Source organism: Camellia sinensis, chromosome 9 (assembly GCF_055761805.1).
Source record: "Camellia sinensis isolate YWXY chromosome 9, ASM5576180v1, whole genome shotgun sequence".
NCBI classification, from domain to species: domain Eukaryota; kingdom Viridiplantae; phylum Streptophyta; class Magnoliopsida; order Ericales; family Theaceae; genus Camellia; species Camellia sinensis.
Window position 1 is genome coordinate 117,714,675 of NC_138969.1, and position 72,089 is coordinate 117,786,763.

The 72,089-nt window shown below is 39.5% G+C and overlaps 2 protein-coding genes across 16 annotated transcripts; one reads left to right on the top strand and one right to left on the bottom strand.

Annotated features, from left to right (window-relative positions):
* Window positions 1–21,801: 21,801 nt before the first annotated feature.
* Window positions 21,802–28,904, top strand: LOC114271870 (Pentatricopeptide repeat (PPR) superfamily protein). 15 transcript variants are annotated; one of them, XM_082887494.1, is made up of 9 exons: window positions 21,811–22,004; window positions 22,511–22,589; window positions 22,826–22,913; window positions 23,025–23,126; window positions 23,292–23,368; window positions 23,565–23,661; window positions 23,852–23,995; window positions 27,525–27,737; window positions 27,944–28,904. In XM_082887494.1, the coding sequence occupies exons 2-9, from the start codon at window positions 22,561–22,563 to the stop codon at window positions 28,133–28,135; spliced, it is 942 nt and encodes a 313-aa protein (XP_082743620.1). In that variant the 5' UTR covers window positions 21,811–22,004; window positions 22,511–22,560; the 3' UTR covers window positions 28,136–28,904. The 15 variants fall into 15 exon arrangements, with proteins under 15 accessions (XP_028069317.1, XP_082743620.1, XP_082743624.1 ...); XM_082887498.1 differs by having other exon boundaries at window positions 23,094–23,126; XM_082887495.1 differs by having other exon boundaries at window positions 22,842–22,913.
* A 337-nt stretch (window positions 28,905–29,241) lies between these two features.
* LOC114271871 (subtilisin-like protease SBT5.6) lies at window positions 29,242–56,614 on the bottom strand. The gene is made up of 9 exons (XM_082887493.1): window positions 56,413–56,614; window positions 56,115–56,307; window positions 55,835–56,014; window positions 55,048–55,159; window positions 31,785–32,346; window positions 31,303–31,403; window positions 30,850–31,207; window positions 30,544–30,757; window positions 29,242–30,070 (listed from the first exon to the last, which is right to left on the bottom strand). The coding sequence occupies exons 1-9, from the start codon at window positions 56,500–56,502 to the stop codon at window positions 29,529–29,531; spliced, it is 2,352 nt and encodes a 783-aa protein (XP_082743619.1). The 5' UTR covers window positions 56,503–56,614; the 3' UTR covers window positions 29,242–29,528.
* Between the last annotated feature and the right edge of the window lie 15,475 nt (window positions 56,615–72,089).

Genomic DNA, 72,089 nt, shown 5'->3' on the forward strand with positions numbered 1-72,089 from the left:
GGCACCAGGGTGTTGCCCATAATCTTCCTCAAAACCCAATCCCCAACTTTGAACGGTCTGGGGTGCACTGTCTTGTTATACTTCTTGGAGAGCTCTTGTTGGTAGGCGGCCACATGGATGAGGGCTTTCTCCCGGCGTTCTTCCGCTAAGTCCAGCTCCAAGGCAATAGCCTCGGCATTTAGCTCGGGCTCAAAACTCTCGGTTTTGAGGGTGGGCATTGCAACTTCCAAGGGTATGACCGCCTCCATGCCGTAAGCCAAAGCAAATGGAGTTTCCCCGGTTGAACGTCGCGGGGTTGTTCGGTATGCCCAAAGTACACTGGGCAATTCCTCAGCCCACTTTCCCTTGGCCTTTTCCAGCCGTTTCTTCAACCCATCCAGTATAGTCTTGTTTGATGCTTCGGCTTGACCATTGGACTGCGGGTAGGCCGGGGTGGAGTTGTAGAATTCTATCTTCAGATCTTCACAAAATCCTCTGAATAGGCGACCGTCAAACTGGGTGCCGTTGTCAGAGATCAAAATCTTGGGGACACCAAACCGTGTGACAACGTTCTGCCAGACAAATCGCTTCACGTCTTTCTCTTTGATGGTTGCCAAGGGCTCAGCTTCAACCCACTTTGTGAAGTAATCAGTGGCCGCGATGAAGAATTTCCGGTTGCCCGGTGCTGTTGGCAATGGTCCCACTATATCTAGCCCCCACATGGCGAAAGGCCAAGGACTGGTGAGGGGAAGAAGTTCCCTGGCAGGCTGATGGATCTGATGGGCGAATTTCTGGCATTTCTCGCACCTGCGGACATATTTTTGTGCGTCGGCCTGCATGCACGGCCACCAGTATCCCTGCGAAATAGCTCGGTATGCCAAGGACCTGCCCCCGATGTGGCTGCCACAAATGCCTTCATGAATTTCAAACAAGAAGGCCTCCACACTGTTCGGGTGCACGCACTTGAGATATAGACCGGTGAAGGACTTCTTATACAACGCCCCTGATGGAGAGAGCCAAAACCGCTCTGACTTCACCCGGATTTTGTGTGCTTCTTTCTTGGCCGCTGGAAGAATCCGGTCTCGGAGGAACAAGATCAAGGGGTCCATCCATGAAGGACCTAGCTCGGCGCAGAGTACATCCGTCTGCCCGGCGTTTTCAATGCTCGGCCGCGGAAGAAAGTCAATCAACAGAGGGTTTGGAGACGTACTATCGATCATGGAAGCGAGGCCGGCGAGTTCATCAGCCCGGCTGTTTTCTTCTCGGTCAATCCGTTGGACTCTGATTGCCTCAAACTGCTTGATATGGTCTCTGACCAGAGCTTGGTACTTCGCCATCCTGTCGTCCTTTGCTTCATAAATCCCTGAAACTTGGTTAACCACAAGCTGGGAATCACTATATACCAGAAGCTCGGCAGCCTTCATTTGAATTGCGCTCTTGAGCCCAGCAAGAAGCGCCTCGTACTCAGCCTCGTTGTTAGACGCCGGGAAGCCAAGTGTGATAGAATGCTCAATGGTTAGGCCGTCCGGGGATATAAGAACAATACCTAGGCCGGCACCATGGCGGTTGGACGCTCCATCAACAAAAAGCTTCCACATGTCTCCCACAAAAAGCTTCCAGCAGTCAGATGGGTCTTGAGAGTTGCGAAGGGCAATGGGATCACAACTGCTCCGCTGTTTGGTGTTGACCGGTTCAAAGTCAGTGCCCCTTGGTGATTCGACACCGGACTCAGCAAGTTGGTCCGTAATGCCCAAGTCCGTAGGCGAAACACCAGGTTGCGGTGTGAAGCCGGCCGCAGGTTCTGAGATGCCTGGAACCATTCCTTCCCCCCTTGAGGATTCGGCACCGGACTCGGCAAGTTGGTTCAGAATGCCCAAGTCCGTAGGCGAATCATCAAGTTCTGAGCTGTGTGGAAACATTCCTTCCCCCCTTGGCGATGCGGTACCGGACAGAGAGGATTTGTTGGTGATACACAACTCCGTCATCGCAGCACCGGGAGGTAGTACCGTGCAAACTGAGGGAATTTCGATGGTGCGCGCTAACTCCGCGGCGCGACCTTCTGCAGCTGGTAGTTCCTCGGTTGGCATTGTGGGCGTCTCATCATCTGCCCCGGCAATGTCGACCGGGCATACCGGATGAGTGCCAGGTGAGAACTCGGCAACAAAATCGGCCAAGGTTTGGGCTTTGATGGCGGTGCGCGGCTGGAACTTCACATCGAACTGTCCCAACTCGACCGCCCATTTTAATATTCGGCTGGAAAAGTCTGCGCGCTCAAACAAGGCCTTGAGGGGGAACTCGGTCAGTACGACGATGGTATGGGCGTGAAAATAATGTGCCAATTTCCTCGAAGCCATCATCAGTGCCAACGCAAGCTTTTCCAAAGGCAAGTACCTCGTCTCAGCCGGCAGCAAGATCTTACTGACGTAAAAAATTGGGAGGTGCTTGATCCCTTCAGCTCGGACTAACACCGCACTTACTGCGTGCTGGGAGACGGCAAGGTAAAGGTAGAGTTCCTCACCGGGCTCTGGTGTAACCAACAGTGGCGGAGAAGACAAATAATTCTTGAGCTCGGTCAAAGCTTGGTCACACTCGTCATCCCATGAGAACTTTGACTTCAAGGCTTGAAAGAAAGGGCGGCAGCGATCTGATGACCGGCTTATAAATCGATTAAGCGCGGCGGCCATCCCGGCCAGATGCTGCACGTCCTTAGCCGAGCTAGGCTGCTTCAACTCTTGCACGGCTCTAATCTGAGTAGGGTCTGCTTCGATGCCCCGGTTCGTGACTAAGAAACCCAAAAATTTCCCGGATCCCACACCAAAGGCACACTTAGAGGCGTTCAAGCGCAGCTTGTGCTTCTTCAGAATGGCGAACATCTCGGTTAAGTCGGACAAATGGTTTGCCTCATGACGGCTCTTTACCACCATATCATCGATGTAAGCCTCCATTGTCCGACCGAGCAAAGGAGCAAACATTTTGGTCACCATCCTCTGAAAGGTTGCCCCGGCGTTTTTCAAACCAAAAGGCATAACTCGATAGCAAAAGAGTCCCCTTGGAGTCGTGAAGGAGGTGATCTCTTGGTCAGGCCCATGCATGGCAATCTGGTGATAGCCGCGGTACGCATCCAAGAAACTGAGCCGATTGTGTCCAGCCGTCAAATCCACTAGCTGGTCAATGCGCGGCAAAGGGAAGCTGTCTTTTGGACAAGCTCGGTTGACTGTCTTGTAGTCGACACAAACTCGCCACTTTCCATTCTTCTTAGGCACCACTACCGTGTTGGAAATCCACCGAGGGTAGTGCACTTCCCGTATTGCTCGTGCTTCAAGCAAGTTTTTTACCTCCTCTGCCACTACCTCGGCGTGATGCAGCGCCGACCTCCTTGCTCGCTGGATGACTGGCTTGGCGCCAGGGAAGACATTGAGGTGATGGCAGATAAAACTTGGGTCAAGGCCGGGCATGTCGTAGGGCGACCATGCAAAGACTTCGATATTCGCCATCAAAAACTCAATCATCTCGGTTCTCTCCATGGCCGAGAGACTTGAACCGAGCAAGAAGAATCTGTCCGGCTGCTCGGCATCAATCCGCACCTCAACCAATTCTTCAACTGCCTTGTCTTCTGCTTTGGTGCCAACATCATCCAAGACACTCTGGTCATCCGGTCCCTCGATCATTTGAACGAATCCTTTGGCAGCCCGGCTCCCGTTGACCGCCACGAAGCACTGCTTGGACATGACCTGATCACCCCAAATCTCCTCGATTGCCCCCATAGCCGAGGGGAATCTCATCACCTGGTGGTAGGTCGATGCTACGGCTTGCATGGCGTGAAGCCATCCTCTTCCAAGGATAAGGTTGTATGTGGAAGGCACTTGTAGCACCCAAAACTCCACTTGCTTGACCACGGATCCCGCTTTGACCGGCAGGATAATCTTTCCCAATGGCCACTCCGGCTGCGAGTTAAATCCAACCAGTGGCGAAGTGGCCGGTGCCAAGTCTGTCTCACGAAGTTTGAGCTGTTTGAACGCATCATAATACATGATCTCGACCGAGCTTCCCTGATCGATCAAGATTCGTCTAACATCAAATTCTTTGACGCGTAGTGTTACGACAAGAGCATCGTTGTGCGGCGTCTGGATACGCTCTAAATCCCTTGAGGTGAAACTGATCACGTCTTTCTCCTCTGTCTTCCCCCTTTTGATGGCAGGCTGTACTGACAAAACCTCCCTCATATGCTCTGCCTTCTTAATCATGCCCCGGAGTTCGCAAACACGCTCCGGTTCCACGATTCCGTGGATGACATTAATTACTCCCTGAGGTGGTGCATCTCGGTCGCCCTGTCCCCTGGGATCGACCGGAGCCTGATTCGGTTTCACTCCGCCATCAATGTAAAGGTCCAGATGCCCGGCCGCAACCAGTTCTTCCAAGTGTTGTCGCAGAGGCAAACAATCCTCAGTCCGGTGGCCCCTCTCTCGGTGAAACGTACAACGATACCGCGGATTGTACCCCTTTTGTCCATCGCCCAACTTAGCAGGAAACCGGACATACTCCTCGTCTCGGATTTCGCTAAGTATGCGATAGATTGGAATCTTGAAGACCGTGGTTATGCCGGTCCTTGCCTTCATTCTCCTGTTTGCGTCCTCAACGTCATCACGGGGGTAGTCATCCCGGTCATTCCGACGTCCTCTACCCCGGTTTTTACGATTTGAACCTCGGTCTGATTCCTCTGCCCGGTCATTTGAGCGGCTGGACTCTTGCCCAACTGCGTGCACTTTGCCTGCTGTCTTCTTGTCTGTTCCGACCGGAGTGGCCTTCACGGTGGAAGCCGACGCATCATCCTCTACTCGGATGTGCTCATTGATGCGCTGCATGAGCTGGCCCATGGAGGTCGGTTGGTGCATGGTAAGCGAGTCCCGCAGTCTATGTCCGACCGGGAGACCGCGCTTATATTGCGTGATAGCAAGGTTGACCGGGCAGTCTAAGATCTCGTTGAAGGTTTCCCAATACCTTGAATTGTACGCCTTCAGTGTGTCGCACGGTTCCATCTTGACACTTAGCAAGTGATCGACTTCCTTTGGTGTTTTTGTGTTGGTTTTGAAGCGCGTAACAAACGCCTCGACCAACTGATGCCACCTTTGTATGCTCCCTTCCGGCAACCTCTCGAACCACTTTAGGCCCAGCTCGCCTAAACTCGACGGGAAGATTAGGCACATAAGTCCGTCGCTGCGCCGATGTCCGGCCATAACCTGTCGGAAGTGGCTCACATGCATGTACGGATCGGTTTTTCCGTCGTAAAGTGTGAACTTAGGCTGGTGGAAGCCTGCCGGAAGCGGCGTTGTTTCTATTTCCAGGGAAAAAGGAGTGGCACTCAGCCTTGCCAAGTCTGTATCTTCGAATATTGGCATTGCTGGGCGGGGTGGAGGCATTCCGACCTCCTCGCTGCCGTGAACCCCGTAGGAGAGCCGCTGGAAAGCAGGTATTCTCTGAGCTTCGCGCCGGCGAGCCCGCTCCCTTAACACTGCCCGTAGATCCTCTGACTGAGCGGAATAAGAGTACCTCGACGTCGTCGCCGGACGTGAGGGTTTGTAAGTGCTGTCTTGCGCGCTAGACTTTTCTGCACGCATGTCGGAATCACCAACCTGGTAACTCCTGGTGATGGAAATGGACTGAGTACGCCGCTGACTCTGATCGCCTGACCGGCGGGAAGGGGTGCGCTCACTGTGGTCTCCCACTCCAGCTACACCTTTCCCTTTGACATGCCGCTTAAGATCCTCCATCTCCGCCGCCATCCGCCTGATGACAGCGTCTTGGTCCCTTAACTTGCTTTCCAATCGCCTGGCGTGTGAATCTCTCCGCCGGTGACCGTCTGGACTCCGTGAATGCCCATGACTCCTTCCGCGCTTATCCCGCGCGTCACCTGACTGTCCTCCAGTGGGCGTCCCCAAGTCAGCCATTGGATGGACGGCAGGTGGTCCCTCTCTCCTTCGGGTATACTCCGGGGTGGCTCCATCGATGGCGGACAACGGGAACTCGTCGTTGTTCGCCATGGAAGGCGATCAGATGAACCTGGAAGACAAGGTTTTGTCTGTCAAGTCTTCCCACAGACGGCGCCAATTGTACGGGGAGCAAATATTCCGGCGTGCCCGTATTCCTTTCTTCCGAGTTCCGTCGATATCCGATCACCTGCGAGCAAATAACGGTGAGCTACCCGGCGGTGTGTGGCCGGAAACACCCTCCGACGGTCAAATTAGCACACACCTTAGAGGGAATAGAGAGAAGGGAGAGAGTGTTTGTGTAAGGATTTTCTTACAGAGATCTTTTTTTTTTCGTATGGGGGGCGCAGACATGCTTATATACCTTCTGTGCCCCATATCCACTCCCTGTCATCTCCTGACACGTGGCTCTGCTATCCCATCTGTCAGCATAAACCATGCCGTTCATCACCTGCTCTCAACTGCCTGCCAGCATAGCTGGAGCTCGGCAGCCGAGCTGCCCTACCTCGGTCATACCATGCTTCATACCTTAAGCGCCTGACCGGATAACCGAATGAAGGACCGGGCTAGGCGGCATCTCGGCAAAGCTTAGCCCGGGCTCCTCCTTTGGTCGGTCTTCTCGCCGGTCAGCCAACTACCTCGGCTGACCGCGCCTTTCCGAGCGCCTGCCTCTCGGTCTGTCTGGTCTCGACAATCCTCGGACCGAGCATCCCGGTCTGACCGGTCACTTCCTGGCCGAGCATCTTCTGCACGGTTCGGGGCAGCATACAGTCCAAACTCTGCCCGGCCCAAGTTCTGGTAGCCCATCTCCGGGTGAACAGTCGATCATCTCGGCCCAATGCTCTGCTGGGCCCTCAACCTGTTCGGTTTATACCTCGGCCCAACGCCGGAGCATAAATCACCCTCTCACTAACATAGCCACATAAACACACAAAGCATGCAAAGCACATAAGCCCCCCATCCTAACCTAGTAAACCTATTGTGACAAACGTCACTTCCCACGAGCCCAAGGTATTGAAACCTGGTTAGCTTTGATACCAATTTGTAACACCTCCAAAATAATTCAATTAAAAAATTTCTCATAACCTAAATAATCCGAAATCTTTCCAAACCAAACAATAACATTAATCTCAAAAGTCCTCTTTTCCATTGAACTACATATCAAGTATTACAATTTTCATATTCTTGTCTTAGTAATAATAACATTTATATAGTTCAAGAAACTAGAGAATAAAAATAACTGTGCCTTAATGGCATACAAACTTAAAGGCAAGGCCTTGTTACAACAAAATAGACACGCTGTCCCAAACACATATGCTTGAAGCTTCCACATAACACATCTGTGAGCCTTCATGCCCCTAACAAAACAAAGAAGTCTATCTCCTTCTCATAGGGGCGATTGCACAACATCAATTCCTGAAATTGTTAGATAGGAATGAGCTAGATGTCTAGTAGAAATACTTTTAACAAAGTTTTTAATTATTTAAAAATTCATATGGCATTATCACAACAAAACATTTTCTTGTTTAACTCATGTTAGGGGTTTAAGCAACAAAACTAAGATATTATAATTTCCATAAAAATTACATTTCAACATCAGAGGTTAAATACACCATGAAGTCCCTGAAAAGAGTCCCAATATGTACATATACATAGGAATGGGCACCCAAAATCATCCATTTTTCCACTTTTACCGACTACAATATGGCAGGATCAGTGGACACCCAAAAACTTTTTTCGACATTCGTCAAGCGATATGCGTAGAGAGGGCAATTGGGCACATTGACTCCCCGTGCAGGTACCAGATATAACACAACTCAGACCAAACCCGACTCACTACCCAGACTCCCATGCTATTTACCGCCCCCTTAAACAACCTTTTTAATATTTTCACAAATTCCAAGAATTTATACATCCATGAGAACAAAGGTAAATATCACCATTCAAATAATTGAGCTATTATGGAGATACAATCTTTATATTTTCAAAAAAAATCTCAAAAGCTTTTAATTTCACGAGTTTCAAATCAAAATACATCTCAATCTCATAATTCAGTCATAAATTTAAAGAATTAAAAGCTAATTCCATGTGAGCAGATCATTGTTCAATTTCAAGAATTAGGGTTTTCATTAAATTTGGGGTTTTTGCCCCTCCATAATATAAAATGCTATTTTTCAACTAAGGTTTTCATAATCCACAAACATTAATATAAATTTTGAGAAAATATAAGAGAAATTCCATTTTGAAATCAAAACCCAACTTTTGTAAACTCAAACATCAATCATAAAACCAATGTTACAATAATACCAAATAAACATCCTCAAATTAAAGGGATACAAAGTTAAAAGTAATCCTACCTCCAAGATGAGAGTAGAGATACTAGATCAAGAGAATTCTTTCAAAAATCCAAAATCCAATCGGTTAAAAATGTTGATCTTCACTTGTTCTTCATCTTTGATGCAAGATCCATGGTGGATTGTTGGTGAAAAATAGATGAAATCCAGGTTTTGAGGTCTAGGGTTCAGGTATGAAGGAGAGGGAGAGAAGGGAGGAAGAAAGAATGAAACATTTGGGCCAAAAACTCACTTTAAAGTGTCTGATATCGAACAAACCGCTCAAGCGGTCAATGCTTGGCTTGAACGGTGAAACGAAGCTCCCAAGCTCCAAGTACAGTAATAAGAGTGTCAAGAGCAAACCCACTAGTCCAAGAAGTACAAAGCGTTACATGATCAAATTGAATACTCACAATTGCCAAACAGAAACTGATTTACAAAAATAATAGTCACTTTTTATTTAGGCCACTTGTTCATTACAATCAAATATCTTGATTTAAAAGTCAAGGTATGAAAGGTGAACGTTATTAGTTAAGTACTCCGTTCGTTCAATCTTTAAAATTGACCTCTACTAATTCTTTTTAAAGTTTTTTTTTAATATTGTATCCATATCCTGATTAACTATGGGCACTTGGTCCATAAATCTAATTTTGAATTATCTTTGTCTATAGATCCACACTCTAAAATACTTTGTCCATAAGGACAAACTCTCCCAAAATAACCAAACTACCCATGTATAGATATTGCTTCCAAACCAAACCCTAACCAGCTCATCTCTCTTCTTTCTCATCATCTCTCTCTCTCTCTCTCTCTCTCTCTCTTACACATACACACACACACATCTCTCTTTCTCTATCTCTACATCTTCTCTCCACACGGAGTCCACCTACCTAGCACCACTGCCATCATCTCAAACGAAGAACGAATCTTCATGGATTGGCGTAAAGAGTACTCAGTAGTCTACAAAAGGATAATCTTGAACTTGGAAATAATGAGATCAAAGGTAGTGTATGCTCTCTCTCTCTCTTCTCTCTTTTTTTTTCAGCTCCTCGTCGTTATCCTTCTTTCTATATTCTTTGGTGGCCAAATCTGCAGATCTAGCATCATCATCTTCTAGATCCACACAAATCTACCTCGTCTTCTTTGTTTGGCTACTGGGAAAAATAAAGGAAAGGAATAGAAAATAAAATTTGCCCCTGTGTCTCTCTCTAATCCTTTTTTTTTTTTTTAAATATAAGTTTAGATCTGTTGTTGTTAATGATAATGGTAGTGGTGATGATGAAACAAATTGCAATAATTATGTGTAATCTATTCAATACAGCTATATTAAAAAACAAAAAATAAAAAATAAATAAAAAAAAATTACAAGAACAAAATAATTTACATAGATAACACAACAACAATTGCACAAATAACTTTAGAAATTAAAATAATTTATAGATAGGTTCACATAGATAGATTAAAAAAAAATTAGAATAAGATTATTGTTTCAACAGATAAAATAAAATTTAAACAGATAGGCTTGTAAATTTCAACCAATAGATTTTTTGAATAGGTAATTTCAACAGATAGGAATTTCAGTAGATAGATATTCCAACAAATAGATATAAATTTGACAGATAGTCAAAAAAATTAAATAGACAAAAAATATTTGAATAAATAGTTAAAAAAATTAAGCAGATAAAATATTTGAACGGATAGTTAAAAAAATAAAGCAGATAGATTAAAGGGTAAAATTAGAAATAAAATGTCTTCCAAAATAATAAATAGACTTCTCACCACATGTTTTCACAAAAGATGGGCATTTCATCAAAAAAAAAAATCCACTAAACTTAATGCCTTGAACAATTGTTAAATTGGACTTTTTAACAATTTTCTCATTAACAACTAACTTATTTCCCTTAGAATAACCCCAATATCTATCCGATTCATAAAAGAAAGAATTGTACCACTTTTATCACATTGCTTCCATATTAATTCCCTTTCTATTTTCAAAATCATTTTAAGAAAGTTTCTTACAACTTTCTAAAAAGAATTTTGTTTTTCAGCAAAACTTGAATACGTCCATAATACTTTTTTATTTGAATAAAATAAAAGCAATCTAATTTAAGTAATAAGATCTTTCAAATACATAAATTTGCACAACATAAAGTAGGGGTGGTCGCGGATTGATTTTTGACGGTTCGGTTTGTGTGGTTTGTACCAGCCTGCATGTCTGCAGTTTGAAAAAAAATTAAACTAGCAACTGCCCTCAGTGTGGATTGTGATTTGTGCGGATAGGATTCGCGAATGTGCGCGTGGTTGCAGGTGGTTTCTGGATTTGCTTTTCCTTTAGAATTTTATTTTTGGACTTTTTTTTTTTTTATTAATCTATTTGGACATTTTCCCCTCATTTTATAAATATTATTTTGGGTCATAAAATCACATATTTCTTATCATGAAATCATTATTTTTCAAATGATTTATCCTAAATAAATTACAACCTATCTATTGAATTTGTTTATAGAAGGAAACATACCATAAGCATAGGTCAGGATCAGCTAATTGACTCAGATTCACTTTGCAAAAAAGATATAAGCTAAACAATGCATACAGATGCAAGCGGGTGAGTGTGGATACGGATAAAACCCCTGATCTGTCCACGACCCGCAAAGTAGGAAAATTTTAACCCGCATCTGACCCTAACAATTATGTGAAACCATCCAAATAGGTGTGGGTTGTTCGAGTTGAACAGTTTTCAAAGATTGGATAACCTTATACCCCATCCTTCATAAAGCAATTAAACATGTCATTGATATAAAATAATCCAAGCACACAAAAAGGTATCCAAAAGAAAAAAAAGAGTACTTCAGAATTTTTCAGCACCAAAACCATAAAAATCATATTATGTACATGACATAATATATTCATGAACAGGTTATTTTAGTAATTTTTTACCTTTTTACGTAAAGATGTACAAAAAAATAGAGAGAGTGATGTGATAACTTATAATGATTTTTGGACTTTTTGGCTAAAATAAATGAGGCTATAATGCTAATCATAACATATAAGCATTATAATATGATTTTACACATTCGAAACAATCAAATATCATAAAATGCAATGATAAATATGTTTAATCAATGGGCGTATCAGACTTATGTTTAATTTGATAACATTATAAATAAGTTGTTTATTGACTTATTGATTGGGTTACATTACTTTTTTACACATCTTTTTTGTAATAAATAAAAATAACGACCTTGTTTGGTTTGTGTTTCTCAAAAAATTTTGGGAAAAATTCTCTACAAATAAGTTTTCAAAAGTAATCAAACCAAACAAATTTTTTCAATTTTTTTTTTCAAAACTTGTTTGTGGTTTACAAGTTTTCCAAACAAATCTCTCTCTCATAAACATCAAATCAATCACTTTTTCCAAAACTCTCTCTCAAAATAATTTTTCAAAACATCTTTTGAAAAAAAACCAAACCAAACAAATTTTCGTACTTTTTATCTCAAAACATGTTTCTCAAATACAAACCAAACAAGCCCAACATTTTTACAAATCATATCCAAAATAACCCTTGGATGCAGGATAATCCTGTTATGTAATTTAGACTTATGGTACAATGCAAAACAAGTGCTCCTTCCGTCCTGTAACACCCCAAAAATTTAAGCATAAAGATAGTACAACAACCATGACTCCTTATGGTAAACCAGAATAATTCCCCAATGCTTAGATTACATGATCATGAGGCTTGTACAAAATAGTTCCACATGCGAGTATACATTCAATGATCTCTAGTACATGAAACTATAGCATGTAGAACATCAAATCCAAAAATAAATAAATACCCTCAAGGGCTTACAAATTCCAAGGCTTAAACCCGGTTACACAAAAATGGTTTCTCGAACCCATACAGTTATAGCCCTTGGCTAGCAAAATATACCACAATAGAAATAAGAGCCATATGCTCTCAATAAATATGTCCACGCCCTAATTTGGCGGAATCGTCACTTCCTTTCCTGCACTAAAATCCTATAGGGGGTGAGCACAAGGCTCAGTAGAAAATTCTTAACAAATTATATACATTTTATACAAGCTTCACAAAATAAAATGCACATGCCATGTGTAGACACCCCATTTTTGACAGTCCTCAAGACTTGGACGTCACCGCTCGAACACTCGGTGATTACTCATGTTTGTGTTTCGTTTTGAGTTCCCGGAGGTCTCGGCTACGCGTCTTGCCTCAAGATCTCTCAACTCGACTGTTCTGTGTTTGGTTTTGCACCAAACACTTGTGTTTTTGCTTCTGAGGGTAGAAAGTAGCTTGTTAGCTACCCCTGACACCCACCGGCCTTGGTTTGAGGCCACCGGCCATGTTTTGAGGCTACCAGCCATTGGTGAATTATACCATTGGCCGGTCGGCACTCAGTATGGCCGGCCGGCCATCTGTTTGGCCGGTGACCTTATTTTCTGGCTGGTAGCACCTTTTTACCTTTTTCAGGCATGGTGCATGCCAGCTGTGCCAGCTGGAATGCACCAAACCTGTCCCGGGGCATACATGTGGCTGTTTTGCCCTTTTTGCACCCTTTTTGGTCAAAGCTTCTTGAGGAAGCTTGACCCTTTGTCAAAGCTTCCTCAAGAAGCTTGCCAGATGTCCTAGCTTCCTTAGGAAGCCTTGCCCCCATTTGCCCCCTTTGACCCCTCTTTTTGTTTAGCTTCTTTGAGAAGCTTCAAACCTTTGTTTTGTCTATATATAGAGCCCCCCTCCTCCATTGTTGGGGGTTGAGCAAAAAACCAGAGCTATACACATATATATCTGATATATATCATCCTCTCTTCCTATATCTCCCTCTCTCTCTTCATTTTGTGTGTGTTTGAGGGCCTAAAGTGTGTGTTTGTTCTTAGTTTTGCACTAAAACACACACCATTACACCACACTTCGACCCTGAGAGGCTTAGAGGGTTTGTTCTTGAGTTTTTGGACTAGTTTTGATCATAGGAAGGTAGCTGATCTTGCTGTTCCTCAAGGGTTCTTCAAGGGTAACATTCTTACTTTAGATTCCCCAATCTTGCACTAGATTTTTGCCTACCTTGCTTGCTGTTTTAGACTTTTCATATAACATAGAAAAGTCTTGTTTTTGTCTGCTCTAAATAGTTTGTTAAGGGTGTTTTAAGCTTTGGGGTTGTTTGACCCCTCTTAAGGCTTGTTTGGCCTTTGTTTTGTGCCATTTTGGTTGAGCTCCGGGACCATTGTGTTTGGGCCTCCTCACCACTGAAATCTTGAGGGATTTCAGAGATGAGGATGGTCCCTTGAGGTCCTAGCAAGGAGAGGGCCACCCCCTCTCCTTGTTGTCCTTGAAAAGGGCTATTTTTGCCTCTTGAGGGAGCATCTAGTTTAAGTGTGTGTTGACCATGCCTTGACTGATATTTATGCTTATTTTTCCATGAAATAGCATTGTGTTGAGTTGGTTTGGACATACCTTGCATGCTTTGCATACATGTCTTGTAATGCCATCATTTAGCCTTAACATGCATCTAGGCTTTGACCCTTGTTCAAGCATGTTTTAGGCCCTGCTTTGTGAAGCTTTTGTACTTGTTTTTCCATGCTTAAGGTCTACCTTTAGTTGTTTTGGTCGACCATGGCATGTATTGCATAGCCCCTTTACATTGTTTAGCTTGTAGGCTTTAAATGTGTGAAGTGTTGAGCATGCATTGTTTGACTTATTTCAGTGGTTTGACACCACTTATAGCATCATTTCAGTCCTCATGACATGCTTGCATGCTTGCCTTTGATGCCTTATGAGGTTGTGCCTTATGCTCCATGTTTGGTCATTGTGCATGCCCTTGAATCTAAGTCATTTAGATGCCATCTAAGTGGTCTTTAGGCTTTGTTTTAATATGCTAAAACTCTGTTTTTGGTCATTTAATTCATGCCATGTTTGGTTTTGCCAAGGGTAGTTCAATACCTCCTTAGCTTACCTTGAGTTTTGGACCTCTAATTGCATGCTTATGCTTGTCTTGTTGGCTTGGTTTGGCACCATTTTAACATGATTTTCAGAGCTTATGTTGCATGTCATTAGTCCATGTTTTTGTGTTTACAAGCTGTCTTCATATGCTTAAGTGTTGGACCATATTTGCATGCAAGCGTGTGTGTGTGTTGGACCTCACTTCCATAGTATTGGCCACTGATTTTGGCAAGCTTGCAAGCTACTCATGTTAGTTTAAGCCCACCCCTTTGCATGTTGTTGTATGTCCACCTTGTATGTTGTTGCATATTTGTGTGTTGTTGCATGATTGGAGTTGCATGATTGAATGAAGTCACATGCTTGCTTGCATGCTCGAACACCCACATTGTGCCTTGCATACTTGTTAGTTGCATTGTCTCATGCCCTATGTCTTGCATGACCATTGAATGCCTTGTACGCTTCTTAGCATTGTCCATGTTGCATACTAGTCGACATGCTTAGGATTGCATTGCATTGGCATGCATGCTTCGCCTCTTGAATTGCTTATGATAGAGGTTGAGTTCAATTTGCTTGATTATGTGCATTGCATTCCATATCAACATGCACATTTGATTCTTTGGGCCATCATGCATGGAAATGCGTGATTGGTGGCCCGAGAATCAAGGCCCATCCTCCTTTGAGTCATAAATATGATAAGGAGTGTGGTTGGTGCATACATTGCTTGAAATGCATTGCCATGCCAAGTTCTGTCCTCTACTGCTGTCAAACCAGTTTTTGCAGGAAGATTTGGCCGGCCGGCCATCTTAAGTGCCGACCGGCCATCCATAAGCAGCCGATGGATTAATTTGTGGCCGGTGACCATTCTCCATGGCCGGTGACCAATTCTCTCAGCCGGTGGTGTTCCACAACACTCAGAGAAGCAACCTTGGGAGTTGTGTAATTTTCAGAGAAGCAGAACAGTCAAAGCTGAGGCAACTTGTGCATGACAGTGACTTCCGAGCGGAATCAAGCACACATCGCATTGGACCCTCTTCCCGAGGCTGTTTATTGTTTAAATTAGATTAATTAATTTACTTAATTAATTAGGTGGTCTGTAATATTTAATTAGCTTGTTAGTTAGTTAAATTGTATTATTCTTTCGGTCCCTTCGAGTGAGGGCTAACTCGTAATAAGTGTGGGTGCGTGTGTGCATGTCTTCCAACCCCCACTTTTTTCTCCCTTTTACTTATCTGCTTTTGATGGTTAGTATTAGGTCATATTTGATTTAGCATACTTTACGCTATGCATGCGTGCATCCATACATTTGTCTTGCATGCATCGGGCTCGGCGCATTATACTAACTGCATTGTATTTCAATTTCAAGTTGAATACGTGTTAGTTGCAGCATTTTCACATGCCATCTTTAGGATAGCCGAGCCTATTGTAGTTGCATCTTGCATGTGTTGCATTAGCCATCTCAACATGAACTAGGATCATGCACATGATTACTAACTAGCTTCTGTTCTGGCTTGGAGTACTCGGTAAGCATTTATGCTTTAGCATACCGCATACGTGTGAGTGTTGCCATAATAGCATGATTACCATGAGGCTAGCTGCTTATGTGATATAACTGCTTGAATGCCTGTGGATGGAGGTTGAATTAACTAAATTGGGATAACGCATTAAAACTGTGAGTTTTAAGCCCACTAGATAGTGGCAAAATCATCTTTTCTAAAGCCCACTTGAAGGTGGCAAAACTTGCATTTTAGCCTACTTGCAAGTAGCAAACCATTTTCAAAACAAACATGCAATGTTTTGTTCCAATTTAGGCGATTTGGTCTATACTTGTTTGCTGTGCGCATAACATAGTAAATCTAGGCTAATAACCGGAATAAGAACACATAACGTTTTCAAAAACGGATATCACGGTTAGTAGAGGCCGATCTTTGGATCGAGCGAGAGGGGGTGCTCATAGCTGACCTTCCCCAATCGTACCCAAGCTCCCGAGCAGAGGCAACTTTGGTGATGACGGACACGTGGCCTTTGGCACCGAGTCAGGGTTTCCTAAATTCCCCCATAAAAAATATTTAGGTGGCGACTTTGTATCTGGCAAAGCAGTCCATGTTTGGCACTTCTTTTCTAAAAATCTGTTTTTCAAAACGATTTGCTAGATTTGGACTCTTTGGTTCAGATTTAGGACCGTGACAATTTGAGAGTCCGAACTGTAGTGAACCTAAAACGAACAGAATGGGACTCGTCCTCCCGGGGCGTTCGGGGACGTCTACACCATGTTATGCTTCTTGAAAGAAAATCACATTTTCGTTCTTTGAAAACCATCATGCTTAATGACAACTTGAAGTCCCAACAATTCAAAAATTATCAATTTAGTTTAAGAGACGGTAAATACGACTCAGGCAATCCCTAGGTTAGTGTCTGCAAGTAGGCATAACTAGCACTACCAAAACCCCACTTTACCGGTTACTAACAGGAAGGGAAGTAGTACCTCTTCCGCGCGTGTTTTCGGTCTTTCACCCCGGACACTCAAGCTAACTTAATCAATTTTATCTACACTTCCTATCCAGACTTACCAACGTATTTACCCTAAAGCAATTCCATGTAAATTTATTTACAAAGTTTCTTTTCTCAATGCAAAAGTTTCCAAACTCAATTCAAAATGTGTAATAACCAATTGAATGAATATGCAATGCAACAATTACCAATGCCACATAATATTTCTCCACTTTCAAATATCTCAAACAATAATTCCATAAGAATCAAAATTTCCATTTCTCCTTTCATTGCTATTTCACAACATAGCCACATATTCACTTAATTCTATCAATAAATAGCAACATTTTCATATTTCGTACCTTTCTCAACAATTTAGTCATTTTAAGACTATATCAACATCTTTGTACAACAACTTCCAAAATCACCTCTTCTTATATTTCACGAAATTCATCATTTTATATATAGAGATGAGAAATTCTCCAATCACTTATGCATTTTGGCACAAAAGGATAATATAATAACAATGTCATCCATGAGTTCTCAACAACTTTTCAAAACCTCCAAATCTCTAGGTTTTCTGACCACAACTATGCACACTCAAATCATTTGAAAGGGTTTCTTCAAAAACGTTCTTTTTCACAATCAATGTAGTTCAAAATTCTCAAGAAATTATTTTTAAAAAAAAGAAACTAGGAGGAAAAGCACCCTCAAACCACCCACATTCTTGAGCTAACAATCAAGTTTCAAAACGATCAAAAGGAATTTCGAAAATCCATTAAATCTTGCAAAAACATATATATAACTCTAAAAAGATCCCTACCTCAAGTTTAAAGAAGAAATGAGATGAAACCCCCAAAATCAACGGTATTGAAACTCGATCTCCACTACACAAAATGAAGCCCTCGCTTAACTTTCCAAGATTTGTGAAGGATGTAGGGTCAAAATTCAAATGGATTAGAAGAGATCAAGAGTTTATGGTGTTTGGTGGAGGTTTTTAGAGAGAAGGGAGAGGAAATGGTGTTTTTAGAGAGAGAGATGTGTAAAAAGGGAGATGCATATAGCCCAAAAAAGAGAAAAAATAGATTTTTCGAACTCAGCTGACTCCCGCACATGTGACACCCATTCTTGTACATACGGTGACCTCCCCCACACGTGCGGCTCACCACCCCGTATGTACAGCGCTTCCTCTCTGCACCTTGCTTCGCACCTGCATATAATGCAGAATGCGCCAGGATAACTCCCTTATTCACCGCACGTGCGGCCTCACCTCCCGCACGTGCGGCCCCCCACTCCGCATGTGTGGCCCAAGCCCCCGCACGTGCGGTTCACCCTCTCAGCCCGCAATCAGCCCAGTACAACTTGGGACCCCCCAGATTCGACCCCGTACCTTCCGAAATGTGTGAAACTTGGCATGGAAATAAACAAGGACAAGGATTTTGAGAAAAACTTTCAAATACAATAACCCAAACTATTAATCAAGGCTTCTAGTTAGACCCGACACTCTAACGAAAGTAAATCCAATATACCTCAAGAGGACGAGGCGGATTACGTACCAAGTCATTATATGTCCCAACATATTAGTCTATTTTGGAGAATTCAATTTTTTTTGGTAATACAATTATTATATTTCAAAAATATTAACTTTCCAAATTACTCTTTGACTTTTTTTTTTTTTGAACATCAATTGTCATAATTAATAAATTTAAAAGAAGAATAAAATAGGAAATTCTTTTAATTTTAATCTTTGTTTTTTTTGGAAGAGACTAATATGTGCAGACAAAAAAAAAAAAAAAGAAGGTAATATAGGACTAATATTTTGGGACAGATGAGTAGCAAAAGTTAGAAATAATGATTACAAATACTCTAAATCATGAAAAATACATGAATGCGACTTAACTATTATCCAAAATAAAAAATTATGACTCAAATATCCAAAAGTAATAAGAAATTTAAAAATAAATTCTTTTGTCAAGTTAATCATCTCAACTTGGGAGAATGTTTGGATTTGGTTAGTTTATTTTGGGGTCAACTTCAATCTCATTTACTTTTTAATACTGATTGAGTAGAATATTGATACAAAAATAAAAATGATCAAATATCGATCAGTATATATTTAAATTAAATTTGTGTTATAAAAAATAAATAATTACTCTTCAAATTATAATTACTGTCTATTTTGAAATAGGGGAATTTACATGTAAGTCTTAGGGTCTGTTTAGTAACCATTTAATTTTCAATTTTCAGTATATATTTACAAAAATTTTAAAAACTGTCATAAAAGCTTGTTTGATAATTTTTTTGGTTTATAAATAGTTTTCTCAGTTTGTAAATTTGAGAAAAAAAAAATGTAAACTCAAAGAATGAGTTTACGTTGGTTTTTAAACAGAAATTTAAATTTTTCACAAACTAATTTTTTTTTTCAATTAATTTTTTTTCAAAATTTTTTTTCTTCAATTAATTTTTTTTTCAAATAATTTTTTTCCAATTAATTTTTAATTAATTTTTTTTTCAATTATAATGTGTATGGTCCCATTGTGATAAATAATAAAAAAATAAATATAAATATTTTAGGCTTGAACAAACATATTTTTTAGTTTATGTTTTTAAAATTTTTCAAATATTTTGTTCAAACCAAACTTTTTCTAAAAATAAACAAAAAGCAGTTTATAAAATTTTAATAAATATAAACAAAAAATGTAAACGTTGCCAAATGCTACCCTAATAAGTGAACATATTGTCCAATAGGTCCTATGATAATTAATGACATTTTTCATTAAATACTATTAAAAAAGTCACTAATTGTTAATTTTTGACGACAGTTTGGAAATTTTGTCACAAAAAAATGTCAATAATTATAAGTTTTAGTGATAGTTTAAAAAAATCGTCACAAAAAAAAAATCACTAATTAACAACTTTCAGCAATAATTTGAAAAATTCGTTACAAAAAAATTGTTACTAATAGTATGTTTTAGTGACCATTTATGAAACCGTGAACAAAAAAGTCACAAATTGTTAATTTTTAGCGACATATGTAAAAAATCGTCACAAAAAAATTATTTTTAGTACTGATTTTACTAAGACTTGTTTTCAATAGAATTTGATGAGAATTAAGTCCAAATATTAAGACATATTAGTAGTTTACATTTAAAAAAATATATAGGTTGTGTTTGGTTTCCTTTTGGAATCATGATTTCAAAGACAAAATTTTCAAATCACTTTTTAAAATTTATAACCAAACGCACAACTCAAAATTATTCAAAACTTAATTCAAAAAATATTTTCAAAACTCATAACCAAACATACAACTTAAAACTCAAAACCAAACCCTTTTCAAAAATCTATTTTAAAAGAAAAATTCAAAAAAATATTTTTTATTTTATTTTTTTATTTAAGTTTAGAATCATGATTTAAGTTTAAAATCATGTTTTGAGTTATGAGTTTTGAAAAGAAAAAATTTATTTGATTATGAGTTTTGAGTTATATTTTAAAATTTTTTGGATTTATTTTTTTTAAATATTTAAAAAATTTCTTAATTTTATTTTTTTAGGGCAAATATTTTATATTTTAAATATTTATTTATATATTTTAATGTGCATTATATTTCATACATTTATGTGTTGTATTTTTTTTAATATTACAAATTTTTTTTAAAAATAATATTTTTATTTTAAATATATAATGTTTATTTTAAATATTTATTTTATTTTATAAATATATTTTTAAATATTTTAATTTTTTTTTGTTATGTGTTTGTTATGATTTGAGTCTAGAGTTTTGAAAGTAGTGTGTAGTTTCCAGTTATATGTTTGGTTATGAGTTTTGAAAATAATTTTTAAATTGAGTTATGTGTTTGGTTACAATTTGAGTGTGAAATTGTGTTTTGAGTTTAAAATATTAAAATTAAAATATTTACAAAATAAAATAAAATGTTTGAAATAAAAATTTAAAAAAATATTTAAATAAAATTATATATTTAAAATTAAAAAATAAAATTTAAACATTTTTTAATATTTTTTTAAAACATATATCCAAAAAATTCAAAATATAACTTAAAATTTAAAAACTCAAAACTTAAATACAACTCAAAACTCTTAACTAAACAAATTTTCTATTTTCAAAATTCAAAACTAAAAAAAAAAAAATTTAAAACACTTTTCAAAACTCATAACTAACCAAATTTTGTCTTTTCAAAATTTAACAAAGAATTCTAAACTTAAATCACAATCCTAAAATGTGAATCACAATTCTAAAATTAAACCAAACACAACCCATATACCTGAATCCTCTCTGCCGTTGTTGTTGTTGCTGTTGTTGTTTTTTTTTTTTATATGTTTTTGTCTCTATAGTTATTTTTAGGAGTGAGCAGTGGGTGTTACAATCCACTCAAACCGATCGAGCAGAACTGAATCGACCCGCTCAAATCGCCGCATTCTACAGTCCAGTCCATAAAACATAGGGCTGAGCAAGTAATTCGTGAAATCCGTAATCTGATCCAGTCCAGTCCAATTCGATAGGTTTGGATTGATTTTTTGAATCCGCGGTTCAGTTCCGGATTGAAGAATTAAAAATCCGTAGTCTACGGATTGGTTCCGGATTGAACCCCACGGTTCCGGATTGGAACCGATCCGGACCGTATACAAATAGTTTATATTTTTATTATACATCCTCCCCATAGTATCTTCTCTTAATTCTATATAAAATCAAAACTCAAACCTAAAACCGTATAATATCTTCTTTTATTACTTTTGTTTGTTGATTTTTAGTTTTAATTTGTAATGGTTTAAATACTTATAGTGAAACTAGTTTTCTTATGGTTGTTTAAATTTTAGAACAGTATGTCGCTATTATAGAAAAATATGTTACTATTGTGGAACTAATATAGCGCTATGTTTATATTTTTATAAAATTAAAGTATTATATATGTGAATCCGTGGTTCTAAATCGATCCGATCCGTATTTAAATAGATTGGTTCAGATTGATTCCATAATTTAAACGGATTAGATTGATTCCAATTTTTTAGAAGCCGTAGATAGTAGATTGATCATAATTTTATCCCAATCCGATATAAAATAGCATTGTTTTAACTATTAAAAGAAAATAAATAAATTAATAAATAAAAAAACGTGAAACAGAACTGGAACCGGAGTCGTCGGCCATTGTTGTCCGACCTAGCAAAACGAAGAGAGAGAAAGAAATCTTTTGAGCAGAACGTAGATCCTCAGATATTGTTGTCCGCCGGAGCTCTCTCACGCCATAGATTGAACCAGGTTCGTCTTCCAAACTCTCAAATCTAATTTCAGATCTTGATTGAGAAGTTAGGATTTTGATTGAGAAACTAGATTTGAAATTAAAAAATTAGGGCTTTCATTTGGAGCTTTGAAAAATTAAGGTTTTGATTGGGCATGATAGTGGTTCTGCATTGAAGATATGAATAGTGTTCGTAGTTTCATATTGTTGATGATGATGGATTTATAGTTACATGTTAAGTTTTTATTGTTTTGTTTTTGGCGAAATATCTATATTGTTTTAATCATTTATCATCTATATTGTTTCATGTTGTTGCTGCTTGTTTTGTTTCATAAATACAAACTTGTGTTTCATAACAAGTTATGCTAAAATTATTTGGTATTGGGCAATATTTTTAAGTACATATTATATTTTTAGCAACAAATCCAAAACAATATCGGAAACCAATGGAAGAAACAGTACTTAGTCTGATATGAGATTGACAACTTTGCTCTTATATTCTACTGGGTTCTCTCTCTATTTGCAGAGGCTAGGTACGTCAAAGAACCAACTAGACTTTTTTGATGTTACATTTATATGCATACAAAGCGAAGAACGCTCAATTGGTAAAGCTTGTATGAAGCTCCTGATGTAATTGATAATCTATTCATTTAGTTGTTTGTTTTAGTTGGAATGTTGAATGGTTCTATTTTTCCAACAATAGATGCGCTAGAACCTGAGTAAAGATTTAGCTTTTCTTTTATTATTTTTTCTTTAAATTTCTTTTGACTAAGTTTTTAGGTATTGTTTAAGAAATTGTCACAGTAACTGCTGTCCACATTGTTAAAATTCTGGGTTGAAGTTACTTCAAATTGCAGATCAGAGCTATGCTAGTTTTCGGTAGCCGAAATCCACTTTTCTTCGAATTTTCCTCAATTGGGAAAAAACAGGTTGAGTGTTGAGTTTTTATTTTTATTTTTATTGAGAATCTTCAAAGTAAAGTTGAATTCTATCTTGTTGTACCAATTTTTATTGACCTGAACTCCATATTGACTCTTCAGATTAGGATCAACAGAGTAAAGCCGTCGTTAGGGGTTGAGTTTTCGAAATGCAGGTTTTCCTTCTTGCAGAAGGCTACAGAATTTAGCCTTTTCACAGAAAAGGCAAGCAAGAATAATTTGTATGAACAATTTTGTATATCCTATTTTTTAAAAATATTTCTTATAATTTTTTTTTGACCTACTTGGGTTTTTAAGTTTGTGGGTTTTTTTGTTTCTCTCTCTCTCTCTCTCTCTCTCTTTCTTAGAAAACTTTATATTCATTTGTAGGTAGCGACCATCTCTCTGATCAATTGCTACCATAGTCAAAGTGAGCAGACTCCAACTGATTCCAAGGCTGTTGATAAGTAGGTGTTTTCTCTTGCTCAAAATACTTGTAATACTACCAGTTTTTTTGGTTGTTCATGGTTCATGTTTTGGAATAATAGTGTATGCCACCTTATATACTGAAAAGGTATGGCATCTTTGGTAATTTGTCACTATAATTGTCTTTCCTAGTTTCTTAAAGTTGCTTTACAGAGGTTTTCTTAACATGTAATGCAGGAAAATTACTAGGAAGGCTGGAAAGAAACAGCACCACTTGTGGATTAAAAGAGATTCAGCTGGGTCTGGGCAAAAGGCACTCAATCTTGTTAGAATTGTATGTTTAATCAGTTATTTCTTGTTGTGTAGGGAACTGCTTTGATCTTTCAAGTTTATTCTTGTCATAGAAACTCGTTCTTTCATTTGTTTGAGACTGCATCAACATGTAAGTTGCATTTCTGCATATTTGGAATTAAAAAATAGCATTCAAGTAGATTACATTCTGGAAGTAAACCTAAATCTGTCAGGTTTCTGCACTTCCAAATGAGAAAGAAGCCGTTTATGGTGCATTAGATAAATGGACAGCTTGGGAAACAGAATTCCCATTAATTGCAGCAACTAAGGCTCTACGAATCTTGAGGAAGAGGAGTCAGTGGATTCGAGTGATTCAAGTATGACACTTCACGAACTTTGTTTTACATTTTTGAGCTTGTGCAGTGGCATATTTGTGATGACCTTCTACTACTTATATGATATATTATTAAATTGGTGCGACATAGAATGCCCCTGATGATAGATGGCACAAATTCTATCTGTCTTACAGTTACGAGTTTGTGGTATGACATGGTTTGGTCCAACCTCAAATGTGGAGACTTTGACGTTGCTAATGGTTTTAAATAATGGTATCGGGATATATATCAGTATTGGTGATACGGTCATATATTAGTCGATATATCAGTGAATAATGGTATCGGTAGGCCAAAATCCTGTTACATAATGTAACGGCCAAAACCCTATTGCGGTTCACTTGTTTCTACTTTAAGTTGCAAAATGAGAACCAAGATCGGTTTGGTCTCTGGTTCCTTTTCTGAAATGTCCAGTGATGTTAGGCACATTTGATATGCCCGAGTCACCCATTTGACCATTATGCCCTCGTCATGTGGGCTGCTATATTTGTACTTCAATGTAGTTTTATTCCACTTGCTTGCTTGAATCTAAACTTTTCTGGCCCATCTCAAGCTGGGGTGGTTTGTTTCAATTTACTAGAAGCTTGGGTTTGAGTAGTATAAAGATGACAGCTCATACTAGATCAGTTTGGTTCAAGCTTGATGGTAAATTGATCCATTCCCAACTGAGTTTTACTTCAAATGTTGCATTTCGCATTCTGATGAACACTTGCACCTTTATTGAGGACTTGAGACATGTTTGAAAATGTGAGGTCTTTTGGCAGTTCTTTTGTACCCAAATGTTATGTTTTGGAAAGAGATTTAAAGAACTACATCCTCTCTAGGCCTTAGGTTCGAAATCTTTTACGTGCTATCAATTCCTGTGTTGGGCCAGTCTATATGGAGCTTACTTTAGCTTTAATTGGGCCCCCTGTTAGGGACGGTTGGATTAGTCCCCTAGGGATTAGTCGAGGTGCGTACAAATTGGCTCGAACACCCTGAGTTCTAAAAAAAAAGAAAAAAAAAAAAGTAGGGTTAATTACAAAAAAATCCCAAGGTTTCATTTGTTAACCAAAAAAAAAAAAAAAACCCTAAAAAACAAATAGCGCATCCATAGCATCACCAACATATGAGTATGATATGTAGTAGCTTCCTTAGAAGTAATATGTGAACATTACAATCTCAATTCTGGGAATCTCTATGCATAAAAAAAAAAATTCTGGGGACCCTATGAAGCATGGACACGTGCGCTAGGGGGACATGCATGTCTGACACATGTCAAACATATGTTGGGCACACGTTTGACTGTGTCCTACTTTTCTATGGTTATTTTCTTGCTGAAAACAAAAGACATGGCAGCAATCTTAGCTGCAATCCAGTACTTACTTTGTCAAACTAAGAGTTTCACCTGATGCATCAGATGAAGTGTCGGGGCCCTCTTCGTCATCTCCGAGCAATGATGACTGCGGCTTGTCACGGCCTTGGTTGTTTCCAAGCTATTCGTGCGGCCCTTAGACGATCTCAAGCTTCACTTGATGATGCTAAGTCAGCCTAATTCACAAACTTAGAAGAAAGACAAGTAAGAGGAACACAAGAGAGTTTGAGAGAATGTCTTGTATTCACTATGAGAAAGCTTTACAATTCTTGGATTATTGAGGGAGCAAATGAGCCCTTCTCCTATTCATAGGCATCTTAGGCCTTCTCTAGAAGATTCCAGAGCATACAAGAAAAGGACCATGAAGAAGCTTCTCATGGAAGCTTTCCTTATCCTACAAGAGGCTTCTAGAATTCTCTCTAAAAATATCTATACAAACATCTACTTCATTCTACAAGTAGGTACAAGGATCTTTTACCACCTCCATTTCTCTAAGAGATTCTAAAAGCTTCTATTGCTTCCATCCCTCTAATATTCACTTGAATACTCTAGAACCTTTTCTTAGATCCTTCCATGTACATTATAGAATTATATACCGTATTCCCATATTTTCTCAAGTCTTCCAGGAGCTTCTAGAATATTCCATTAGCCTCCCTTCCTTGAGACTTCCTCTTGGTAGGCAATTCTGTTTAGGTAATTTGGCGGGATGTGACAGGCTATTTTCTCTTTCCGTCAGCAATGGCAGCTACTTCTTTATCAATCAACCTTGAGCCAACTAATTTGAGCTTTCTCAGTTGCTTTGTTATTTTGTGTGGGATTTGGGCCTAGTGATTTTAGGTTATATATTTAGTTGCTTTTTTTTCTTGTAGCTTTAGGCCAAAGCTGATTTTTAGGCTTTGTATTTCAATTTTCATGGGTCATATGCTTGGACTTGGCTGTTAAAATTGAAATTGCGTTGGTTAGCTACAAATTCATAGACCATACGTTTTGAGTTTGGAATAGGATTGGACCCCAGTTGAGAGTTTGCGCTGTAATAACTTTAATTAAAATTATTTCTGTTATTTCATATAACAAGTAAAGAGGTGTATAATTTTTTTTTTTGGTTATATTAAAAATATTTATTTTTATGTGCTTCGTAGGGGTGATGTATTTGTATTTGTGCGATGACAGGCATAATTCATACAAGCATGCTCTGTTACTCACACGTGTACTTGCATGAGCATGCTGCACTAAAATTAGGACACGTGTTTAAAAAATGTACAAAATTGACCTGATTGACCCTAGTTTGGTCCTGTAGTTTTTAGTATTGAATATGGTAAAAAAAAAGACCAAAAAATCCAAGTTCAGTGTTCCCGCTCAAAGCATGTTCACAGGCTGCTCAAGTGGACTGCAGATGGTGTTATGCAGAGATCTTGTGAGCTCCTCCCTTGGGGCACTAGAGAGATGTTACGAGTTGTGCACATACAAAATTAAGTCCAACTTGGTTTCTACTTCAGTCTAACCTATATATTTATTTGAATTATGTTCTCTGTTTAAAATAGACCACAAATTCCAACAGCTTAATATTCCAATGTTTCCAAATTCTCTAAGAAACTCTAATGCTCTCAAGTTTTTGAAGCAGATTATAATGTTCTATTCAGTCACATAGAAAGTTTTTAGATTAAGTGTTCTGACAAGAACACATGCATATTTGTATGGCACACTTAGCCTTGGTCATTCATGTAACAAATCCACGAAAAGCAGAGATCACTGTGGTTGCTTTCAAATCAAACGAAGGCTGATGAACATGTTGAAGCCATGAGAAGTGGAGTTTGATTGAGTTTCTGGTGACTGTAAGCACATAAGGTCAACCGGGTTGGGTTGTCAAGTCCTTTTTACTAGTGGAGTTGGTAATCTCTTGATTGATAATTGATGTTTGACCAACTAGGTGTCCCCATAGGTTTTCCCTTGTCAAGAGTTTTCTACGTAAATCTCGTCTATTTAATATTGCTAGGCACAAAAATGTGTTAGCCTCTGTGATTCAATATTTGGGTGGTCAGGTTGAATGAATTTGCACTGATTAGTTGGTGGATTCTGATTTATATGTAGAATTACTGGATTTTGCTAAATTAGTTGTTGATTTTATAACATTACTGGTTACTGAACCTCAGTGCTACCCAGGTTTCCAAGTGGATGTTGAGCAAAGGTCAAGGAGCGACTATGGGAACATATGACACGCTTCTACTGGCATTTGACATGGACCAGAGGGTTGATGAAGCAGAATCATTATGGAATATGATTTTGCATACGCATACACGATCTATCTCAAAGCAGTTGTTTGCTAGGATGATCTCCTTGTATGATCATCACAATATACCAGATAAAATAATAGAGGTGTAACAAACTCTTCACTTTCACCTTCTATAAGTAAATTTTGGTTCTGAATTTAGGTTTGTTTTGTTTTTGAGAAAATTACACTACCGCCCCTGAGTTTTCTGACAGATAGCCGTTTATTTTTTGGAAATTCTGCATATTAGGAAGCTTAGTTACATAACAATGATCTTAATGTTACTGAATTGTAATTTTCTTGTAAAATTTAGGTGTTTGCAGACATGGAGGAGTTAGGTGTAAAGCCAGATGAAGATACCGTCAGGAAAGTTGCACGTGCCTTCCAAAAGCTAGGTCAAGCAGACAAGAAGAAGCTGGTTCTCAAGAAGTACCTGAGTAAATGGAAATACATTCACTATAATGGTGAACGGGTTAGGGTAAGACGATGTTTATGGGGTGAATAAAAACTGTTTAAGACTTTTGTCAAACCAAAATGGGTTTGAAGTCAAAATTTGCAAAGGAAGCACACTTTGCGACAAATGTTCTATCAACTTGAACATCATTTGATGAAAAAGAAGCCGACTTGCTAGCCTGAACCACAAGCCAGCTGTTCTTTATACTAAGGTTCCAGTGCTGGACCTTTTTTTTGTTGCTATTATGGCAGAGTTTTGATCGACTTGACCATGTGTCAATGGGTAACAATTCAACTTGCTGTTCCGATACAAATTTATTGGTTTCCAACATCCTCATGACATTGCCAAGGAAAGTGGACATAATGGTTTTTCCATTGTAAAAGACATTGTATTGTATGTCGAGCCAAAAAAAAGAAATTGACATTGTATTGTCGGGTTTATTCAGACATTGTTTTTGCAATCTGGACGCAGATTCAACTGGAGTCTGCTGAATTACATTGTGTACCAATTTAGTTCTTTCATTTGGATGCATCAAGAGTTGAGAGTAACATTAAATTTGGTAAACAAGAGGTCATGATGGTGACAACGGATGTGGTGAACGTGATGGTGGTGATTCCTCTCAGTAAGAAAAGGGAAAGGTGGTACACTTGTTTTTTTGCTTTTTGATAACTCGGTTTCCGGCCCAAGGCGGTACAATTGTACTATTTTGTATTTTGAATGTGGTTCTTTTGAATTATTTTTCTGTAATCTTAATGGAAATGTTGAGTCCATTCTTAGATCCGTAATGGAATGAAATTAGCAGGATTGTTTTTTTGTGCAATCTCTCTGTTCCTTGATTTATTATTTTGATCTTTCTTTGCTTAGGCCTGGGGAGTAGGGGTAATTCCATTCAGAAGATTGATTATACCACTGTTGTGCTTGCTGGTATTATTGTCATATAAACAGGTTGCATTGAGTGTACTGTACTACTTTTTGAGACAACTGAAGCTGAAGCATGGCTGCAATGGTAAAATTTATTGTTTGTCAACATTCATGAAGTTTCACTGATGGACCATTTGGCTTATTCCCGGTGACCGGAGTTGGGGAACTAAATTTATGAATCCGGTCCTCAATTTTTCTGCATTACAGATGAGAGCAAAGTCAGTCCAATACTCAGATTCTGGTTCAAAATTTCCATTTCTTTCTATAAGCATATCAGCGTAGATTCCGGTCAAAACAGGTCAACAAAATGAAAAAGTGCAACCTTTTCCTATTTTCATAAATGAGTTTTGAGGCTCTGTATTAATTACTTTTTCAGGACCTCAATCAGCAACCCTTTCAATTATTCAATCCTATAGACTTGAAAATTCCCCCTTTGCTATAATTCCTCCCTATAATTTGAAAATAAAAATCAAAACGAAAAAAAAAAAAAAAAACAAAAAAAGAAGCAAACCGAGAGAACAAACTATGCCAATGATACTGCCATGGGACTCCGGACAATGTGGACTCCATCAGTCCAAGTGAACCATCCAAACCTGTACCCATTTTTCCCAACCGTGCCCACTCCATCACTCTCTGCTTTAACCGTGATAGTGAAGCTCTTCTTCTCACCCATATGGCTAAAGAACAAGATAGGCGGAGAGACCTTGATGGAGAATCCAAGTGGTGGCTTGACACTGGAAAAGTACACACTCTTCCCATCACCAACATTTGTGACAGTTCTCTCGACAGTGACTGTGCCATTGAGTTTGGATATGGCAAGGGATGGGTAGTTGAGGTTGTTGGTTGTGGTTGTGGGAGACAGTTTTGGACACTTAAAAGATGGGTCAAAATTTGGAAGTCCACTGCTACAGAGGAAGAGGAGGTAGTCAGTGTAAGAGGCGTCGTAGACTAGTCCTGGATCTGCTGCCTTCGTTGGCCTGAAATGCCCAGAACCGTATTGGAAGGGATTAGCAGGGTTTCCAGATGCATCTGTTATCGGCATTCCCATGTTGTTTTTTAGCCCCGCTGCAGGTTCAAATGAGGAAAACATCAGAAATAAAAACCTAGTCCATGACAACATTTGGATAATTAGCATTACTGTTTAGCCAACCAATGATGAAACAAATGTTTTAGTTAACCATTAAACAAAAAAACCATGGTTGATTGGAGCTCTATTTATCTTGGACAGTGGTTAATGGAAAATAACTTGAATTATCTACTAGGCAAAATAGCAGTATCATATTTACAAATACATTTGTCTTTATGTTCAATTAGATAAGCTTATTGATGCATTCTCAGTATATGTGGTGGTAGGTTATATATTTGACACTAATGGTTTATGAAACAATGGCCTTTTATCTATAAAGGGCCACGGCTACATGCCTAGAAAATTTTTACGAAAAAAAGTCCAGAATGAATTTAGGGTGTTTTGTTCTTCTTATCAATAACTCATGATTAAGTTGAGCGAAGTGGCTGAAAATAAGGATGAAAAATTGTGCCTGATGTTATAAGGGCAGATCTAATGGCAGCACTGCTCCAAGTAGGGTGTATCGCTTTGAGAAGTGCGGCTGCAGCAGCCACATGAGGACAAGACATGGAAGTTCCAGAAAGAATGTTATACTTAACCACTCTATGATCACTAGCCAATTTTGTAGGGGACGATGCTTCACTCCATGCTGCTAATATATTCAATCCTGGAGCTGTGATATCGGGCTATAAAGAGAAAGAAAATCACCATAAATATGAATGGACCTAAACAAACAAATGCATGAAAAATTCATTTTATACATAAATATATTTGTTACCTTGAGAATATCAGGGGTGATTGTGTTTGGACCCCTGCTTGTGAAGGCAGCCATGAATGGTGCTGGTTTACTATGCAACACTGTCCTTGCTGGGACAATATATGCCATTGGTTCCTTAGTAAAGTTGATATACTTTAGAATTTTGATTGCATTGTCCGAATTCACTGCAGTAGCAGGAAGAACATGAGCATCGGCTGCTAATTCAGCGCCGTTGTCTGGACTATTTCCTAAGATGAAGCCCACACCACCGGCCCTTTTGACCTCCTCGCCTTTTCCAACTCTAGTTCCATTTCCTCTCATGCAAAACACAATCTTGCCTCTAGCCTTCTTGGGTGAAAGCGAGCCTGGTAGGCATTGTCTGCAAAATTTTTGAAGTGTCAATCCAATATTTATCTCTAAAAAGCTATGAACAACTCTTCCAATGACCAAATTTAAAACAAGAAGAAAGATTACCCTGCAATATAATTTTTGGGCACTTTTGGGGCTACCACATGTGCTGCATAAACTAGTGGATACATTTTTTTCTTGAGCTCGTATGGAGTCACTGTTTGTCCCTATTATATTAACAAGAAAATAAGGTAATTAGTTACAAACCAAGAACATCATGAACTCGAGAAAAACATCATGATAGTGGTTGAGTTTGGCTAAGATGAAAGAGGTGGAAAGTGCGGGAGAAAAAAAAAAAACCCCTTTTTCTGCATTTGTTTAGCATGATAGTGGCAGAAAGTGCAAGAAAGTTAATTTTTTGTATAACTCATGTCAGCAAAAAAATTATTTTTCTCATGAAAGTTGTCAACTATTATCTACTATTGTCTCATTTTCAATTTTCTTACTACTCTCACAAAAATTTCGTCCTATCATTTCTTTCATTATCTTTCTACTACTTCTATTTTCCATCATATTTTCATTCTAATCAAATGAACTGTAAAGTTTACCTCAATTTTCATGCCGTTTCCTAGCACTAAAGGTGCAAAAAATGCACGGTCCACACTGCTAGCACCAACAGTGATGATCCATGGAGCCGGATTGGACAATGTCGAGGGGGCAGGGCCACTGTTGCCAGCACTACATGCCACTACAATGTTGTTCCTGATGGCATGAAGTGCTCCAATTGCAATACCATCCTTGGGGTAAGGGGTAGGCTGAGATGTACCAATTGAAATGCTTATAACATGAACACCATCTCCAATTGCATCATCAATGGCTGCCAGCATGTCTTCAGCAAAGCATGTGTTCCCATCTTCCTTCCCTTGGCCTGGAATTGTCCAACAAACTTTGTACATCGCGAGATGTGCAAGTGGTGCACCACCGGAGGCAGTGCCACGAGCAAACCCGCCAAGGGCTGAGGCATTGGGAACAGTCCGACCTCCAACAGTTGATGATGTGTGAGTCCCGTGGCCATCCATGTCACGGGGAGACTTGTAATCCAGTGAAGTATTTAGAGGGCCATAGTATTGTTCATAACCTTTAAGGTAGTATCTTGCTCCAATTAGCTTCCTGGAAAAAAAAAATGTTGCCAATAGTATACCAAATTTAGTTGTGGATTGTCATGTTCTTTGTGTTGAAAGTAGTAAATCCACAATTTTCTAGAATATTAATTTTAATGTTGGGTGATACATTATTTATGTAAGATACATCAATTTTGTTAATTGGGTACATAGGTGAGAGGGTAATTTTTGGGAAAGAATTGGGCCGAGCTGTGAGTTGGGCCCTGCGGCCCAAAGTGTGAAGGAATCGATAAAAAGCCGTAGTATAACTTCGGCCCATAGAGGTGAGATTACTCTGGCTCAGAGAAGAAATAGTTACTTCGGCCTAAGGAAGAATAAAGCTACTCCGGTCGGAGGCAACTTGGAGTTAGGCCAGTCTCAGAATTAGTCCGGTCGCGATATGTACAGGGAAGGCTGGTTTCGGGATTAGTCCGGTCGTCACATACTATGGTTAGGTCGGTCAGAACTTGTTACTGGGAAGGTTGACCTAAGCACATCAAGGTTGAACAAGGGCAGCCGAAGTAACGAGTTAGAGGAGAAGACCGAGCTAAGGATAGTTCGGCCTTCTATGTGGCTCAGCAGAGCCAGTGTTATTTCGGTCATGTTATAGTTTGGCCATGAAGAAAACCATCCCACTTGGTTTAAGCAGTGGGGAGGGTGTAAAAGGATAAGCATTATCCTTAGGAGAATGAATCCTAGGAGGACTCTGCATGGAGAAATACAAGTCCTACTAGGATTGTGCCGCGGGAAACTTATAAAAGCTCACAAGCATCACCTTGGAGGGGGTAATTGAACACAATCTTTCTGAGAACTTAGGGCTTTGTCTATTTGTCAAGTTTTCTGACTTAGGCATCGGAGAGGTTTCCGGCACACACCCGCCGGCTAGCTCACGTTTGTGCTTTCAGGTGACAAAGCGACGTCGTACGGAGGAGCGTGGACTTGGTCAACAGGATTATACGAGGAGAATTATTTCCTCCCCGTACAATTGGCGCCGTCTGTGGGAACAACAGACAAGAACAAAAACCTCTTGACTAAGCTTCTCCTTTTCTCATTCAATGGCACACATTGAAGACTTGCCGCAGTCCGCCGTCGACGGACTGACTCCAGAAGGGGGCGCAAGGCGTGAAGGATTACCTGCCGTCCCTCCCATGGCGGACTTGGAGCCCCAACAACATAATTCCAGGAGGAGCGGCAGGGGAAGGCGGAATGGCAGCCTTCGTCACTCTCAAAGTCCCGACAGGCAAAGGAGGAGGATTGATCCTCAAGCCCTGGAAGATCGCGTAAAGGAACAGGATGAACTGATTCGGAGGATGGCGGCGGACATGGAGGCCTTGAAACGCCAGATGAAGACCAAAGATGTGGCGACAGGAGAGGGGCGCAAGCACAAGACGCCCCCTCGCCACTCAGAAAGTCGTAGTAGGAATACTACACCCTCTCAAGGAGAGAGCAGAAGCCTCAGGACAGGCGACACTCACTCCTTATCTTCAAGGACTCGTCACTCCAGGTCTGAGAGGACGAGATCCGAAAGATCATACACTGAAGGAAGCACGTATTGGCCTTCACATTCACACCAAACCAGATCCAGACAAACCGAGCTACCCAGGTCATCCGACTTACGAACCGTGCTAGAAGAAAAAGCACGATGCAAGGAAGATGCCAGGGCAAGGGATCCACACCGAGTTTCGGCCTTACAACGGTTGGCTCCTCGGACGCACGGAAGCGTCGAGGTTGGAATGCCAATACCGCGACCGGCCTACGAACCAACGGACAAGGCATTGGCAAGACTACAGACCTCGCCGTTCGTCCCAGCGATAGAAAACGCACCCCTGCCATCAGGCTTCCTTCAGCCGAAGTTCAATACATATGAAGGGAAGACGGACCCGTATTCACACTTGAGCCACTTTCGCCAAGTCATGGCCGTGTACAGGCGAAACGAGGCCTTAATGTGCATACTTTTCCCATCAAGTCTGGGCGACCTGGGCTTGACTTGGTTCGAAAAGCTCCCAGAGGGTAGCATAGCCTCCTGGGCCCAATTGGCAGAAGCGTTCGTAACAAGGTTTCGGACAAATACTAAGACACCGGTGGAGATAGATCAGTTACTCTCCATCGACATGGGTGAAAAAGAGACCCTCAGATCTTACAACAGTCGCTACTGGGAGACATTCAACCAGATTGGAGACTGCCCCACCAATCTAGCCATTGCGCAATATAAAAGAGGCCTACCAGTAGGAAACCGATTAAGGGACTCGATCACCATGACGCCACCCCTCACCATGGAGGCCCTGATGGAAAGAGTGCATCAGCACATCAGGGTAGAAGAGGATGGCGCGCGTGCTAAAGCAAGAACAAGCACGACCGCAGCACCGGAAAAGAAAACCTCTGCCAAGGTCAACACGGTTGACCGAAGTAACAAGAACGGACGTGGCAGACGAGATAACGGAGAAGACCCAGATAAAAGATGGTTAAGAATCCGCACTGCCATAACAACGGTGTTCAAAAAACCAATATATCGGATTCTGAGCGAAATCAAAGACAAGCCTTTTGTCAAGTGGCCAGCCAAGCTTGGGGAAGCTCAGAAGAATTACGACGACAGATCACGGTGCACCTTCCACAAAGAAAAGGGGCACCGAACCGAGAATTGCACGCCACTAAGACAGCATTTAGAAGAATTGGTGGCAGCAGGCCACTTGGACGAATACATTGAAGGAGGAGCGCAACCGGCCCCCCAAGATCATAATGACCAACCCAACAGAATGCCAAACGACGCACCACCACAAGGCATTATCAATGTAATTCATGGAGTTTTTGAACCTGAGCGCGTATGCGAGCTTAGAGGTTCAATCAAGAAGGCTGAACACTTTAGGGAAGTATTAAGCGCCCAACCCGCCATCAAGAAGGGGAGGACAGAGGCAACAAACGTCATGTCCTTTTCGGATAAGGACTTGGAACGAATTTACTGCCCCCATAATGATGCCCTGGTTGTCACTCTCCGAGTCAAGGATTTTGACGTCAAGCGGATTCTGATTGACCAGGGTAGTTCTTGTGAGATCATGTATTACGACACATTCAAACAACTAAAGCTGCAAGACAAAGACTTGGCACCTGCAGTTTCTCCCCTGATTGGATTCAACTCCATGCCAGAGTGGCCTGTCGGCAAAATAATCCTTCCAGTCAGAGCAGGAAGTGTATCAAAACAGGTGGAGTTCTGGGTATTGAAGGTCCCCTCCACCTACAACATCATCCTGGGCAGAACATGGCTGCATGCCATGCGTTCGGTAGCATCATCATACCATCAGGTAATGCGGTTCCCTAATGACGCCGGTATAATTGAAGAAGTCTATGGCGATCAGATCATGTCAAAACAGTGCTTCGCCACAGCAAATGGAAGCCGAGCTGCCAAAGGATACGTTCATTCGGTGGAAGAACCAGAGAGTAATGCCAAAGGCATTGATCCAAACTTCATCAGTCACCAACTCAATGTCCACCCATCCGCCAGACCAGTCATTCAACGCACACGCAGATCGGCACTCCATCACGCCGAAATAGTGGCAGAAGAGGTAGGCAACCTGCTGGAGGCAGGAGCGATAAGGGAAGTGCACTACCCAAAATGGATCTCCAACACCGTCGTAGTGCCAAAAAAGAATGGTAAATGGCGTGTCTGCGTCGACTACAAAACAGTCAACAAAGCGTGCCCAAAAGATAGCTTCCCTCTACCAAGGATAGATCAACTGGTGGACTTAACAGCAGGACATAACCGACTTAGCTTCTTGGATGCATACAGAGGCTACCACCAGATCGCCATGCATGAACCAGACCAGGAGGTCACTTCCTTCACAACACCAAGGGGGTTATATTGCTACAAGGTCATGCCCTTTGGCCTAAAGAACGCAGGGGCGACATTCCAAAGGATGGTCACCAAGATGTTTGAACCATTGTTAGGTAGAACAATGGAGGCGTACATCGACGACATGGTGGTCAAAAGCAAGGATGAGAATGACCATCTGAAAGACTTAGGCGAGATGTTCCAGATCCTGAAAAAACACAAGCTACGCCTCAATGCGTCCAAATGCGCATTCGGAGTTGGATCTGGCAAATTCTTGGGCTTCCTGGTGACCAACCGAGGTATAGAAGCCGACCCCTCTCAGATCAAAGCGATCCAGGAGTTGGAGAGACCAAACTCAGTCAAAGAAGTGCAGCATCTTACTGGTATGGCGGCTGCACTCAACCGGTTCATAAGCAGATCGTCGGACAGACTACGACCATTCTTCCAAGCTTTAAAGGCCAAGTTTGAGTGGGATGAAGAATGCGACCGAGCTCTGGAAAGCTTGAAGGAATACATGTCTTCCCCACCACTACTTGTTACTCCAGTACCTGGTGAAGAACTCTTTTTGTACCTAGCAGTCTCTCAACACGCAGTCAGCGCAGTGTTGGTTCGTGCAGAAGGAATACAACACTTGCCCATCTTTTATGTCAGCAAGACATTATTGGGAGCCGAAACAAGGTACTTGCCATTAGAGAAACTAGCATTAGCATTAATGATGGCATCCAGAAAATTAGCGCACTACTTTCACGCCCACACCATAGTCGTCCTCACAGCCTTTCCACTAAAAGCTCTGTTTGAAAGGGCGAACTTCAGTGGGCGAATTTTGAAATGGGCAGTAGAGTTGGGACAATTCGACATCAAGTTCCAACCCAAGACCGCAATAAAAGCTCAATCTTTGGCAGACTTCGTCGCAGAGTTTACTCCTGGAAGTCATCATATCTGCCCAGTCGACCTGACTGACTCAACCGAACTAGGGACGGAAGTTGACGCCGGAATAGCGCAACCCCTAGTGGAAGGTAGTCCATCAACCGAACTAGGGACGGAAGTTGACGCCAGAATAGCGCAACCCCTAGTGGAAGGTAGTCCATCAAGCACAAAGGCAGACCACATTAAGGACAACAAGGAGGAGCCAAACAAAGGCTCACCAGCAGTTCAAACAGAGGACGAAGGGCAGACAGCCAATATGGACTTTGAAGAAATCACCATCCTTGACCCCACGGCATCGTCTGACCCTTCCACCTGCTGGAAACTATTCGTTGGGGAGATGTGGAAGCTCTTTGTGGATGGAGCATCCAACCGACATGGTGCAGGGCTTGGCATAGTCCTCATCTCTCCAGACGGCCTGGTTATAGAGCAAGCAATCAACCTTGGCTTCCCAGCATCCAACAATGAAGCGGAGTATGAGGCGCTTCTCGCAGGACTCAAGTCGGCACACTTCATGAAAGCAACCGAACTAATGGTGTACAGTGACTCACTGCTGGTGGTAAACCAAATTTCTGGCGAATACGAAGCAAAGGATGACAGAATGGCCAAGTACCAAGAGCTAGTCAGAACGGAGATCAAGAAGTTTGATGTGGTAAGGATAGAACAAATTGGCAGGGAGGAAAACAGCCGAGCGGACGAGCTAGCAGGCCTTGCCTCAATGGCAGATACATCAATCCCTCATCCATTACTCGTCGACTTCTTACCAAAACCAAGCATAGAAGACCCCGAAGCAGAAGAAGTATATTGCGCAGAATTAGGGCCCTCCTGGATGGATCCCATCATCCTGTTCCTAAAAGACGGCATCCTACCAGAAGAGAAAAAAGAAGCCAACAGAATAAGGGCGAAGTCGCAGCGGTTTTGGCTATCTCCATCTTTGGCATTATATAAGAAGTCATTCTCTGGGCCTTACCTCAAGTGCGTTCATCCCAGCAAGGTAGAAGCATTCCTGTTCGAAATACATGAAGGGGTATGTGGAAGTCATCAAGGGGGAAGGTCGCTCGCCTACAGGGCTATTTCACAAGGATATTGGTGGCCATATATGCAAGCAGACTCAGAGAAATACGTGAAGAAGTGTGAAAAATGCCAGAAATTCGCACACCAAATACATCAACCAGCAAGAGAACTCCTACCTTTAACTAGCCCATGGCCTTTCGCAATGTGGGGCTTAGACATAGTAGGACCACTTCCAACAGCACCCGGAGGCAGAAAATTCTTTCTCGCAGCAACAGACTACTTCACAAAGTGGGTAGAAGCAGAAGCATTGGCGTCAATCAAAGAAAAAGATGTGAAGAAGTTTGTTTGGCAAAATATTATCACTCGGTTTGGCATACCAAAAGCACTGATTTCAGACAATGGAACTCAGTTCGACGGCAGAATCTTCAGAAGCTTTTGTGAAGAATACAAGATAGAGTTCTACAATTCCACACCGGCGTATCCTCAAGCAAATGGGCAGGCTGAAGCATCAAATAAAGTCGTCTTGGATGGACTAAAGAAAAGGCTAGAAAAAGCAAAAGGCAAGTGGGCGGATGAACTTCCTCATGTTTTATGGGCTTACCGCACCACACCTCGGCGATCAACTGGAGAAACACCATTTTCCTTAGCCTATGGCATGGAAGCAGTGATCCCACTAGAAGTTGGCCTTCCCACAATTCGAAGCGAAAATTTTGATCCAGACTTAAATGGAGAAGCCATAGCCTTAGAACTCAACCTTGCAGAAGAAAGAAGAGAAAGAGCGTTGGTCCACATCGCCTCATACCAACGAGAGTTAATCAAAAAATACAGCAAAAAGGTTCATCCAAGACAATTCAAAATTGGCGATTGGGTACTGCGCAAAGTAATGGGAAACACCTTGGTCCCAGGAGACGGCAAGTTAGGCCCCAATTGGGAAGGTCCCTATAAGGTGGTTGGGTTAGCCGGCAAAGGGGCATACCACCTAGAAGACAAGGATGGCAAGGCAATCCCTAGGCCATGGAATACGGCCAATCTCAAGTTATTTTACTTTTAGCTTTTCTTTTTCAAACATGTAATTTTCTCTTCCTTCAATAAAATGAGCAATTCTTTTTGGCACAAATTACTCTTTGTAAAAATTAGCTTTCAAGACTTTAGTATATTGCAAACATGTTATTCTAAGTTAGCTGGAAAAACTAACTTAGAGGTTGGCTGGATTAAACCAACACCCTTCCTAAGCCCAGGATAAGGATCCAGGCTGCAGGACATTTGGTCGGAATAACCAAATGCTATAAGTTGGCCGGAAAAACTAACTTAGAGGTTGGCTGGAATAAACCAACACTTGTTACTCTTCAGCCGAAGTAAGTGTAAGGCTGAAGGGTGGTTGGCTGGAATAAACCAACTCTTGTTACTCTTCAGCCGAAGTAAGTGTATGGCTGAAGAGTGGTTGGCTGGAATAAACCAACTCTTGTTACTCTTCAGCCGAAGTAAGTATGGCTGAAGAGTGGTTGGCTGGAATAAACCAACACTTGTTACTCTTCAGCCGAAGTAAGTGTAAGGCTGAAGGGTGGTTGGATGGAATAAACCAACTCTTGTTACTCTTCAGCCGAAGTAAGTGTATGGCTGAAGAGTGGTTGGCTGGAATAAACCAACACTTGTTACTCTTCAGCCAAAGTAAGTGTAAAGCTGAAGGGTGGTTGGATGGAATAAACCAACTCTTGTTACTCTTCAGCCGAAGTAAGTGTATGGCTGAAGAGTGGTTGGCTGGAATAAACCAACACTTAATACTCCTCAGCCGAAGTAATTATGTCGGCTAAGGAGTGGTTGGCTGGTAAGTATAGTTTAACCAACCAAAAACCGAAATAACACTTGGAGTAATAGAAGACATTACAAACGCAAGCATACACACAATAACCGGAATAAGAGACGTAAAATTTTTCATTCAAAGAGAAGTCATTACAAGGGGGCTTAGTTCGGTTACAAAGGAGAAAAAGTAAAAAAACAAGAGAAAAGTTCATCAATCTCAGCGTCGAAAACCGCATCGGCATCAACTTGAAGACCAGTCTCCGGAGGGAGCTCATTCACACTAGGGTGAGCCACTTCGGCTACGGTTCCACTGGGAGGATCAACAGTTAGGTCTTCAGCAGTGGGCACCGACCGAACTGGCTGGTCCACATTTTCGGCCGGAGCATCTTCATCAGAGGCATCATCAGAGTCAGAGTCTTCCAAAAACTGTTGTTGCAGAGCAGCCGCGTACTCCGCCAGGGACTCCGGTATAAAATAATCTGGAGGGTTGAAGACCTCGGTCTGTTGATCTTGACCGAGCTTCTCCACCGCCGCCCTCCAGCCGCATTTGAAGAACAGCTCCTTTGCAGCGTCACATTGTTTGACGTAGGCGTCTTCGGCTTTCTTGTAACCTTGTTTATAGCCCTCCTTTTCGGCTTCCACCATGTTTTTTCTTAGTTCGCCTATTTCGGCGTCTTTCCTCCTCTCAAGCTTCACCAACTCCCGCAAATACTTGTCCTTCATAACGATGGCAGCTTTCTGTTTCTCCGCTTCCGCCGAATTAACTAGATCGGCAAGACGGCCGTTTTCTGCTTCTAGCTCGGCCATTCTCTTTTCGGCTTGTAGTAGTTCGGCCGACTTGGCTTCGGCTTCCGCCATTGCCTGCCTTGTGGTTTTGCGGAGCTCTTGGACTTTCCTATAAGTGACATTGTTCTTTTGCAAGGCCTGGCAAAACAAAAATCCCATCTCAGCCGAAGTAAAAGTTAGAAAAATTTAGACAGGAAAAAGCAGACAGAGCTACTTACCAAAATCATGGACTTGGAAGCAGACCGAATTGATTTCATTTCGGTGTTCAGTTGCTTCAAGTGGTGCTCCATGTCCTTGGGGAGGCACACACTTTTGGCCAGGTTAAAGGCCAGTTGGTGGTCTTTTTCAGCCACTGACCACGACCGAATCAGTGGCTTTGATGTTTCGGTCATTGAAGATCAAAGGCGGAGCCCACTTCGGAGAACGAGCTCGGTCAGTTTGCTCTGGTTGGGACGCAGGATGAGGACTTTGGGGGACGGATTCGACTTCATCAACAAGTTGTTGTTCGGCTGACGTAGATCGGGCGCGTTTTGAAGGGCGAGATGAAGAAGGCCGTTGTGAAGGAAGGGCCACGACGGCAGGCTGCACCTCAGTAGTTGGTGTTACTTCGGCTCTAGTTGTTGAAGTTAGAAGGGCCTTGACTCTGCTCTTCTTTGCCATTTCTTCCTCAGCGGTTAATGGAACAAGTCTTATCTCGGGCAAAGTTGGGTCCGGCTCCGGTGCTTCCTCGAGAAGAAAATCGGTTACCTTTGCTTTCCGTCGACCGCTGTAACGGTAGGTCGGTTCGAAATTTAAAAGCTTGGCCCAATCTCTTTCTTTAACCCGAAATGCGGCTCGCAAAACGCCGAGGTTAGGATAGCTATACAAGGAATGGAGATGGGCGAAATCTGCAAAAAAGAGAAGTGTTAGTTCGGCTAGTAGACAAAATAACCGAGATAACACACAAAGCAGAAGACCGAAGTAAAATTACCAGGCTCTCCCATTTTCCAATTTATAGGTCGGCCAGGAATTTGAGCTTGAAAATCCTCAAAGTTCCCAGAGACCCAAAAGAAATCATCATCGTTAAGATCTTTGTCCGGAGTGTGCTTAATTATCTTCTCTCGGCGGCGGCGAATTCTAAGGTAATATACCCACCCAGCATTCTTTGAACCGATGGAATACTGATGGAATATTTCGGCTAGGCCGAGATTGAGTCCGGTTTGATGATTTAATGCGGCTATTCCCATTATGATACGATATGTATTGGTAGACAGTTGGGTGGGGCACAACCTAGTCTGTCTAAGAAATTCACAGATTAGCGGTTGAACAGGAAACCGTAGTCCGGTTTCTATTATGGATTGAAGGGTAAATGGGACGAAGCCTTCATTGTCCCAGGGAGTAGCATCTTTCTTGGCCAATACCAGTTGGACATCATCAGGAATCTGGTAGTCCTGCCTAAATTCGGCCATGCCACCAGGGGTTTCGACTAAATATCTATACTTACCCATTTGTTGTATAAATTACGAATAAATTATTTCGGTACAAAAATTTGGCTCAGTAGCTCGGTTGAGCACACGCAGGAGTGTCTGGGCAACCTAAGTCTGCAAGGTAGAAAACAAAGGGGTTAAGCACAGATCGATTGGACCGCGCTACAAATTATAAGCAAGATATACAAATCCTACTTCGGCTTAGTGGGCTGGTTCTACCTCGGCTCTTCAGAATGTTTGTTAGCACGGTTTTGAGCACATTAGACCGGTTTAACGTCTAGGGGCAGCTTTCTGAGTTCGGTCTAAAAAACTAAGAAAGCTGGTCTAGTCCCAAGGCCTAAAACGGTTACAGTATGAGGAAAATTACTTCGGTTGAGCTCTTAGGGGCGGCTTTCTGAGTTCGGTCTAAGAACTAAGAAAGCCGGCTTGGCCCCAAATCCTAGCTCGGTTGTAGACCGAAGTACCTAGTTCGGTGTGAGCAAGCTTGTTCTGAGATGTACCAATTGAAATGCTTATAACATGAACACCATCTCCAATTGCATCATCAATGGCTGCCAGCATGTCTTCAGCAAAGCATGTGTTCCCATCTTCCTTCCCTTGGCCTGGAATTGTCCAACAAACTTTGTACATCGCGAGATGTGCAAGTGGTGCACCACCGGAGGCAGTGCCACGAGCAAACCCGCCAAGGGCTGAGGCATTGGGAACAGTCCGACCTCCAACAGTTGATGATGTGTGAGTCCCGTGGCCATCCATGTCACGGGGAGACTTGTAATCCAGTGAAGTATTTAGAGGGCCATAGTATTGTTCATAACCTTTAAGGTAGTATCTTGCTCCAATTAGCTTCCTGGAAAAAAAAAATGTTGCCAATAGTATACCAAATTTAGTTGTGGATTGTCATGTTCTTTGTGTTGAAAGTAGTAAATCCACAATTTTCTAGAATATTAATTTTAATGTTGGGTGATACATTATTTATGTAAGATACATCAATTTTGTTAATTGGGTACATAGGTGAGAGGGTAATTTTTGGGAAAGAATTGGGCCGAGCTGTGAGTTGGGCCCTGCGGCCCAAAGTGTGAAGGAATCGATAAAAAGCCGTAGTATAACTTCGGCCCATAGAGGTGAGATTACTCCGGCTCAGAGAAGAAATAGTTACTTCGGCCTAAGGAAGAATAAAGCTACTCCGGTCGGAGGCAACTTGGAGTTAGGCCGGTCTCAGAATTAGTCCGGTCGCGATATGTACAGGGAAGGCTGGTTTCGGGATTAGTCCGGTCGTCACATACTATGGTTAGGTCGGTCAGAACTTGTTACTGGGAAGGTTGACCTAAGCACATCAAGGTTGAACAAGGGCAGCCGAAGTAACGAGTTAGAGGAGAAGACCGAGCTAAGGATAGTTCGGCCTTCTATGTGGCTCAGCAGAGCCAGTGTTATTTCGGTCATGTTATAGTTTGGCCATGAAGAAAACCATCCCACTTGGTTTAAGCAGTGGGGAGGGTGTAAAAGGATAAGCATTATCCTTAGGAGAATGAATCCTAGGAGGACTCTGCATGGAGAAATACAAGTCCTACTAGGATTGTGCCGCGGGAAACTTATAAAAGCTCACAAGCATCACCTTGGAGGGGGTAATTGAACACAATCTTTCTGAGAACTTAGGGCTTTGTCTATTTGTCAAGTTTTCTGACTTAGGCATCGGAGAGGTTTCCGGCACACACCCGCCGGCTAGCTCACGTTTGTGTTTTCAGGTGACAAAGCGACGTCGTACGGAGGAGCGTGGACTTGGTCAACAGGATTATACGAGGAGAATTATTTCCTCCCCGTACAATAGGAATATGAAATGATTTCTGAAAGTATGTGATACATATGTAGCTAGAATATTCTAATTAGTCCTAGATAAGTGATATGGTAAGGTGATTCACGTAATCTAAGTGATGTTAAAGAGATTAATAGAAAAATATAATGATTGAGTTTTAAGTTCATATTGAATGAGTTCTGTAGGGCTCCTACAATCCTACATCTCCATGCATAGACACACCCACTAGTAAAATTTTTATGCTATGCTTCCCTTGCCTCAAACAAATTTGGTATTGAGTCCCTAAAAATTTTCATGATCTATAATTCAAGATAAAGGTTGGCAGCTAGAAAGCGCTAACCAAGGTTCGAAGATGAAAGCCAGAAAGGCAAGAAGCGAATCAGGAAGTTAGCAAGCGCTTCACCAAAAATAAAAGAAAGAATGAAAGCGGGTATATCAAATGATAATCGGAAAATGATTGGTCATTGCCAAAAGAAGACAGCAGTAGAAAAATTAGTAGCAGCTATCCAATCATAGTGTCTTTTTTCTAAAGGGAAATTAGAGATCTTGTTAATATTTGTAATAAAAAATGGTAACCAATTGTATAAAAAGTTATCATTCTAATAAGTTAGAGTATATTATACTGAATTATGGTATAGTAGTTATAAAGTTGAACATTTATTCTGTAAATTATAAAATAATCGTGGATAATAAGAAATCGTCTCTTGAATCACCAAATATCTCTGCTTTCCATTATGCCAATCAAATCCATTCTAAAATTAGAAATCAACAAATAAAAGAAAAAGTAAGTGGACCTAACCAATTGAATCGGGTCTATATCTGCTATTATGATATTCAAATTTGAAAAAAATGAAAGCTCGTATATCAAAGGATACTCAAGAAATAATTGGTCATCACCAAAAAAATGGCAGAAGTGCAAAAAAAAAAAAAAAAAAAAAACCCTCAACAACAACAAAAGTTAGAAAAATGAAAACGAATTTATCAAAAAGAAACTCCAAGAGTTGAAATAAAGAATAGGAAAAGAAGGTATGGAGATCCATTCCTATAGCAGTTATGCGGTCCATTTGGAAACTCAGGAAAGACTGCATAGTCAATGAGATGCAGCCCAATCTTGATGAGATGTGTGATCTGATCAACACTAGGATTGCTATTTGGTTGAAAACACAAGATATATATAGGGAATTTCTATTCTGTTACTGATATTGTATTGAATCTACATCAGTTCAGAAGAAGTATTGGGCTTCCTTGATGCTTGGGGTATTTGGTGACATTAATCAGAGTGTCTTCCTCCATTGGTGTGACAGCAGCAGTAGTGATCCTGTCTTTGGTCTGGTGTATTTCTCTGCAGAAGTGGTGGGGTTACTAGTGTGTTGTTATCTTATTTCTCTCTTTTTTGTGTTGGTTTCTCACCAACGCTTGAGGTTTGTGCCAGCTTATGATTGAGTAGGCCTCTTGGTGTCAACGTAGTTAGGATTGAGTTGTTCTACTATGATGTTTTTTGCACTTCCTCCCCTTTATTGATGTAAGACTCATGTATTTATGCATTCCATCAATAAAGTTTTGGATGATCAACACATATGGAAATCAAGTAAATTGGATGGAAGGACAAAAAGAAGACTTGTGGACAAAGTTCTCAAACAAAAGCTTGGAAAGCTCAGAAAGTAGTGGCAATAAATTGAAAAGAAATTTGGTCATGTTTTGAGAAAATTGTGAATTGAGGAGGGATGTTGAAAAGAGTAATTCACAATTTTCTAGAATATTGATATTGGGTGGTAGGTACATTATCTATATAAGATACATGAATATAGTTAACAACCTACATAAGAACATGAAATGATTTCTAGGAGTATGCGATACATGTAACTATAATTCTAATTGGGTGATTCAAGTAACATAAGTAAAGTTAAAAGAAATTAATAACATAGAAATATTTTGATTGACTTTAAAGTTCATACTGAAGGAGCTCTGTAGGGCTCTGCAATTGCAATGCTACATCTCCCTGTTTAATTGCCTACAACACTTTGATACTTTCATTTTGTTAGGATCAAAGACACCCAGAGAATTATCTCACACACACAGAGAACACAATATTTACGTGGTTCGGCCCAATGCCTACATCCACGGACAGAAATGAGAATTATCACTAAAATGGAGCAAAAATACAATTACAGAGGAGGAGATGAAACTCACTCAACTCACAGCTCTCACTCCCCAATTTCTGATGATCCAAACCTCTCCTCACTCATCTCAATTTATAACCAAGAGATGAGGAGTAGGTGAAGTGCTAGCCATAATTGGCCAAGGTAGTGCCACCCTCACTATCTTCCTTTAGTGAGTTGGTGTAGCCCTCCACCACCTTCTTTTACAACATGGTGCTACCTACACTATGTGAATGGTGGGCTCATTACCATGTGGGTAGTGGATGGAGCCAACAATTCTCCCCCTCCACGCCCACATGGACAACTGACTTCTCAGCTTGGACTGCCAAGACACAGCTCCCCCTGATTGGATGCCCTGTACCCCCTGCTCGGGATATCCTTGCATTACCGTGTAACTCCTTGCATGATGAACACGGGAGCAACTAGAAAACTTCAGAGTGTGACACATCAACATCCTCAATTTTCCTTGCTCGGAGCTTATTTCTGAACAACCAGCCTTTGCTTTCTGCACTTTAGAACAACTTCCCAGTGATCTCATACGCCCGTTGTCTGTGCTGCAATCCCTGATGTTTGGTTCAGTCTCACTTGTACGTCCGTACTGATGTTTGACAGTTAGCCCTTCTGCCAAGACAACTTCCATCGGTCTGTACAAGTTATCACTATGCAACTCCGTGCATAGTGCTCGCACCCCCTTATTGGAGTGCATTGTAACGCTCACTTTGTGACTCGAGATTGCATCCCTCCTTTCCATGCATCTTTTGAGCGGTTGCAAAATGTCTCTAACACGGAAGCAAAAGAAACTCTCTTCTTCACTGGCATAGTCTCTACAGACTTGGTTTCTTTGCTCTGAACTTTCTTCAAGATTGGCTTCACTGGCTCAGCTCTGTGCACCTTTGAACTACCTCCTTGCGTTCCCGTGTACCGTTTTCGCCATTCCTGATGAAAGCCTTGCTCAATCATACGCTTTGGTTGCGTATGTTCTCTCTTTGTACCCTTCGACTGGCATTTGACAACACTCATCTTTGTCAAAACTTCTCCTTCCACTCTGTACAATTTGTTGCACAATTTGCCTTGCAACAATTCTTTATCACCTCTGTGTACATGAAGAACCCCGCCACTAGATGAGAAACAATTTCCTTTTAGATCTAGCATACTCAGGGAGATTAGATTCCTCCGTACTCCTGGCACATGTCGGACCTCAGATAAAATTACTTTTCTTCCATCCTTAGTAAGGAATCGCACTGTCCCTATGCCGACAACTCTGTTCACTGTGTTGTTGGCCATCCGGATAATGCTACCGCTGACTCTTCGGTAAGTGGAGAAAAGCTTCCTATCCGCACATATGTGGAACGTACACCCTGAATCCAAAATCCAGCCGGGTGTTTCCAACTCTGACGAGATTGTAAGCATCATCTCTTCATCGTCAGAGGAATGCACTGCAACTGCTGTAGTTGAGGGACCTCCGTGTCCCTTAGCCTTCTCTTTGGCTTGTCTGTCCGCCTTCTTCTCCGGGCAATCTCTTATTACGTGATCCTCTTGATCACAGTAAAAACACCTCCTCGTGTTGTCCTGTCCGGACTGTGAACGCCCTCTGCTTTTACTTCTTCCTCTACCTCTGCCCCTTTCTCTATCTCTGCCTCTACTTTCTGTGACAAGGGCATGGGACTGCTCTCATTCCATCTCTCTCTTCCTTGCCTCCTCGTTGAATAAGGCGTCTGTGACCATCCCCATGGTCAGCTTCCATTCGGGTGCAGAATTACTGAGAGAAACCACCAACGTCTCCCAGCTGTCTGGTAAGGAACTGAGTAATAATAATGCTTGCATCTCATCCTCCAACTCCATTTTGATTGATGCAAGCCGGTTCACAAGGCTGTGGAATTCACTGGTGTGTTCAGCAACAGACACCATTCTTCAGCTTCAGGTTTATAAGCCTTCTCATTATCAAGGCTTTGTTCCGTGCGGTCTTGGACTGGTACATGCCCTCCAATTTCATCCATAGGGCATAGGCGTCTGTCTCTTGGGCAACATGGTGGAACACACTGTGGTCAATCCACTGTCTGATTTGACCGACAGTCTTCCGGTTGGTTTTTATCCAGTCCCCATCCTTGTCTCCATCTGGTTTGACCCCCTTTAGCGCTATAGGGTCAAACAAATCTCTACAATACAGGACGTCCTCCATCCGCGGCTTTCATATCGCATAATTAGAAGCGTTCAACCGTATCATCGGCCCTGAAACTGATGTGGATTCCTCCATCATCCAGAAAGTAATCTCTGTTTGAAAAACAGGCTTTGCTGTGAAGTCCGGACGGCTCAAATTAGCCGGAAAAGCACTTCGGATTGCAAAAATAAAAACTGCAAATTTTTGAAAGCTTATTTGAAAAATATAACCGTACGGATGTGTCTGAAATATTCCAAATAGTTGGAAAGCACTATTGGATCACCCAAATCGGACCTCAAATGGCTTAGATGAAGCCAAAACAATTTTAACGGTTCAGATCGGCAGAATCTGGTACGCCTGCGAAGCACCAGATTACTCCTCCGGTTATGCTGATGTCAGGCTGACGTCATCGGCTCAGTCAGCGGCTCGGTCAGCGGCTCTGGCTCGGTCAACGCGGCTCCTGCTCGAGTGGCTTGGTGCGCGCCCGTGCGGCGCGTGTCACGCGTCAACTCACACGTCGTCTACCTTCGTCCGCGCGTGTAGCGCGTGTCTGAGACTAGGACCACGCGCCGGGAGCCTGCACGGCGCGTGTAGGCGCGTGACGCGACTGGGATTCATGCGCCAACTTCCAGAGGCGCGTGAGGGCGCGTCCGGCCTCCGTTGGGTGTCTGCTTTATATTTCTGGACTCCTCTCGTCGAGTCCTTGCTCCTGGTATGCTCAAAATCTGATTTCGAGCAATACGATTTCTGGGCAGTTTCGGAACAACACTCTGTTTTTCCGCAAAACGTACAACACCGGCTCTGATACCACTTTGTTAGGATCAAAGACACCCAGAGAATTATCTCACACACACAGAGAACACAATATTTACGTGGTTCGACCCAATGCCTACATCCACGGACAGAAATGAGAATTATCACTAAAATGGAGCAAAAATACAATTACAGAGGAGGAGATGAAACTCACTCAACTCACAGCTCTCACTCCCCAATTTCTGATGATCCAAACCTCTCCTCACTCATCTCAATTTATAACCAAGAGAGGAGGAGTAGGTGAAGTGCTAGCCATAATTGGCCAAGGTAGTGCCACCCTCACTATCTTCCTTTAGTGAGTTGGTGTAGCCCTCCACCACCTTCTTTTACAACATGGTGCTACCTACACTATGTGAATGGTGGGCTCATTACCATGTGGGTAGTGGATGGAGCCAATACATTTCATGTTTGTTTTTGTGTAATTTGGGCATTTTAGATGTAATTGAACATATTGATAAACAAAGAAGACGTCATAGTATGATCTTGGAGAAAGGGTGACAATTAAAAGAGATAACTTTGGGATTAAGGTTTTAATTTTTGTGGTTGGCTAAAAACTGTGTGTGTATATATAAACCTTGGACATATAAAGTAAGCTACAATTCACATTGAAACAAATTTTGATCCTAGTTGAAAATTGTACTGAAACAACCCACCTTTGAGAGGATCAATGACTTCAACTATGCATTTAAACTTGAAAATAATGACTTAAAAATCAATCATCTATGTAACTTCCCATCCCACATGTAGGAAAAATTCTTAAGCTATATATGCAAGTGCATATCTTTTTTTTCTTTTTTAAATTACAATGCATTTTAAAATCGACAAACTCATCTTACATAAGTTCCAACAAGTCATCTTAAATTACAATGCATTTTTAAATTATGTCATATTCTCCTCCTTTGTCACCGTTCGTGGCTCATTTGGTCAGCTATCCTTCGATGGTGGGGCATTGAATGGGTTTTCCCTGCTTCACTATCTTCTCTTTCTAATCGGTGTTTAAATTCCAAACTCAAAGGTTTCAAGAGAGTGATTTGGGAAAGATTGTTCGCTTGCATTTGTTGGAAAGTATGGCTCTCAAGAAACAATGCAATCTTCAACCATTCAAAAACTTGTTGGCTCCAATTAGTTGATGAGAATAAAATGTAGACAGGCCATTGGTGTATGATGAATTCAAGTTTTTCAGGTTTCTTGATCGATGACTTTTAATTCCATATTGAGGACGTTAGGAAATTAAGTCCAAGAAGTTCGCTTAGTTGAAGTTGTGGATTATTGTTTCTGCCGCCTTGTTAGTAGTGTTTTTATTATTTGTATGTTCAGTTTTGTTCCCATGATGATTTTGGTTTTTGTTTTCCTGGTTGGTGCCTTACCAATAAATCTTTTTATTTTATTTTATTTTATTTTATTTTTAATTCTCTCTCGAGGGTTACACATGATTGGACTGGTTAGAAGGTGCCAACCTCGTACTTGAGGATTTATTTTTCAAACTTTTTCTCTCTCTAAAAACCTCTCTTTTTCTTCTCTAAAAACCTCATTCTCCGGCCTCTTTTTTGGGCCGGTCGGCCGCCGCCTTTGGCTATGGCGGTCGGCTGGCCTAGCTCGTGCTTTCCTTTGTCTTGTTAGTTTTCTTTTCAATAAACTTGAGTCCCCCGTTTCTACCCACCCAGGAGTGTTTCGTTGTTGCGGGAGAGTGTTTGGTGTATCCAGGTTTTGTCATCAGTTTGTACTCCTGTGTTTCCACCTTGCCGTAGTAGCTGGTTCAGCAGGGGCGTCCTGGTATTTCACTCGCGCGCTCTTTGGCGAGTAGGAGTTTGAGGGGTGCGCTTTTTGGGCGGTAACAAGGGGATCTCGTAGGCGGTCCAGTTCTGTCCGGTTGTCACTCGAGCGCTCCTCCTCGAGTGAGAGTTTGAGGGGTGAAGTTCTAACATTTGTATGGAAGTGTCCCAGTGGGTGGTCGGTGCTCGGTGGGTGTGCGGATCCGCGGCGTGAGTTGGAAGACCTGTTGGTTATGGAGTTTCGCAGAGGGTATTGGGTGAGTTAGAAGGAGACCTGATGTAGCAGAGGAGGTGTAGTCTTCTCGGTGGTGGCGTTGGTGTTTTATCGGCCGGAGTGGGCGTTGGGAGTGGGAGGCGTGGGGTATTTTTAAACCTCAGCCGCTAGGATTTGTTTTAGGGAGAGGAGTAGTAGCAGCATGGTGTGGGCTTTGGGAGTTTGGCAGAGGGTTTTGGGTGTGAAGACCTGATGAAGCAGTGGAGTTGATGTAGCAGAGGCATGGGGAGGTGAGGTTTTCATGCGGCAGTAGAGTTGATGCAGCAGTGGAGCTGACGTTTTCTTCCCGGTGGTGGAACTGGTGTTTTCTCGGCCGGAGTGGGTATTGGGAGTTGGGAGGCGTGGGGTGGTGTAGTAGCTGAGACGTTGGGTGTTGTAGCAGTTGATGCAGCAGAGGCGTGAGGCATGGGGAGTTGTAGCTAAGCCGTGGGTCTTGGCAGACTAGACGTGGGTTGCTGATTGGACGTTGGTTGGAGGGCTTCGGGCTGCTGGGTGTTTTAGTTTAGTTCTCGTTATTTAGTTTGTTTTAGCAGCTGTATTGTGGCTCTTGTTTTGTTTCTTTAGTTTGTTTTGGGTGTTTTTGTGGGTTTTTTGTGGGGATTCATGTATTTAAATTTCTTAGTTAAGTTCTTCTTAACTTTTAATTAAAAAAATCGAGAGGCTTAGGGGTTGGTTGTATGGATGCGAGTAGCAGTAGTAGGGGTATTTTTATACTTTCGAATCTCTCTCGATGCATCTCATCTTCCTGTACTTTTAATTTCATGCTGTTTAATGAAATTTTTCTTTGCTGATAAAAAAAAAAGGTGCCAACCTCGTTGTGATATTTTAGTCCAGCTATGATGCTTTTCTCCCCAAGTTTTTTATTGATATGTAATCATTTCCCTTCGGTTTATCATCAATACACTCTTTTTTGCTGACGAAGAAAAAAAAAAAAAAAAAAAAACTCTTCCACTCTCCTCTCTCTCTCCTTTTTTATTTTAATTTATTTGCTAACGAGATATCTATTTTAGATAGGGTCACATTGAACTTAATATCTTAAATACTCGCAAATCAATTAAGGTTGAATACAACACGAAAAATAAAAATCAAAAGCTAAAACATCCAAGTTCATAATTCATTTCGAATCAAGCTCCTTTACCACTACACTATGGTAAAAATTTCTTCCTCTCTTTACCAATGCCTAAAAAAGCTATAGAACTAACAGTACGGGCATAAAAAAAGGTGTAGCATGTGAGCCGCAAACAGTGTTTACCTTACCCCCCTTACAAACTCCAATGGCTCTCAAAAGCAAGAACTGCCCTTTCTCTCTCTTTACTATCTCTAAAACAGAGTGTAAAAGGAAAATATTTGAGTCTGGTAAAATATATATTTTTCTAATATGATTTATATTATGAAATAACATGTTATGTATCAATTTTTAATTTATCATAAAATCAGCTATACAAGACCGAACTCCCTTATTACATTATTGTAGATGAATTTAAAATTGTAAATTATAAATTTCTACCATTTCGAACATAAAAATAGGTATAATATGTGAACCACATATAAGGGTTGACCCCTACAAACCCTAATAGCTCTCAAAAGCAAGCACTACCCTTTCTTCTTCTCTTTACCCATTCCTAAAAGGCTAGAGAAGTGCATATATTTATATTCGGCAAGTCAAGTCCTTCCCATTGTCCCCTATGGCCTCTATGGTTAGGAGTGGTCCCATCAAATATTGGCTCACTTCCAAAACCTTCATACGGACTGCCATTGGACAGATAGAAAGAAGTTCACAAGATGGATATAAAGAAGTTCACAAGATGGGAAAGGAAAAAGGCCAAAAACAATAACCTATGGTCAGAAATTATTGCCTTGTTTTGAATGAAATAGACAAACAACTAAGCTGTACCTGTGTCTATGTAAAGACATAATCTTGGACAGGATGCAGGCCTATGCTCCATCTTTGTACTATGGAAACATGACCGAATTCATTAAATAATGACTCATAGTCATACTCAATTACTACAATTGAAATCTAATTCACAGCATGGGATTTGGGGTGCCTGGTGTGCACCGGCCTTATGGGCTTGTTTCAGGGTCCATTTTGATAATTCAAACCATTTATATTATCAAGTAAAATATATTTGTAAAAACTTAAATTTATCGGATATCGTTAACCATTTCATCTACTCACATTTTTATTCATTTTAATACCTTAAATTACAATATCATTTTTTTTTAAGATACAAATGTGAGTAGATGAAAGGATTAACGATGTCCGATTAACTTAATTTTTTAAGTGTAAAATGCAAATGATTCAGATTATCAGAATAGATCTCAAAATAAGCTTATAAAGCCGCACAACAGTGCCTGCTGTGCTGAGTGCAAGCAGACACCCCAAATCCCTAGTCACGTAGTAATCCATTTGGTACTTTCCCAAGAAAGTCAAAGAACATGCATATTATTTCTTTCTTTATTTACTTTCCTTTGTCCTTTAGTTTCCCATGGTGAGTTTTTGGCCATTTAAATAACATAAAAAACTTTATCTATAATTGAGATTTAAAGCAAATTTAATTTGTAAAAACATCTAATGGGCCCAAGTAATATATAACCGAAGGAAAAGGAATCCAAATCTTCCCAAGTTGTAAAGGCTCCTTGATTGGGATGTCATTCTGTAAATGGCACTTGCCGTGTGAGCTGCAACATCGTAGGGTTTGTGGTGGTAATAGTGGTATGTAAATTATAGAAATTTTCAAGGGTATACCCATGATTTAAAATATCAGTCGACATGTAACATATTCTCAAATACATATTGGATTTTTGTTTCTTCAATCCATACATTCTGGTATATGAAGTGGAATGAAAATCACATTCCAGTATAAAACTCTTTTTTATAGCTAGTGATCTTAAAAAATTCACAACCATGAAATTCTATTCCCTAAATGTATTACTCGATACTTTCAGATACATCCTGGTATGAACCGATTTAATGGTCGTATCAGTCGGTTCCTGTTACATATCGGCTCGTAACCATTACAGTGAACTGCTACAGGTCGTGATATCCTGTTATAGGCTGATATGCACTCTATTAATGATTTTTAAAATTCTACAACCGTGATACCCAATTCCCAATATGTATCACCCGATGCTCATGATATTTGTAGTATGTGATACCGTTACATGTTCCAATACTGCGATTTAGAACCATGCTCTCATCACAACTATTTAAAGCCATTGGTATACCTCAAAAAGTATACAACCAACTTGATATATACACAAGTAGCTATTAAACTTCCAATTTAGGTTAAATAGAAACAATAATTCTGAATCAATGACAAAATCTATCACATGCTATGTTTGTTCAGTAGTTAGTCTTCTGATTGGTTTGGTGTCCTTGACATTTCTCTAGAGAGAAATTTGAGAAAAAATATTCAAAAATCTTGTCTTCTAACAAAATTTTTAATGAGTCCTGTTAACACATAAATAAAGACCTCTCCACATAGTCCTAATAAGAAAATTTATTATAAAAATATGACCATTACGTATCCGTGGTTATCCCTAAACTTGTATTTGATGTTTGATTTATTGGAATGGGATGAAAATGATCATTTTTTAGTATTTTCATAAAATGATCATTTTTTTACAATGATTAATGATGATTCTTTTTACAATTCATCTTTCATTATTTTTTTAGTGAACCAAATTAAAGAATGAAAATTTTGAAAGAATCGTCACTTCATTTTATTTCATTCCAGTAAGCCAAATAAACAGTATAGTAATACATATACAGGATTGAAAAACAATCCTAGAATAAAAAGGCTATCTATCACACAGAGAGGAATGCATAAGCTTAGGATATTACAGTGTGAAACAAATAGGTAGTGTATATAGAAGATATGTATCACATGAAGAAGAAGAGAATGGACTCACCTATTACAGTTTGAAGAGTTAAAGGCATCTCCATTTTGGCAGATTCCTCTCCATGATTTTGGAATGGGTCCCATTCCCTCATCACTGAAGCTCTTTGACTCGGGCCACACTCCTGACAAGATAACCAGACTCATCCAACATGTAATCAAATCATTCTACTTCAAACCAATAATTTATTCATACACACGACAATCTTATGTGTGAGTGAAGAAATTCAAGAATATACCATGACCTCATGAAAAATAGACATATATGCCTTGTTAGTCAACATAAAATCATATAAATTTCCAATGATTTATTCATACACACACACGACAATATTATGTGTGAGTGAAAAAAATGCAAGAATACACCATCACCTCATGAAAAATAGACGTATATACCTTGTCATTCAACATAAAATCATATGAATAAATTTCCAATATTCATAATCATATATATGGGTTATGCAGTCATGACTAAGAATTGAATGAAGGTAAGACAACCGCAAATTTTCGCATAATAAAATTCTCATAGTCAACCTTTAGTCAGGGGACTAATGGTGCATTTGTTGGTATAGATTAATTATTTGGGATCATCTATTGCACTCCATGTACAATTTGTCTTTGGTATACTTTTAATCATTGATTCCAATTGGGGCTTGCATTTCGGTGCTAACCTAGTTAGGATGGATTTGCTTTGCCATGATGCTTATTCATCAATAAAACTTCTTTTTTGCTGATAATATATATATATATATATATATCAATGATTTGCTTAAATGTAATTAATATGGGATTGCATTTACCACTATCCAAGAGGCCAACAATGACTTCTTTGCCATATCTGGCTTTGAACCAGAAGTCATCTTTCTTCAATTTTTTCGACTTCTCTCCCTCTTCTAAACCTACAAATTCCCAGGATCTTGTAGTTTGCAAAGAGTACTTTCCTGGCTTGCTTCGAAACACAGACACCACTTCCTCCAATTCTGTCAAAAACCCATTCTTAACAATGAGAAAAACATTCCTCGCTGATAGAGAATTTCAAAAAAAACCCAATAATTTATTAGATTTGTAACCATTGTTTACCAGATAATTTTGATGCTTCATGGCGAGTGAGCACTGCTGCGAAGCCATTGATACTGTTCTTGTAACTGTAAAGAAGAGAAGACTTGGCTTCTTCCTCAGATTCTTTCACAGAGAAGAGATAAGAATGGTGAGTTTCTTCAATCTCATTAAATGTTTTCTTTCCTCTGTGTTCTCCAAAGTACACTATATAGACCTGTTTATAACCATACAAGTTACAACTTTTGTGTGAGGCAATGGCATATTATTATAAACATGTGTACAGAATGAGAGAGTCTGCATGACAAAGAAAACTAGAAACCTGTCTTTCAACACATGAGGCTAAGAGAGGTAGGAGAAGCATAAGAAGAAGAGATAAAACTAGTTTTTTCTTCATAGTTGACGCCTTCATCAATCATAGAATGATGGGATTGTAAACACTGTGGTGTATATATATAGGTTTTATTGGGAGGTTTCTCTTTGTGTGCAGTTAGAGTTCTTGTGAGTTAAAAACAGCCGGCCATGTCATTGTCCCACGGGACTTTTCAAGTCATTTAGGGATAGGTATGAGGGCATTATGGTCCAAAACTGCATTATTTAAATATTGAAAGTTGAATAATTCTATTTACACTTAATGAATATCTCGTTTCACTCATTTGTAAAAGATATTTTGCCTAATATATAAGTACTCATATAGATATGAAAGTGTAACACGAAATTTAATGTTTAAAACTAGTTAATAAAAGTTTACTTGAAAGAGATGAGCTCATGATAATACACTTTTGAAGTTTGACTCTCCTCTAATTTCATGAAAATTTGGGGATCCTCCAATTCACTTTGAACCGTTATTTCTAAAATGTACTCGCATGTTCTAATAATGTTCCATTTTGTTTGAATCAAAAATTAATAATTTTTTATATTTAATTGCAAAAAACAATGTGCAAGTGATTGCGATAGTGGACCAGAGGAAGTCCTAGCATGGTGGTGGCATCAATGGTTGCAATGTTGTGGTAGAGATAATGACAATAGGAATAGTATTAGTGATAATGACAATAATGATTGGCTAATGGCAACGATAATAGTAATAACCGTAGGGATAGAGTGGTGAAGTTAGTAAGAATATTTTAAAAATGTCTTTCACATCCAAAAAGTGGAAACCTTTTTACTTAGCCTTCGTTTGGTAATGACTTTTTTAGTTAGTTTTTTTAATTTTTTTGACTTTTTTAGCCTGAGACTTTCTTATTCGTTCTGTATTCTTGATTGGTTTTTTTGGCTTTTTAGGTTTGAAATAGTGATTTTTTTTTGGTGTTTTTTTAATTTTTTGACTTTTTTTTTGTCCTTTTGTAATTATTTAGCCCCACATGTTTACCAAACACCACCTTAGTCAACTCATTTTTTGTTGGCAATAGAAAATATTTGTTTATTATTTTTAAAAAGAAAAAACATTTGTTTATTGACCTTTGTTTTTGTTGTACCAAAACAAATTCGAAAATACAAATTTATTATTTTTTTTTGGCAAAACGTTTTTGGCTAATTTACTGATGTTGACAAATCTTGGCCTTAATCTTTGGCCTTTCAAAATGATAAGGACTCCTATTTGGATGGAAACAAGTTACAATTTTTTGAGAGATACTCTCTCGGCGGATATATGATCCTGCATTTATTCGTTTTGGGAGGCTGTTTTGATTTGATTATATACACTTTCCCCATGGTAAGGAATCGTGTACCTCGAAATAGTTGGACTTGATATTTGTTAACAAAGATTGCGCTTCAATTCATTTTGGATTATCTAAATGATGTTGTTGCTGTTTAGAATTGATCACCTGTATACAATTCAAAGTCTACTAAATTTTAAAAAGATAAGCTTCTCTCCATATATGTTTCCATATCTATTCGTACTCTTTTTTGTGAACCTACAACTCTTTTTGTGAACCCACATATTGATAATTAGGATTGTCTATTTCGTAGGCCGAACAATAATGGTTATTCATATAAAAAAAATTAGTTTTATCAGTTAACAATAAATAAGGAAACAAATCGCATTTTAATGAATGTTTAAATTCACAATCATATTTGTCATTTATTTTATAAAACAAAATATAATTTGTTTATGTGCTTATAGATATGTCTGATAAAATTGATTTTTTTGCATAAACGACTTTTATTGTAAGACTTATAAGGTAGACGGTTCAGATTATTGATGTGAATTTGAATTGAGTGCTACAAGAAGAATATAGATTGATATGAAGAGATGAAAATATAGAGGAGAGCTCATTCCAAGTTTTAATCAATTACATAATAACATTATGCCAATATTTGCCACCAATGATAACTAACATATTACCCATAATGAATAATAATAATAAAAAAATAATTTCTAAATTAAAATAATAATCAAAATATGTAGTAAAAAATAATTTATAGTCAATTAAATTTTATTCTTTTTATCAGAGTTACACATAAGAGAATGTTTTTATTATAATGTCATTAATTGTGTGTTATAAGTTCTTAATAAAAAAATTACATGTCATAATTTAAACTGGCAAAAATTAAAGAAAAAATTACAAAAATTATATTTACAATAAAATAAAAATATATTTCGTTTTATAAATTTTGTAATTTTAATTTACCATATGATAGTAGTAAATTATATTTGTTAATATATTATTTTTTTTCTTATTTTGTAAAGCCTAAAAATTTGTCCACTCAAAATTGTAAATTGTCTTATGTCATAATTCTTTCGTAAAAATGGATTAAGATTGACTTGTGGTATTAGACTAAATATTAGAAGTGAGTTAGATGCTAGTCAACTCAATATTTATGCTAATGTGACATTCACTTAATCATTAAAAATTGTCTTGATCATTAAAAATTGTCTTTATCAGTCTGTGACTGGTATGAACTAGTTTTGTAATGCCTGAAAATAATAACAACTCACAGCATTATATTCAATAGAAAAGTATAAACTTGCAAAATAATTATTGTTTCATTGATATTCTTTAATAGTACAAAAGATGACATTCGCATGGATACATTCATGAATTCTAGACCCTGAATTTATAACATATGATATTTGTAAATGAATTGAAAACCAAAGAAGCACAGATAAGTTTATGCTCTAATGACTATATATTTCCAAGTCAATGCTTGGGTACAACCAAAAGTGAGTTAAACTCAATACAAAGAAAACTCAAGATTTGTACAAAAATAATTTCACAAAAGAAATAAAAGGAAACTATCGGCTCCAAGTTCTCTCAAGCTACATCCTTTGTGGAGGCAAATCATCAGCACTTGAGAGTTATTTTTCACATAGGGTGTGTTAAAGCCCAGTAGAGATACTTGAACATAACGTATGAAACTTAACAAAATCATATGGTGAATGCAATGCGTGTCCTTTACGAAAACATTGTGATTTCTCTTCCAAAATAATGCAATGTCCTAATTATATGTATAACAATTCAATAAACATTACTTTTCAAATAACATTACTTTTCAAATTAAAAAATTGGATAGTGGATACAAAACACTGAGAATCTTTAGATACGTGTCTGCTAGTAGGCTATATAAGTACTACTAAAGTCATTTTATCGGTACTAACCAGAAAAATCGATACCTAACTACACGAGTTTCTAGATTTTCACTAAGGATACACAGGCCAACATAATAAACCACAACCACACTTCTAACCGGATTCACCGAGGTATACACCAATTTTTCTCAAAATAATAGATTTCAATGTTCAAGTATGAAAAAGTGCTCAATGTAAAATGTATGAGTAATTAGTTTCATTTAACCTAATCCTCATGCAATTTGTACAATAATCAAAACTATCCTCTATCGATAGCCCAAAACAAATATCTTTACTCAACAGATAGTTTTCAACAAGTATAAATGTCAAAATCTCAAAATGGGATTGATAATACATATCCAACTCCACCCTTGTCATCAACATATTCATTTTTATCTTTTCAAAAATCCAACATCATTCTTTTTTCTTTCATAAATCAAAGAAGGAATTTCCATTATTTTCAAATCACACATCCACTACTTTCCAAAACACATTTAAAGAAGGAATTTTCATTATTTCAACATAACTCAACAATATCTACATCCCCACAACCTTTCTCAAGAACCCATTTGAAAACCCCTCTTTTACATTTCAAAATCTGAACCCAAAATCAAAACCCTTATCTCCCAAATCACCATACTTGATAATGAGCACATAACTAAGTTAAGAATCATATTAGAAGGTTAAAGAAATCCATACCTCAAGAGTGGAAGAAGAAGAGAGCAAGAGTAGAAGTTTGACGAAGCCAAGAACAAAATCTTCTCTGATTAAAACGAACCCCTCGACGAGCTCTACCATTTTCTCCAAGGAACTATGGTAGAGAAATCAATGAATTAGGGTGTATGGAGGTGTTTAGATAAGAACTAGAGAGAGAGAGAGAGAGAGAGAGAGAGAGAGTGAGTGTGTATGTGTATGAAGAAATTAAGTTTAGAGATGTTTTAGAGAGAGAACATATGAAAAGTGACAAAATCTCCTTTTCCTCGATCTGATATGCGCACAGACCATATAATCGACCAAACCATCGCTCGAGTGTCAAACACAATTAAGTGACACCGCTCGAGCGACAAAATCACTGCTCAAGTGCACAATGACCCCCTCGTAGAAGTTTTTCATACAGCAGAAGACCGCTTGAGTGAAGAAAGGATCGCTCAAGCCAAGATCACCCTACTCCTAGAAGTTTTGCAGACCTGTAAAAATATTAGAAGATCTCAAAGACCGCTCGAGCGACCAAAGCACTGATTGAGTGAACAAGAAAAGAAGTGGACAGTAACTCTTTTGAAAAACTAACTTCCAACCTGTTTCAAATACAACCAACAACTCCAAACAACCAAACTCAATTACCAATAAGATGAAAAAGGTATAAACAACAATTAAAGATATGGAATTTCGGATCTAAGAGCATGAAAAGGATCGGATCAGATCTAAACTGAAACCGTCATAAGTTTGGAGGTTTGAATATTGGATTAAATATGAAAAATAAGCCTAAAAAATCTAGTTCAAGTTGATTTTTTTGACAAATTTTGGTTTATGCCTATAATACATCATATTTTAATAATTTAATATCATAAAAAAATAATCTTAATATTTATGGTGCTTTTTATCAATCAATAAAAACTATTTATAAATATTAAGAGAATTACATTTAAACAAATTCTAATATAAAATTTTTACTTTAAAATTTTGAGACCAACACATTCTTTTTGACTCTATCACTAATCTTTGAGATAACAACTAAAATAAATTTCAATCATTATTATATAGAAATACATGTGCGATAAGAGTTTGTAGTAGAAAACTTTAAAAAGTAATAATAATTGAAATTTTCAAAAAAAAAAATAGAAAGAAATTTGAAAAAGTAATATACCCAACTTTATGTTATATTTGATCCGTGGAATAGCTAGTAATTTGAAAAGATAAAAAAATAATAATAAAAAAAATAAAAGATAGTAGATGAAATGTGGATGAAATATAGAACTATATTTTATTTAATTTCACATACCTTTTCATTTTTACTTTCAAAATTCCTACCCAAAACCATGAACCAAATACATCATCAATATTTGAAAGGAGTTCTAAATCCTTTATTGTATTGATATTGTAACGCCCCGAAATAATAGCGACAAACCACCTCATGATATGTAATAGAAAACATAAACATGCGAAGTATTAACCTTTCATTTACGTTCCTTTAACGTACAAAAGATGACATATGCTAGTATACACTCATAAATCCTAAATCCTGAAGCTATAGCATATGTCATATATGAGTGAACTGAAATAAGAGGGTAATATGGATAAGTTTATGCCCTAGTGGCTACATCTTTCCAAGACATTGCTTGGTGTAACACCGCCGAGGGGTACCTGAGCGCGTTAAATAGTTCGGACCCTCGATTTCGTCGATCTAGTCTCACGAGTGCAATGTGAAACATAGATGAGAGTTTAGATTTGGCAATTTCCATAGAAATTCGTTTTATTGCAAAAATCTTTACCAGAAATGAATTATATCACTAGATCTTCGAGTCACCACCTAATATTTTGGAAAAATTAGGAAACCCGTAACTCGTGCCAAGGCCACTGTTCATCGTAACTAAGGATACTTGGCTCAAAACCTTAGGTATGAGGGGGGAAGATCATTAATTGAGCACCCCTGCTCACTCGATCAAAATCGACCTCTACTAAGCCATGATATGAATTTTATTTGTTTTATATATTCATATTCCGGTTATTTAATAAATGCTAAAATTACTATGTGAAGCAAACAAGTATAGACTATGTCATTTATTTTGGAACAATTTGATTTCATGTATTTTGAAAATGTTTTGAATAACGTGCCAAAACACAGGAAAATGAATTTTATAAACATGAAAATCAATTCTATTCCAAATCGAACAACACAACCTTTATCCACTGGAATGCATAGAGTTATATCAAATAAGCACATAGCTACATGGTAAAATGTTAAACATAGTAAGAAGAACACACACAAACATAGTGCTAAAGTATAAAAGCTTACATATTTACCAACGTCCCGCAAACAATTACAAAATAAAGTTAGTAAAACATGTAAGATCCTATATATAAGATTTTAATGCAATTCATTCATGGTATGCTACTAGTGATTTGACTTCTAAACTATGATGTTTGATATCAAAAACATGAAATTGCGCACAAAATCACGTAATAATCTATTAAACCCCCAAATACAAATTTAGTCGAATCAAGATGCATAAAACATGGATGCAAAGCATGGATATGATGACAATCACAGTATACTACATATGTACAGATAGGGAAAGCGAGTAAAAGAATAGGATAGAAAGAAGCGGGGTGGGAAATTATTACAACATCTGAATAATTACATATTCGAATAAAGGAGAATAGAAAGAAAATATTACAACAAGGTATATTCTCACAAATCTCTCTTAAATTAAAAGAATAATAGAAAAACAAAAGCTTAAGGAGGCCTCAGAGACCATCGGAGACTGTTTTGCTCGACACCGGGAGACTGCTGGGTTCTGTCTAGGAGAAAGTGGATGGGCAGCCAAAAGATGAGCTGGTTGGCCAAAAAGGTAGCCGGCCACCCAATTAGGCCAAGCCAACAACTCTGTTTTGTTGCAACACCAAAGAAAAAACAAGTAGGGGATATATGGGTGGCTCAACTCACCACTTCCAGCTAGATTGTATAGTACAAAATCAAAGCAAGCAAAGCAATTTAGGAAAGGAAATGCAAGAAAATAAAAAGTGTACAAAATTCACTATCCAAGGAAAGGATTTGAATTCTACACCTCATTTTGACCACCCTTAAGTTTAGGAAGTTTGTTCTCAACTTCTCAATACATCAGTGTGCAAGGAAAATGGAAGTTTTTGAAAACAACTCTTTGTTTTTGGCAAAAATTCTCTCTTAATCAAAGTTTTCTCTCTTTTTCTCTCAATATCTCTCTTTTTCAAATCCTCTTTTTGTAATAACCCGACCCTCGTATACGATTTTGGTATCTTTTCAGTCCTCTATTCTGTGCTTTTGAATGTTTATTGAGATATGCTATGTGAAATTTCGTTGAACTAAGTGAAACTTGGAAATATAGATTCCTATCTGTTTGATAAGAACATTATCTATCACATTTAGAATGCTTAAATCTGTAATTGGAAGCCTTAGAGGCTTAGTTGTCTGAAATTGATTTAAGATTTAAACTTGGCATAATTTTTAAGCTATAATGAGATTTTTTGTGAAATTTCAATTTAGGATGGTTAAACGATTGAATTTTGTTTTATTCGCCTTTAGATATATATAGGCTTATGTCCCTTATATGTTGAATCAAGAACTTTGGTTTAAAATATCTCTCTAAAAGGAACTCTAAAGAAAGGTTTAGAGGAGAGTGTTAGAGAAGGTCATCAAGAAGGGACTTTAGGAAGTTGAGAAGTTATTTGAAGATTGGAGTTCAAGGTGAGCTCAACCCCTCTAGTTCATTCCTTTTTCTTGCTTTGGGGTAGAAATCCTTGGGTATTACATGATTTAGAATTGCAAGGGAAGTCTTGAATATGTTAATCTTATCATTCATTTATCTTTCTCTAACTTGAGTCATCTAGTAGAAAGATGTATCTTGTTCTCTTACTTATTGAGTTTGCATACACCCTTATGATTATGGTTTCATGTGTGTGGGTATGTGTATATGAAGATGGAATAATATGGAATTAATTTGTATTGGTGAGCCTAAAGTTAATGATCTCATTTATCTTAGCTTGATGTAGGTGAATGTAATTCTATTTTCTTGATGTTTTTTAGCCTATTGGAAGCCTTGTGATCATCTACAAAAAATGGGATTTTGTTTGGAAAATTCGGACTGAAAATATACAGAATCGCCGTACGTGCGGGAGTCATGGCCGCACGTGCGGGAACAACTGCCGCACGTGCGGGAGTCACGGCCGCACGTGCGGGAAAATGGGAAAATTTGGAGTTTTGGTTATGCTTAAAAGGCACGTGCGGGACCATTCTGCCGCACGTGCGGGAGAGTTTGCCACACGTGCGGGGCTCACAGCCGCACGTGCGGCCCAGACTGGAAATTTCAAGATGCTCCGCTTTGCATGTTGGACCCTCTAATATTATCAGAATCTATTGTTAATACCATTTTGATATCTATAAATTCAGTCGAAGTTAAGCGAATCAGAGAATAATTGAATAAAGAAAAGAGAACTAATTTGTGATCTTCTATGTGTGTAGGACACACTCTGGGAGAAACAAGTGCTCCGCCTCGACACTGTGAGTAATAGTACATTAAATGTACATCTGTCTATTGTTAATACCTAATGCTAACAACATTCGGTTTTCCATAAGTTACTACATTAACATGTGTATAGAGTGAACTCGATAGAAATGTAAACATTGAAGGAAATTTGTACACTTGTATATTTCTAGGCCGAAAGGCCGTTCTGTTAGGCCGAAAGGCTGTTCTGTAAATTTCTGGGCCGAAAGGCTGTTTTGTTTTTCTGGGCCAATAGGCCATTCTGTTATAACTGAGCCTAAGGCCGTTCTGGAAGTGATACCACATCAGATTAACTGTATGGATTCTGCTTTTATGAATACAGTATGATGTATTACGATTTAAATTGGGTATTAAACTGTTTAAGCACTGTTATTCACTGAGCTTGTCTCACTCTGTAATCTTGTTTAATTCTGTAGGTAACCCACTTGGAGGTCAGTCCTAACATCGATATCATCTACCTTTTGTCAACTTAAGTATACCCAGGCATTTGGGGAAGCCGTGCACTTATTACAGTTTTGTGGATTCTGGCTTGTACTTGTACCAACTACCGACTAAAGTTGGAATGTACTTACTATTTTGCTAGTTGCCCAATCTTAGAATTGGTGCTGTATAACTGTATGTAAATAACTCAGTCTCAGATGCATATCTTTTGTATGTTTAATTATTGGTTGTTGTGTGATCCTGGCATGATGATAGTAGCTCAATGGATACATTTTGTGGTCATTTTTGACCATCTAACGCTTCCAGTCAGGCCCTTCAGGTTATATATATAATAGGTTAAGTGTCTGTTTCTGAGTAGGTCATGCCCAGACTGTTAGGGGCAAGTTTAGGGTGTGACACTTTTCTTCCTCACAAACTGATCACCTCCATATAGGCAATGCAAGTGTGGTTAGTGGAAAAGATGGTGGGGGACAAGGTTGAAAACAATGGCACAAAGTGACAAGAAGCAAAGACTTCGTTGAAGAGGCCAGCTCTTTTGACAAAGAAAGATGAGTAGATACACACTCTGTAAGACTTAATGGAACAGGTGGGAGGAGACAAGGTGGAAGACAAGGATGATGGGATGACAAGGATGATTACATTGGATGCTACTTTTGGAGAAGAGAAAAATGCTCTCTTTTGACAATGGAGGCCAAAGGAAAATAATGGAGGGCGAGCATGTGTGTATCTCGTACATTAATGTATCAAGAAAGATTTGGAATGGCATGACCCACACTCTTTCAACAAGCATTCTGCTGAAATTGCCCTGCTTCTGGGAAAATTAGGCTGGTCGGCCAAAATATTAGTCGTGGCTGACTATTTTGCATGAAACAAGATTTTTCAACAGAATTATCATCATTTTCTCCTATTTCCATACTATTTGTTGCTCAATTTCCTTAGAAAATGTTTTATTTTCAAGTTTAAAAATGAGCCTCGGAACACTACAAAAATATTCGGAACCAAGTATGGAAAGAAAGTTTTGAAAGAGAGTTTTGAACGAGACTTAAGCACTTGGCCAAAATAGGCTTATGGTTGGAAATGAAGCACAAATTTCATCTTTCTTACTGAGGTTGTTGTGAGAAACACATTCTTATTTTCATTATCAGGTAATCAAAAGAAAGCGCCCAAGTTTTAGGGCAGGTCAAAATAGGGTGTCTATACGTAGCTACAATAAAATAGATTAAGTCCAAAACAATTAAAAGCCCAAGGCTTATACAAAATATAATTACAACAAGAAACAAAAATGAGTGTTCAGCTCCACAGTTCTCTCAAGCTAAGTCCTTGGTAGAAGTATATCATCAGCACCAGAAAGTTGTTTTTCACGTAGGGTGAGCTAAAGTCCAGTAAAGATGCTCAAACACAACATATGAAGCTTAACAAAATTATGTGGTGAATGTAATGCAATACCATGCCATTTTCCAAAACATCATGCTTCCTTTATCAAAACAATGCCATGTCTCAATAATATGTGATTCAATACAATAATAATGCTTTTCTAGCTAGAAAACAGGGTAGTGGATACAAAATACTGGGAATCTCAAGGTATGTGTTTGCCAACAGGCTATATAAGTACTACTAAAGCCATTTTATCAGTACTAATTGGAAGGATCGACACCTAACTGCGTGGGTTTTTGGACTTTCACCAGGGACACACAGGCCAACATAATAACCATAACCACACCCCTAACCAGATTCACCACTATACACTCCTTTTTTTCTCAAAACAATATATTTTTAATGTTTCAATATGAAACAATGTTCAATGTAAGATGTATGAGTAATTAGTTTCAATTAACCTAATCCTCATGCAATTTCTACAACAATCGAAGCTATCCTCATCCGATAGGCCAAAACAGATATTTCTAATCAACATATAATTTTCCAACAACAATTACAATCTCATAATTCTTCAAAATAGGAGTGATACATATATCCACTCCACCCTCATTATCAACATATACAGCCTTTCAAATACCCAACCTCATTCCTTTTTCTTTCATAAATCAAACATTTATGATTTTCAAATCACACGCCTTTTTTCAAAAAACACTTTTAAAGAAGAGATTTCTAACCTTTCAACATAACTCAACAATAAACACATCCTCACCGCCCCGTAGACCACCCGAACTCGCTCTGCGTGCCCCCCCTTTCGGAGAGGGCGCGAATTGTGTTCTAGCTACTACAGTTCGGACTCCTGTCACGGTTCTGAATCTAATCTCACAAAGTGCAATGTAAGATTGATAAATCACCAAAGAGTCGAAATCCGGCAATTGGTTTTGAAAAATCAATTTTGAATCAAAAAGCGCCAAACATGGACTGCTTTGCCAGATTTCAGAGTCGCCATCCAAATATTTTGTTTTGGGGAATTTAGGAAACCCTGACTCGTGCCAAAGGCCACGTGTCCGTCATCACCAAAGTTACCTCAGCTCGAGAACTTGGGTACGAGAGGGAAAGGTCCTGAAATGAGCACCCCCACTCGCCCGATCAAAGATCGGCCTCTACTAAAAATGATATGTTGTTTTTGAAAACACATGTGTTCTTATTCTGGTTTATTAGCTAGCTTACTATGTGATGTGCACAGCATACAAGTATAGACTAAATCACTCAATTTGGAACAAAACATCTCACGTTTGTTTTTCGAAAATGGTTTGAAAGCGCTACTCGCAAGTAGGCTAAAGCGCGGATTTGCCATCCTCAAGTGGGCTTAGAAAACGACATGATTTTGCTACTCTGCAAAGTGGGCTTAAAACACACATTTTGATGAATTGTTCCAATTCAAGCAATGAAGCTTTCATCCACAGGCATTTATGCACTTAAACACTTAAGTAGTTAGCCTCATGGCAAGCATGCTATCATGGCAGTCACTTACACACATGCAAGGATGCTAAAGCATAAACACTCACAGTGTACTCCGAGCCAAAACAGAAGCTATGTTAGAAACAATGCATGATCCTAACTATGTTAAAATGCCTAATGCAACATATGCAAAATGCAATTAAGATAGACTCGGCTACCTAAGATGGCATATGAACGCAACACTTGATAACATGCTGCTAAACATGTATTCAAGTAAATGTATTGAAATACAATGCAGTTTGAATGATGCGCCGAGCCCGGTGCATGTAAGACAAATGAATGAATGCAAACATGCAAGCATAAGGTATGTTAATTGAAATATGCCCTAAACTAACTATCGAAAGCGGTAAGTAAAAGGGAGAAAGAAATTGGGGTTGGAAGACATGCACCCACGTACGCACGCTTATTACAACAATGTGCCCTCTCGACGGAGGGTTCGAATGAAAGCTAAGCTATTCTAAGCTAAGCTACTTAACTAATCTAATAATCTAATTAGACTAATTATTACACAACCAAATTGAATAACCAGCAAACACTAAGCTAATTATTACAACACTCTAACTAATTAACAAATTAATTTACAAAACCAACTAAGCATACAAAATATCTAAGTTAGGCTGCCTCAGCTCTGCCTTGATCAATGAAGGATGCATGCTCTCGGTTGCCACCCCGAAAAGCTCTCCGGTTTGCTCTTTAGAGGTTCTGTTTGCAGGGTGTCTTCCAGAGCTTGTTGCTGAAACTTACCAAAACAACACTGGGGAGTGCACCAGTGGCCTGTCGGCCATGAGAAGCTTCTGCCGACCCCCCTGCCGGCCAAGGATGCATTCTGCCGGCCAAGGATGAAGTGGTGCCGGCCAACAATGAGAGGGTGTCGGCCACTGGTGTGTTGTGACACCAAACTGCAATAGAGCACAAAACAGAGGAAAGAGAGGGTCTCCCAAGAATATGTATGTACTATGTCCCTCCATATCATCTCAAAACATCAAGGGGGAGGCATAATTGGATCCAAAACCATCAAACAAACATCGCAATGCATGATGGCCAAAGATCCAACTTGTACACATTGAATAAATGCAATGCAAACAAGACTCTAAATCTACTACCTCATCATGGATGATCAAAGACAATAGAGACCAAAGAAGATTGGCTCACTTTCATCACTTTGAGTATAAAGTGATCCAATCAACCTTATGTTCAACATAACGTTCGGTTGAACATGATGCAACGCAAACAACATGCTATGCAAACAACATGCTATTTTTCAAAGCTAAAGTGGCATGCACAAGACTCTACCTTGTAAGCAATGCATGCAAGACATGTTAAGGGGCCAAGAGTACCAAGGCTAGTAAAGAGAATAACACTATGAGCATGCATCACAATGCTCAAACAACCAAACCAGCTCAAAACAAAGTTACATCATGCCCAAAACAGTGGCAAAACATACTAAAATGGAAGCACCAAAAACTACAACAACATGCTCATGCATTGGCTCGCAAGCTAGGCATTAAACACAACTCTCAAAAGTTCTCAAGGAATGAAAGAAGTAAGAACATGACATATGTACATGCTCTGAAATAACATGTTAAACAATGCCCAATCATGCAATTATCACAAACATAGCATACTACGGTGCTCAAAACTCAAGTCTAGCTAAGGTACTTGCACCATAACCATATCAAGCAAGCCACGAAGGACCAAGATCACTCAAAACAGTCCTAAGGTAGGCCAAAACAATGCTAGAAACATGATGAAGTATAGCCAAAACAAGCTAGAATGGTAAGCCAAAACACTAAGCATGCAAGACCAAAGAGTGGGATTACACTACACATACCAAAACCAAGCAAGAGGTGACTCCGCCAACAAAAATCAAAGTTGTAACATGGCAAAATAAGACCAGAAATATGCTAATATGGTAGCCCAAAAGCTTAGGTACGCATGCATACAAGTTAGGCCATGATCAAGGCATAAAGCATAACTCTTCAAAAGCATTGAAAGAGTGAAGCATAAGAGAGTATGGTACACTGAAATCATGGTAGAAGTGAGGTCAAAACATGCAAACAACTCAAGTAATGCATGCTAGAAACTTGACACTCAAAGCTAGTCAAAGCCACTTATACTACAACCATACAAGGCAAGTCTCACATGGTCAAGACTACTTGAAATAGAGCTTAAGCATGTTAAAACATGGGTAAAAGCATGCTGGAGTGTAGTCAAAATAGGCTAGAATGATGGGCCAAAGTGGCAAGTATGTAAGGCTAAAAGGGAAGATTACACTACAAGTATAAAAAGCATGCATGAGGTGACCTAACCTGGCCAAAACAGAGTTATGCCATACTGAAATAAGGCCAAAAATAAGCTGAGAACAAGCTAACACATGCTAGAAAAACATGCTCAATAATTAGGCCAACAAGGCATGCAACCATGAAGTAAGGAGGGGAAGTCACCTCCCCTCCACTTTGGACCTCAAAACAATATTTCTACCACTAAAAATCCACTGGATTTCAGTGGTTAAAAGGCCAAACCAAAGTTGCCTCAAAGGCCTTAAAAGATGGTACCTAGTTCAAGCAAATAAGGCACAGAAGGGGGTGAAACACCCCCAACACCAAAGAGACCTCAAACAACCATTTTAAACACTTGAAAATAAAGCTTTTTGTAGTTAACAACCAAGCCTAAAACAACATGCAAGGAGGGCTAACATGGTATACAAAAATATGCCTAAAAGAGGAACATGCTCACCCTTGAAGTACAACAGCAAGACATGTCTTTCTCTGAGCCAAAACCAGCCTTTTGAGTTCCAAACAAATCTCCAAAAGCCTCAGCTCCAAGGTAATGGTGTTTGACTAGGTGTTCCTTTGCAAATATGGGAAGAAAACATACTTTAAGGCACTATTGGACACAGTATAGAGAGAGAGTGAGAATTCTAGAGAGAGGATGAGATTTTTGCTCTCAAAATTCAGAACCTCTGGAAAGGGGGAGGAGCCTCCCCTTATATAGAGCAATGCAATGCAAAGCTTGCTTGACAAGCTTGAAATGGCCTCCATCCCTCCATACACGTGTATAGAGGATGACTTAGTGAAAAACAGCTGGCTCAAAAGATCTAAAATAATATCTGCTGAAACAAGGTGTCCTGCCAGCCATCAGTGGTGCCCGACAGTGCCTCATTTATGGCCGGCAGGGCCAAATCCATGGTCGGCAACCCCTTCCCCATGGCCGGCAGGCCATCACAAACATCAATATGGAGGGACCAAGGCATGGTCCAAAAATGAGACAGAATGGAAATAGGGTTTGGAAGGATCAAACCTGGAGCATTCCGTTGCGAAAGTTGAGCCCTCGACGAGCGATCAAACTTGTTATCGGATGTACCTGCAAGCACATCAAGGTCTTGAGGACGGTCAAAAATGGGGTGTCTACACACCCTTCTCAAGAACCCATTTAAAAACTCCTTTTTACTTTTCAAAATCTAAACCCTAAATCCAATCCCTATTTCCCAAATCTCAATACTTGACAAGGAACACATAAACATGTTAAGAATCATACTAAAAGGTTGAATAAATTCCTAGATCAAGCTTGGAAGATGAATAAAACAAGGGTTAAAGCTGGATGGAACCAAAAACAAGATCCTCTCCGATTAGAATGAAGCTTTCGACGAGCTCTACCTTTTTTCTCCAAGAAGCTATGCGGGAGAAATTGATGGATGAGGGTGTATTTGAGGTTTTAAGGTAAGAACTAGAGAGAACGTGAAGAAATTAGGGTTTGGAATGTTTTATAGAGGGAGAGAGAGAGGAATGAAAAAGTGATTGAAAATTCCCTTTTCCCAAATAGATATACACGCAGACC

Excerpts from the sequence above, each read along its gene's own strand:
- LOC114271870 (XM_082887494.1), top strand. The coding sequence starts at position 22,561 with ATGCATACAAAGCGAAGAACGCTCAATTG. Across the intron at positions 22,590-22,825 it reads AAGCGAAGAACGCTCAATTG|TTACTTCAAATTGCAGATCA; the intron begins GTAAAGCTTGTA and ends TCTGGGTTGAAG. Across the intron at positions 23,662-23,851 it reads CACTCAATCTTGTTAGAATT|GTTTCTGCACTTCCAAATGA; the intron begins GTATGTTTAATC and ends TAAATCTGTCAG.
- LOC114271871 (XM_082887493.1), bottom strand. The coding sequence starts at position 56,502 with ATGAAGGCGTCAACTATGAAGAAAAAACTAGTTTTATCTCTTCTTCTT. Across the intron at positions 55,160-55,834 it reads TGTTGGCCTCTTGGATAGTG|GAGTGTGGCCCGAGTCAAAG; the intron begins GTAAATGCAATC and ends TTATCTTGTCAG. Across the intron at positions 32,347-55,047 it reads AACTCTTCAAACTGTAATAG|GAAGCTAATTGGAGCAAGAT; the intron begins GTGAGTCCATTC and ends TTTTTTTTCCAG.